We start from the raw sequence: 72,089 nt of genomic DNA on the forward strand, positions 1-72,089 counted from the left end.
ACCCCCATAATATGCTGAGATAAAAAAAAAAAGAATCTCTTTATACCTACTATTGAAAACAGAAAAGTGTATATCCAGCTACCTTAGTCATCAAAATTATAAAAATAAGTAACATTTGGTTTGTTAAATCTTCACCAACTTTAAATAGTAGATTAAAGTCAAAAGAAACTCTTCTCACAACTTTTAGTGAGACAATCTTTACTTTCTTGTTAGTCACAGTCTACAAAATTTAAACTTTTATAGATGCTGTACTTTTAAAGAACTCTTAAAGTGCTTCTTTAAAAGATATGAGTTCCTTTTTCATATCCTAATATATAGATATCCAAGACTTTATTCTACCCTGGACTTCTCTCAGGGGTCATATCTACCAATAAAAAAAATTATATTATTAATGTAACCAGAACAGTGTCTGGTGTTCAAAACACATGTGTGCTGTACATTTTATATTTTCCATCATCCCAGTTCATCCTGATTTATTAACTATCTAATCCCTTTATGTGTCTAGTTATACATGCTGGTAACCACAATAATCAGAGTACCAACAACATAGGGAGCATTTATTATGCACCCTCTGTGTACCAAGGCAACAGCCTAAGTGCTTTTACATAACTATTATTTCATTTATTCCTCAGAACACTCTGAGGATTAAAAAAAAAAATCATCTTTATCACTTTACAAAGAAAAGGGTGAGGAATTAGGTTAAATAAATTGTTCATGACCACAAAGCTTGTAAGTGGAAGATACAAAATTCAAATCCCAGCCCGTTTAACTCCAAAATCCATTCTCTTGGAAAAGCATCCCACTCTCCAGGGCTTGCCCCCTCGAAGGGGTGACACTCTCTATTTGCGCCTCTGTCCAAAGCCCCTCTAGTCTTCCAGACTGAGCCCGAGTGGGCGCGGCTATCACTGCTGCCTGATAGAAATACAAAATATGACACATGTGCAATTTTGAATGTCCTAGTATACATTTAAAAACACATTTAAAAGATAAGAAACCGGCAAAATTAATTTTAACAATATATTTTAATTAACCCAATGTATTCAAGATGTCATTTCAGCACGTGTCTCTGGCTACATTTTATGTACCTAATAGGCACCTTTTGGGCAGTGCAGGCTTATTTTCTTCAAATAGACTATCCAAGGGATCATTGATATGTAAATACAAATATTGTCTTGTCACAGAGATTATAAATTCTAAATTATCACAGCATTTAAAATCACAAATAACCATTGATTTTCATGAAGACTTTTTAATGAGTATTTTACTATAATCCATTAATGAAGATAAGAAATCATCTCTCCAAATAAATGCTGATGAGGGAGGTTACAAATCAGGAAAGGCATCTTCGAACGGGGAGCTATGAAAGCTCACCGTTTTCTTAGCCGTTTTAGGTTAAGCCTCTCTGAAGCCTGAGCCGGACAGGTAGAGCCATTTTCATTGGTGGCTACACTCAGATTTATAAACCACTGGCTTTCCAACACTCACAGCTCAAGGCTTTACTGTTCGGTTATCTTTAGGCATGACTTTTTGTGTAATTAGCACAGTCAATGTTAGGAGTGAGGGTATTAAGAAGGGAGTTTGTTTTCAGTAAATGTTTTATGTGGAGAGTAGCACTTTGATAACTCATATGCTAGTAATCTTTAAAAATTTCTTGCACTATTAAAAAAAGTACAGAAACTACAGATGGTTTCACCATCTGTAGTTTATCTTTTTGTTATGTGGCACTTATTAACCCCATCCAAAATGCCAGCTCCCGTAAAAGTTTTAAAAGTGAAATATTTCATGAAATTTTGTATTTTTAAATTATGAAAGACTGCTCTAATTTTACAAATTTCTGTAAATGACATTATTATGATCTATATTATTAGTTGTAACTAATTAAAACTGAATTGCATTGAATACAATTACTGTGTTTACTTGCTCGTGCCAGCTTGCGTGTTTTCTATATTCCCCATCTCTCCCATTAACACTCTCTAAAGGTGAGTAATCAATTACTTGTCTTCCTATGGCTTAAATTTTAAAAGACATGTGAATGGAGCTAATAAAATTTCAAAATATTAAAGTTGAGGTGAAATATTTGCCCTGCTTTCATCTATTATAAATTTGATATGTAGGGAAAGAATACAAAAAGGAATAATTTTTTTAAAGGAAAAAACACATCTGATTTATAAAGATTATCCTTTTCTGTGATTTATGGCACACACTTTTTAGCTTTGGAGTTCTTCAATTTTTCCTTATTCTTCTACTTGTCCTGCAAGGTTATCTTTGAAATTAAACAAAACAATGCATATAAAATGCTTGCACATGTCTCAAACTGGTTTCTCCGCCTCCTTCTTTTTCTTTTGTCCTCATACTCATCATCATAATTATGATGAATTCTGCCTATTTGCCTAAGATCCTGTTCAGTAGCATGTTACAGCAAACTTGCAAAAGCCAATTGTTAAATTTTCAGGAATTTTGTGAGCCTGTTGTTAAATATAGCCATTATTAAAAACTAAACGTGATAAACTTACAATTAAATAAATTTATAAAATATAAATAAAATATACTATAAAACCCCAATCTCCTTCTAATGATTTTAGCACGTTTTATATTTTTTATGCTCTTGAGGTTACTTGTGTCCGCTGTAGCTGTATGGTGATCTACTGCGCATCACTTCCCAAGGGACAGGAAGTATGCAAGATGGTCCCAGAGTATCTCGCAGTGCTAGAAATTAAAGTGCTGGAAAAAAAGAAAGCAAAAAGAGGTGGCTCATGCCTGTAATCCCAACACTTTGGGGGGCCAAGGCAAGAAGATTGTTTGAGGGCAGGAGTTCAAGGCCATCCCTGAGCAATACACCTAGACCCTGTCTCTAAAAAAAGAAAAAAAAAAATACAGAAAATTAGCCAGACACGTGGCAGCAATTTGGGAGGCTGAGGCAGGAAGATCACTTGAGCCCAGCAGCTTGAGGCTGCAGTGAGCTGTGATCATGCCAATGCACTCCAGCCTTGGCCACAGAGGGAGACCCTGTCTCAACAACAACAAGTTAAAACGAACCTCCCTGCCCCAATGATGAGGACATGTCAAAAGTGACATAGGCATCAACTAGAAGAGCTTCAAATGGCCAAAGCTGGAACAAATTGAGCAACAAGATAAAAATATTAAATAGTATTGTATTATAACCCAAAGGCTAAAATAAAAATTCATGAGTCCATACTGATATAAATAAATAGTTGAACAAATTAATAAACGGGAGAATAGAAACATCTCATCTGCAGAAGAATTCCAAATAACTTAAGTAGTCACTCCACTCTCAAGGAGGTGAAACAGAATTCCTTACTTTTTAGTTATGGGCTGCACCTACTGACTCCCTTCCAAAGAATGCAGTATAAGAAGGGGAAGAAAAAGAGTAACTTTAAAGTAGAGAAAGCTGACAAACACTGTCTTGTCAGGTGATCGGGGTCAGCATCAAAGTGGTAAATCATGTTGATAGTATACATCACGAGATAGGACATAATGAAAATGGCCCTTTACTTCTGTGATCTTTCTCCCAAATCCGATAGTTTCATTCTAATATTGAGAAAAGCTCATACAAATCTCAGTTGATGGACATTCTACAAAATACCTAACCAGTACTCCTTATAACTGTCAAGGTCATCAAAAACAAGGGAAGTCTTAGAAACTGTCACAACCAAGAGGAGCCTAAAGAGACACGACAACTACATGTAAAGTGATGTGCCAGATGGAAATCCTGCAGTGGGAAAGGACATTAGTAAAAACTAAGGAAATCCAGGCGAAGTATGGATTAATAATAATATTGATTAATAATAATGTATTGATGTTAACCTATTAATTGTGATAAATGCACCTAACTAATGTAAGAGGTTATTAATAGGAGGGACTGACTATGGGGTATATGGGAACTCCCTGCACTATCTTGACAATTTTTCTATAAATCTAAAGTTACTCTAAAATAAAAAGTTTATTTAAAAAATTGCTAATGCAGAACTGATCAGTTTCTACCCTAGATGCCACCTAGCCAGTGAAGCTTGATAACTCTGGGTGGACATCAAGCCATTTTATTGGTATGCACTGGCCATTGTCCTATACCCTAAGTATCTTATGCCGGGATTGGGTGAGGGAAGAACCTTAATGAACTAGGAAATAACTGTTAATAATTTCTCCTTAAAAAATTGTGCCTTCACATCACATAGTTTGCATTCTTGTCAAATCACTATTAATCTGGAATATGTAAGCCTAAAATGGCAAATAAGAAACAGATTTTTAAATTCATCTATTTTTTTATTCATCATAGGCAGGTAAAAAGTCTTTGCCAGTGACCTACATTTTACCCTGCATAGCAAGCATAGAGTTCTAAACTCTGTTCTACAGGTGGAACACTCAAAATCTTCAGGGTTAGGTAGGCAAATGAGTGGACTGCCTGAGTGAAAAACAATAGGGCCAGGTGGGTGGACTGCCTGGGTCGAAGACAACAGACACGATAAAGCTCTCACTGAAAGCAGAGCATGCCCCACCTCAAAGCATTCATATTAAATGTTAGTTAAAATGCCATTGTAGACCAAGCAAAAGTTGCCTCTGTTTAGCATAAGTCTCTGTTCTAAAAGGGCAATTAAATTCCAAGAAATTCCATTGGCAGCCTTGAGTGAAATTGTGCTGTTTTATTCTGTTCATACTCTGTCTAGAAATGTAAATCATGAGAAATTTTAATACATATTAGTGAATTTCCCCAATTTAAAAATAAAGCTTCTTCAACATGTTGATAAGTAATGTGTGTTTTTATGACAAATAACTGGTGGAAAGGAAATAGACCACTTTCTGGATATCTTTGTCAAAGTCTATCTCTGAAATATATTTTTAAAAACTGAACAATAAAATTTAGGGTATTGTCAGTTTTATATCATTGAAAAGTTGATAGTTCTTTTTTTTTGTTTTTGTTTTTTTGTTTACTTCAGAGCTCTTTTGAGACCTGATTTTCAAATAATACACTTATGAAGAGTTTCTTTCTCCAGCAAGTCTTAAAAATAATAAAGAATTTCACTATTTTCTTAATACCCAAGCACACACCTATTGGTTTTCTCTCACAGAAATGCTATTAAAATTAGCCAAGGACAATGAGTGAGTTTAACACAAACCATTATTGGAGGAGATGAGAATTAAGACTGCCAACCGTGGCTTACTACAAAAATATTCATACAATAAGAAAATTCACTGGCTATATTCCTTTGTGCTAAAGCAATATTTGCTCTTATAGGAGCTGCAGAGGATACACAAAAATAATGATATAAGTCTCTCACAAAAAGAAATCCCAGTTAATGCTTATATTTGTGTTTGGGAACACTAAAGCTATTCTTCCTGAACCTCTTCTTAACATTCTTTCTTAACCTCAAGATAATAATTTGTAAATTTCTTAGTCATTTAAGATAGCCATATAATGCACTAAAAAATCACCAATGACCTTCTTGTTAAATTCAACATATACACTTCAATTCTTTTCTTACTCTCCTTACGGTAGTATTTGATGGCAGTATTCATTTTTCTTCTCAAAATGCCCAAATCTCATTTGTAATTTGCCTCCTACCTCTCTAGTTTCTGTCACAAATAATTTTTTATGGATACATAATGATTTTACATATTTTGGGGATATATTTGATATTTTGATTCATGCATGCAATGTGTAATGATCAAATCAGGGTAATTGGAATATCTATCACCTCAACAACTTATCATTTCTTTGTGTTGGAAGCATTCCAAATCTTCTCTTCTAGCTATTTTGAAACATACAATAAATTACTGTTAACTATAGTCACACTACTGTGATATCAAACACTAGAATTTTTTCCTTCTCTTTAACTATATTTTTATACCTATTAACCAACCTCTCTTCAGCTCCCTGCTATTCCCTACCCTTCCCAGTCTCTGGTAAGGACTATTCTAGTCTCTACCTCTATGAGAGATTCACTGTTTTAGCTCTCACATATGAGTGAGAACATGTGATATTTGCCTTCCTGTGCTTAGCTTCTTTTACTTAACAAAGTGTCTTCCAGTTCCAGCCATGATGCTGAAAATGACTGGATCTTATTATTTTTAGGCCCAAATAATATTCCATTGTGTATATGTACCATATTTTCTTTCTCTGTTCATCTATTGATGGACACTTAGGTTCAATCCATATCTTGGCTATTGTGAATAGTGCTGCAATAAACGGGAGTGCAGCTATCTCTGAAATACTAATTTCCTTTCTTTTGGATATATACCCAGCAGTGGCATTGCTGGATAAGATGGTTATTCTATTTTTAGTTTTTTGCAAAACCTCCGTAGTGTCTTCCACAGTGTCTGCACTAATTTACATTCCCGCCAGCGGTGTACAAGCATTCTGCTTTCTCTGAATCTTTGCCAGTATCTATTATTTTTTGTCTTTTTCATAACAGGCATTTTAACTGGGGTGAGATGATATCTCATGGTGGTTTTGATTTACATTTCCATAATGATTACTGATATTGAGCATTTTTTCATGTACCTGTTGGCCATTTGTATGTCTTCTTTTGAGAAATGTCTATTCAGATCTTTTGCCCACTTTTTCATGGGATTATTTTTTATTGGAATGCATCCCTTTAATTAATAAAGGTATTATACAATGAAACATTACTTTTGTAGCAAATTTGTCTTCGTTAGACAGAATCCATACACATCTATGACCTGGATGTGGAACCACAGTGCTAATCATGCATCATAAAGTACAGAGATCTAAGAAACTATTCACGTGTATAATTTTAGCATTGGGCTAACTCATCTAAAGGGTGATAGCAAGCCATTTTCCAATAATTTTGACTAGAGAAAATCTGACCTGTCCTAATCCCCCAACACACAAAAAAATTCTATAAGAGAACATATTATGCAGTAAAATCCTCAAAAGTTTTAAAATTTTTGAACAGTTTTAAATTTTGAATACATTTTATATTAATCAAAGAGACAACTCTTGGGGTCTGAAAAGATGAACTACATGGAGATTTAAAGACAGTATTATATTTTTCCTTCTGGTATTTTACAACATCTTGAGTTGAGATCAATGTTAAAATTCTGTGCAGAGACATTGATAGGCACTTAGTATTTGCAAAATAAGAAAAATCTCAGTTATTGTACTAAAACATTGTAGTTCATTATATAAATATCAGAAATGACATGTAGAGTATAAAAATATAAATATTCAATAAAAATAATTGGTGTATCAATCAGGGTTCAGTGAAGAGACAGAAACAACACAGTAATTTGAACAGAAAAGGTTTACAGGATTGGGGTAAGGAGGGGCTGTCTATTAAAAGTTAAAGAAAACAGTGTAGAATATAGGAATAGCTTTTATTTTTTACTTTTTTGCTGTTGAGTTGTTTGAGTTCCTTGTTATTCTGAATACTAGTCCCTTGTGGAATGAATAATTTGCAAATATTTTCTTCCATTTCTATGGGTTTTCTATAAATTGATTGTTTTCTTTGCACTGAAGGAGTTTTTTGATTTAATATCAACTCATTTGTCTATTTTTGCTTTTGTTGCCTGTGCTTTTGAAGTCTTAGAAATAAAATCCTTGCCTAGACAAATGTCCTGAAGTGTTTACCCTGTGTTTTCTTCTAGTAGTTTTAAAGTTTTGGGCCTTAGGTTTAAGGTTTTGTATTTGATTTGATTTTTGTATATGGTGAGAGAAGGAGATCTCATTTCATTCCTCTGCAGATGGATATCCAGTTTTCCCAGCATCATTTATTGAAGAGACTGTCCTTTACTCAATATATGCTCTTGGCACTTTCCTGGGAAAATGAGTTGGCTGTAAATGTGTGGATTTATTTCTGGGTTCTCTATTCTGTTGCATTGGTCTATGTGTCTGTTTTTATGCCAACACTTTGCTGTTTTGCTTACTATGGCTTTGTAGTATACTATGAAGTAGTGTGCTTCCAGTTTTGTTCTTTTTGCTCAGGATTGCTTTGGCTATTTGGAGTTTTTGTGTCTCCATACAGATTTTAAAATTGTTTATTCTATTTCTGTGAAGAATATCATTGATTATTTTGATAGAAGTTATACTGAATCTGTGCTTTGCTTTAGGTAGTATGGACATTTTAATCATATTAAAATTCTTTCAATACATGAGCATGTGATAGCTTTCCATTTTTTATGTGTCCTCTTTAATTTCTTTCATAAGTATTTTATAGTTTGTTTTTGTAGAGATATTTCGCTTCTTTGGTTAAATTTACTCACAGGGTTTTTTTGTAGCAACTGTAAATGGAATTTCTTTCTTGATTTCTTTTTCAGATTGTTCACTGTTCGCATATAGAAATGCTACTAATTTTTGTGTGTTGATTTTGTATCCTACAACTTTACTGAATTTTTTAAATAGCTTTTAATAGTTTTTTGGTGGTGTCTTTAGGTTTTCCTAAATATAAAATCATGTCATCTGCAAACAAGGATAATTGGACTTATTCCTTTCCAATTTGATGTCCTTCATTTCTTTCTCTTACCTAATTTCTCTGGCTAGAATTTCCAGTATATGCTGAATAAAACTGGTAAAAGTGGGCACCCTTGTCTTGTTCCAGATCTTAGTGGAAAGGATTTCAATTTTTCCATGTTCAGTATGATGGTAGCTGTGGGTTTGTCCTACTTGGATTTTATTATTTTGAGGTTATTTTGAGATATTTTCCTTCTATAACTGTTTCTTGAGAATTTGTATCATGAAGGGATGTTGAATTTTACCAAATGCTTTTCCAGCATCTATTGAAATGATAATATGGTTTTTGTCCTTGATTCTGTTAATGTTATGCATCATGCTTATTGATTTGCATGTGTGGAACCAAACTTACATTCCTAGGATGAATCCCAATTAATCGTGGTGAAGGATCCTTTTATTGTCTTATTGAATTCATTTTGCTAGTATTTTGTTGAGGATTTTTGCATCTATATTCATCAGGGATATTGGCCTGTAGTTTGTTGTTGTTATTGTTTCCTTGTCTGGTTTTGGTATCACGGTAATGCTGGCCTGGTAGAATGAGTTTGGAAGTATTTCCCCCTCTTCAATTTTTTGAGATGGTTTGAGTATAATCGATATTAGTTCATCTTTATATATTTAGTCAAACTCAGCAGCAGTGAAGTGATTGGATCATGGGCTTTTCTTTGATAGGAGACTTTTTACTACTGCTTCAGTCTCATTACTGGCTATTTGTCCATTCAGGTTTTCTATTTCTTGATGGTTCAATCTTGGTAGGTTCTATGTGTCCAGGAATTTATTCATTTATTATAGTTTTTCAAATTTATTGGCACATAGTATTAATAGATCAAAAGAGTCTCTAATGAAAAGAACAGGACCTGATGCCTTCACTGCTGAATTCTACCAAACATTTAAAGAACTAATATAAATCCTTCTTAAACTCTTCCAAAACATTGAAGAAGAGGAAATACTTCCAGATTCATTTTGTGAGGACACCATTACCCTGATAATAAAGCCAGACAGGGACATGACAGGAAAAAGAAAATTAGAGGTCAATATTCCTGATGAACACAGATTTAAAAATCTTCAACAAAATACTAGAAAACTGAATTCAATGGCACATTGAAAGGTTAATTTACCATGATCAAATGGGACTCATCCCAGAGATGAAAGGATGATTTGACTTACACAAATCTATAAAAGAGGTACACCACATTAAAAGAATAAAGCACGAAAATCATATGATCATCTAAATAGATGCAGAAAAGGCATTTTACAAAATTCAAAATCTTTTCATGATAAAAAAATGTTAACAAATTAGCTATAGAAAGAATGTATCTCAATACAATAAAGGCAATATAAGCCAGGCCTGCAGCTAACATCAGATTAACTGAGGAAAAGTTAAAAGCTTTCCCTCTAATGTCAGGAATAAGACAAGGATACCCACTCTCACCAGTTGTATTCAACATTATAGTGGAAGTCCTAGCCAGAGTAACTAGGCAAAAGAAATAAGAAGCATCCAAATTGGAAAGAAAAAAGTTAAATTTTTCTTGTTTGCAGAAGACACGATTGTATGCATAAAAAACACAAGGACTCCATCAAAACTTCTTAGAAGTAATAAATGAATTCAGTGAACTTACCAAATACAAAATCAACATATAAAAATCAGTAGTGTTTCCATATACTGATATTGAACTGTCTGAAAAGAAATTAAAAAAACAATTTCATTTCCAATAGCTACTAAAAAAAAAAATTATACATAGGAGTAAACTTAAATGAGGAGGTAAAAGATCTCTACACTAAAAACTATAAAATGTTGATGAAAGAAATTGAAAAGGACAAAAATAAATGGAAAGATATCCTGTTTATGGATTAGAAGAGTTAATATTATTAAAATGGCCATACTATTCAAGGCAATCTATGTATTTAATGCACTTTCTATCTAAACACCCATGAAATACTTCACACAAACTAAAAAAAATCTTACAACTTTATGAAACCACAAAAGACCCTGAATAAATAGCCAAAACTATCCTGAGCAAACAAAACAAAACAAAACAAACAAACAAACAAAAAAAAAAACAAAGCTGGAGGTATCATACTACCTGATTTCAAAATATACTACAAAGTTATAGTAATCAAAGCAGCATGATACTAGCATAAAAGCTGAAACATAGACCAATGGAATAGAATAGAGAGCCCTGAAATAAACCCAACAATTTATGGTCAACTAATTTTCAACAAAGTTGCCAAAAAGATACATTAGGCAACAAACAGTCCCTTTAATAATTATTGCTGGGAAAAGTGGATGTCTACATGTAGAAGAATGAAATTAGACCTTTATTTCACATCATATTAAAAAATCAACTCAAAATGGATTAAAGACAAAAACATAAGACCTGAAACTGTAATACCCTTAAAGGAAAACATAGGAGGAAAGCTCCATGAAGTTGGCCTGGGCAAAAATTCTTTGGATATGGATCCAAAGCACATGTCACAAAAGCAAGAATAGACAAATGGAATTTCATTAAATTAATCCACTTCTATTCAACATAGTTCTGGAAGTCCTTGCTAGAGCAATTAGACAAGAGAGGGGAATTAAGGGCATCCAAATGGGAGCAGATGAGATCAGACTTTCACTCTTTGCTGATGATACGTTATTATATCTAGAGAATCCAAAAGATTCAACCAAAAGACTCCTAGAATTGATAAATGAATTCAGTAAAATTTCAGGATACAAAATCAATACACAGACATCAGCGGCATTCATACATGCCAATAACAGTGAAGCTGAAATTCAAATAAAAAACGCAATACCTTTTACAATAGCCTCAAAGAAAATTAAATATCTAGGAATATACTTAATGAAAGATGTGAGAGATATATACAGGGAGAACTATGAAACACTAAGAAAAGAAATTATAGAAGATGTAAACAGATGGAAAAATCTACCTTGCTCATGGATTGGTAGAATCAATATCATTAAAATGTCCAGACTACCTAAAGTGATCTACAGAATTAATGCAATCCTTATCAAAGTACCATCATCATTCTTTACAGATCTAGAAAAAAATAATTCTACACTTTGTATGGAACCAGAGAAGACCTCGTATAGCCTAAGCAATCCTAAGTAAAAAGAAGAAACTGGGAGGTATAAGTCTACCAGACTTCAAGCTGTATTACAAGGCTATAGTAATTAAAATAGCATGGTACTGGCACAAGAACAGAGACATAGACCTTTGGAATAGAACTGAGAATCCAGAGATGAAACCATCCACATATGGTAATCTAATCTTTGACAAAACAGACAAAAATATACACTGGAGAAAAGAATCTCTTTTCAATAAATGGTGCTGGGAAAACTGGATAGCTACATGCAGAAGATTGAAACTGGATCCCCATCTCTCACCTCTCACAAACATCAATTCAAGATGGATCAGAGACTTAAACCTAAGGCATGAAACCATAAGAATTCTAAAAGAAGATGTTGGAAAGACCCTTTCAGACATCAGCCTAGGCAAAGAATTTTTGAAGAAGACCCCCAAAGCAATCACAGCAGCAACAAAAATAAATAAATGGGATCTGATCAAATTAAAAAGCTTTTGCACAGTGAAGGAAACTATCATCAGAGCGAATAGACAGCCTACAGGAAGGGGGAAAATATTTTCTCTCTACACATCTGATAAAGGTCTGATAACAAGAATCTGTCTAGAACTTAAAAAAATCAACAAGAAAAAAATCAAACAACCCCATCAATAAATGGGCAAAGGAAATGAACAGAAACTTTTCAAAAGGCAGAAGACAGAATGATGGTCAGCAAACATATAAAAAAAAATGCTCAACATCTCTAATCATTAGAGAAATGCAAATCACAACCACAATGAGGTATCATCTAACCTCAGTGAGATTGGCCTCTATCAAAAAATACCAAAACAACAAATGCTGGCAAGGATGTGGAGAGATAGGAACACTCTTACACTGCTGGTGGGACTGCAAATTAGTGCAACCTCTGTGGAAAAGAATTTGGAGATACTTCAAGGAGCTAAAAATAGAAATACCATTAGATCTAGCAATAGCACTATTAGGCATCTACCCAAAAGAGCAAAAGACATTCTATAATAAAAACATCTGCACCCGAATGTTTATGGCAGCACAATTCACTATTGCAAGGATGTGGAAACAACCCAAGTGCTCGGCAATTCATGAGTGGATTATTAAAATTTGGTATATGTATACAATGGAATATTACTCAATCATAAGAAATGACAGTCATCTAGCACCTCTTATATTTTCCTGGATTGAATTTGAGCCCATTATCCAAAGTGAGGTACCACAAGATTGGAAGAATAGGCTCCACATGTACTCGCCATCAAATTGGCACTGACTGGTCAATACTATGGTGCTCACAGGTAATAATATTCTCCAGAGATTAGGGGCTTGGGGGGGGTGGTAAAGTCACAACTAATGGATGCGGTGAGCATTGTAGAGGGAAAGGTCATGCCTCTAATCCTCGCTTGGGTGAGGCAAAGACATAAAATGTAACCAAAATGTTTGTACCCTCATAATATCCTGAAATAAAAACTAAAAAAAGATAAAAGATTCTGCACAGAAAAGAAACAATCAACAGATTGAAAAGACAACCTACAGAATGGGAGAAGATATTTGCAAAGCATATATCTGATAAGTGGTTAATATCCAATATATATATAAGGAACTCGAACAATTTAATGGCAAGAAAGAAATAACCTGATTTTAAAGATGGGCAAAGGACATGAATAGACAATTCTCAAAAGAAGACATACAAATGGCCAACAGTTATATGAAAAACTGCTCAACATCACTAATCATCAGAGAAATACAAATTAGAACCACATGAGATATCAGCTCACACTTGTTAAAATATCTATTATCAAAAAGACAAGGATAACAAGCATTGGTGAGGGTGTAGAGTAAAGGAAATCCTTGCACACCACTGGTGGGAAATGTATGTGAATTAGCGCAAACATTATAGAAAACAGTATGGACATTTTTCAAAAAATTAAAAATAGAACTGCTACATAGTTCAGCAATCCCACTACTGGGTATATATCTATAAAGATTAAATCAGTATATTGAAGAGATACCTTACTTCCAAGTTCATTGCACCATTATTCACAATAGCCAAGATGTAGAATCAATCCAAGTGTTTGTCAGCAAATCAATGGACAAAGAAAATGTGAGATCTACCCAAAGGAAAAAGAGACATTCTGTAAAAAAGGTATCTGTGCTTGAATGTTTATAGCAGCACAATTCACAATTGCAAAGATGTGGAAACAACCCAAGTGCCCGTCAATACTCGAGTGGGTTAATAAAATGTGGTATATGGCCGGGCACGGTGGCTCACGCCTGTAATCCTAGCACTCTGGGAGGCCGAGGCGGGAGGATTTTTTGAACTCAGGAGTTCGAAACCAGCCTGAGCAAGAGCGAGACTTCTTCTTTACTAAAAATAGAAAGAAATTAATCAGACAACTAAAAATATACAGAAAAAATTAGCCAGGCATGGTGGTGCATGCCTGTAGTCCCAGCTACTTGTGAGGCTGAGGCAGAAGGATTGCTTGAGCCCAGGAGTTTGAGGTTGCTGTGAGCTAGGCTGACACCATGGCACTCGAGCCCGGGCAAAAGAGTGAGACTCTGTCTCAAAAAAAAAAAAATAATATAGAATAAAATGTGGTATATGTATACCATGGAGTTCTACTCAGCCATAAAAAAAAAAATGGTGAACTATCTCTTGTATTGTTCTGGATGGAGCTGGAGTCTATTCTTCTAAGTGAAGTATCAGAAGAATGAAAAAACAAACACCACCAGTACTCACCATTAAATTGGTAGCAATTGATTAACACTAATGTGCACATATGGGAAGTAACATTCATGGGGTGTCTGGCAGGTGGGAGGGGGGAGGAGGAAATGGGTATAACCACACCTAACAGATGCGGTGCATGCTATCTGGGGGATGGACACACTTGTAGGGCAGTGAAAAGGCAATTTATGTAACCAAGTGTTTGGACCACCATAATACTCTGAAATAAAAAAATTAAAAAAAGAGAAAAGAAAATGCAAGACACACACACACACACACGAATGCTATTGTAAAAAAAGAAAAAGGAAGGAATTCTGTCATTTGTGACAACATGAGTTAACCAGAAGGATATTATGTTAAGTGAAATAAGCTAGGCACAGAAAGACAAATACCGTATGATCTTACTTATATGTGGAATCTAAAAGAGTTGAACTTATAGAAGCCGAGAGTAGAACGGTGGTTGCCAGGAGCTAGGGGGTGGGGATGTGGGGAAAATATGAGATAATAGCCAAAGGGTACAAAGTCTCAGGATGAATAAGTTCTGGAGATTGACTGTACTGCATGGTGACTATAGTGAATAACATCATTTTGTATTCTTGAATAACGCTTAGGAAATTGTCTGTATTTCTTGGTACAGATAAATGATAAGTATTTGAGGTAATTCATATGTTAATTAGCTCTATTTAGCCATTCCACAAAGTATATATATTTCAAAATAACCTGTTGTACGTGATAAATATATATAATTTTAATTTATCTATTTAAAAATAGTTTAATTAATTAACACCCAAAAATATTTTGGACATTTTGATAATATGTACTCAACTTTAAAATTAATAATTTACTGGAAATACATCCTTTATATATATATATATATGTAGATGACACTGCTTTTCTTTCTATAGCTATATAAGCAGAGATTCTTCATTCTCATATATTAGTGGATGGAATGAAAAGAAATTTTATTAGTTCTAAGTCATTTTATTTTTTGAACTCCTTTGTTATATGACATCAATCACTTTGTGATTTATCATAAAAATTATTTCAAAGATTTGTGGTTGGCAATTTCATTAGACTTCCTTCAATTTTGTTGAATACAAAGAATTGTAACCACCTGACATGCAAAATAGTTATGATTTTGTCATTAGGATCATTTAATTTTTGAGTTTCTTGAAAGTTATCCACAAAATATTTACCAAGATTTATTGAATTAAAGTTAATTTCATTTGTTATGTTTTCATTTAGAGGCACACTGTTTATGGAGTGAAATTGGGATAAACAATTTGTGTATTGTAGGACATTTTTTTCCTTCACTATGAACAAAGAGCAATGTATTCAGGCTGAAATTTCATACTCTAGGTTATCTAAGCATGACACATAGGCCAGTGATATGGACATTTAAGCATTATTACCTGTAGCTAGACTTTTAAATATTATTTTATGTCTGTAAACCATTAAGTTTACAAACATATTTTGAGAGAATTCAAACATATCCATGTACAAGAAGGAGAAATTAATCATAATTAAATAAGGCAGATTTTCTAACTTTAACTCTATATCTTCACTTGAATTTTAGAAACATTTTTTGTCCTACAAGTATATGTACACAAATTTCTATTTTTCAAATGAAATTTAGTCTACCTTGTTGAAATTAGTAGCCAAAGAAGGAAAGGTGTTGATCTACTGGTACGTGAGGGCTTCAAGACCCTACTAATGACTTAATATATATGCTGTTTAAAGTAAAATCCACAACATTCAGATAAAGCTAATCTGCATGTCATTTGCATTTTACTTGAATGAGTAAACATGCAGAAAGTGTTTGACAAGTGACAATTAACAGGAAATTTATATTCGAATGAAAAATGAGAATGAATTTATAGCTTCCAATAAAACTCTTGGCAAACTTTAATGAAACCATTTCTTCAATGACTTTGAATAAATTTTCAAGAATATTTCAAGCATTAACTTGCATAAGTTTTCTTTTATTTGAAAATGTAGTATTGATCTATCAGATGTAAAAGTAGAATTTTTAATCTTTTCTTCCTTGATATTATGCAAAACAAGCAAGACACCAGTGTGTCAGAATTCTCTTCAGCCTTTTCTCTTACTGAGAATGCAGAGGGCCTGCTTCTTAGAGGTTGGGTATTTACTCCCTGATTAATACAAGTCTTGGAAAATCTCGTTCTAAGATAGATGGGCAAGGCACAGACCCTTGCCACCGGTTTGTCACCAGGATAAAATAAGGCCCTCTTGTCTTTAATATTTCTTACTAATTCTCTTCCTCAGGAGTGATACATTTATAGAAAATCTAAAAAGAAAAGCAGCACATTCTTTATATGAAAATTGTCATCATTCCCTGTGTCTCAGTATACAATATACTGGAATTTAGAATATCCCAACACAGTCTGTGGTACCCTGATTCCCAGCCCCCATGAGGCTTTAGAGAAAGGTGTTTTCCTGAACACATCAGTTTTATGAAAACAAATTTAGGGAATTGAAGATCTTGAAATAAATCCCTTAATATTTACCATATGCACCTATGCATTCAAAGTTTAAATAATTCTGCCAGAAGTATGCAAATCAGATCTTCAGACTACTCTTGTAGCTGTAGTACACTATTGTGGTTTATGAACACGTCCATCTCTTTCCAATTGCTATATAAAACTGCTCTCTGCTTTAAAAACCAATCGATTCACCTTTCACCTCTACTTTGTGTAGCAAATTTCCACACTGCCTCCATATAGTTAGCCCACATATTTTCTATTTTGAAATAGTCTCTTACCGTGGGGCAAGAGGGGTGGAAGTATTAGTTAAATTCATCTTCCTCAGTGTTCTGAGTACTCTCTGCATGTAAATCTATATATGGTTACTATTAATATTACCTTATTATAATCATTTGTATGCATGCTTCTCTCCTCCATTACATTCAGAAAGTTTCTGTTGGGGAGATTTAATGATACATGTGTTCCTATCCCCAACATCTTTCTCAATTCCCACCTTAATATTGGTGTTCAATAGATTAACATTGGCTACATGTGTGATCATGGGAAATAGGATAGCCCTTAGAGTAATCTAGTTAAATCGCTCATCAATTTTAACAGAGAGAGGAAGAGAGAAAGCTTTTTCAAAGCATTATAACCTATGGTTACTCAGTTACTCAATTTTTGCCCATAAGCATTCAGGTATAGTTATGCTAGTACTTCTTGTGACAGTCCTTAAATTGTCACAATGCTGTCTTTATTTAGGGCCCAAGCATCAGTATAACTTCAACAGTGTCTGAGTTCTCCTTCCTAAAGAAACAAAATGTACAGATGGGTACTTTTTCATGCCAGTTGTACTTTTTGTTTTTTTTTTAAAAAAGTCTAAATATTTCTTACCTATTTCAAATATTCCTAACATGAAATAGTTATCAAACACTTAAAAATTCTGGACAAGTGCTTTTGTGTATTTGTCATATCTCCTTTGAAATATGACACAGGAATAGAAAACATTACTTTAGGTGTAAAGTGATCAGCCTAAAGCGTACTTGTTACATAGCCTGGATAATTTCAATTTAATAATTCTATAATAGACCCAAATGATGAGCATTTAGCTAATGTTACGTACCGCTTAAAATGCTATCACATCTGAACTATACCATCTGTGCCTGCGCTGATGCCCATTAAATTAAAATGTTGGTGCCTTTTTGGAGCCAAAGCCTCCTCTAATCCATATGCCCTGGCAACTATTGATTGGATTTCTCTTTCTATAGCTTTGCCTATTCCAGAATGGAATGTAAATGGAATTATACAGAATTTAGCCTTTTGAGTCTGGCTTCTTTCTTAGCATTACGCATTTTAAATTCATCCATCTTGTTCCTATATCAGTAGTTTGTGTTCTTTTATTGTTCAGTTGCATTCCGTTGTATGAACACACCACAGTAGTTCATTATTTTACCAGCCAAAGGACATTTGGTTTATTTTCAATTTTTGTTGGTTATGAAGAAAACTGTTATAAACATCCACTCATGGATTTTTCTGTGAACATAAGTTGAGTTGCACTTAGATAAATCCCTAGGAATGGGATTGATGGGTTACGTAAGTATATGCTGGATTTTACAAGAAACTGCCAAGCTGTTTTCCACTTGCCTTACCATCAGCAATGGCTGAGAATACTAATTGCTCTGTTTGAGAATTCTAGTTGCACAGGGAAGCCTCACTAACACTTGGTACTTTCAGCCTCATAACACTTGGCATTTAATATACTAATTTTATTATAATCATTTGAATATGTATGTAGTGGTATGTCACTGATTTTAATTTATAATTTCCTCATATTTAATGTTGCAGAACATCTTTTTTTGTATGTATTTATTATTCATTTTTTGTCTGTTCACACCTCTTGTTTTTCAATTGACTTGTTTTCTTATTAAGGCATTTTGAGAATTATTTATGTGTCTGTATATATGTAATTTTTTTCAAATATGTGCTTTGCAAATATTTTCTCACATTCTGTGGCTTGTATAATCATTTTTCCAACAGTTATCTTTCAAAGAGGAGAAGTTTATAAGTTTTCATGAAGTCCATTTTATAAATGTATTATTTTTTCTTTTATGGATTATGCTTTTGGTATCGTATCTAAGAAACAATGTTTCCTTCATTTTTCCCTGAAGGTTATATAGTTCAATTTTAAATATAGTTCTAGAGGATGAGGCTAAGATGGTGGACCAGGAGCCGCCCGCATATGCTACTCTCAAGGAGAGGATTGAAAGTTGCAAGTAGATGCCCACCTAGGGATGGACCCTTTTGGAGACAGCATTGTAAATCATCAGGGAAGCAATGGAGACCTTAGAGTGAAGGGGAGGGGGAGGGGGAGATCCCCTTGCCAACATTGGAAGGTACCTGGAAGAGATGCCTACACATGGGGAAGGGACAAAGGAGAAAACCCCAGAGCCCCACGCTCCCCCTGCAGATACTGCAACCTGAGCTGTGAGGGGGCCCCTACCACTGCTACAGGCCTCCATACTGATCAGGGAACTGATTAGAGATGGTACAGTAACACTGAATTGGAAAGCAGGCTCAGGAAGGTCTCGCTGTCTTCTATTCCTGGGTGGCTGCAGTTGAAGTCATTCTGAGCTCTCAGGTATGGAGCACTCAGTCTACACAGAGATCGACTTCCCTGCAACCACCTCCACATCACTTCTGCAGGGCCAGGGAGGGAGCAGAGAGAGTAGACGCTCTCGTATGCCCCACCACTGGGGGCCGAGTGCCCACGCCCCACTGGGGAATTCCAACAGAGTGGGCACGGATACCACTCAAATGTTCCACAGTAAAAGCCTCAGTGGGACTTGTGTGAGGAAAGAGTCCCAGCCATATGGCAGCCTAGACCCCACAGCTCTACACATTACACAGCAGGCCATGCCCCCATGATACCACATGCTTCCTGGTAGGCCACACACTTGCGACCTGTCTGATGCTATGCTTGTGGTCCAGTGCTCCATCATGGGTCCAATAGCCACGAGCTTCCCCAGCCCCACCATATGCTGCCATTATACCTGGACCTGGGTGAAGCAAATACCTGCAGCCCTGACACCTGTGGCCACTGCCTTGATAGCCTCACTTAGCAGCCACTGCCACTGCCACAGGGAGACTAAGGTAGAGTCAAAGACACAGAAAAAACACACTGCCTATCTCCATGGGGAAGGACTAACTAAGCCCCCTGCCCAAGCTTCCAACAGCAGCCAGGGGACAAACCCGCTATTCCACACAAAGATCCTCCAGTACTGGCTTAGCCTGTGACAACTGTAGAGGAGTGGGATAATGAAGAACAGCTACATTACAGGCTCTCAGTGCATCCGTTCCATTCTAATGGATCAATCTTTTGAAGTAGGACACAAATTCACCACCTAGGGACCTTTCCTCCTTCTCACTAAATAGGAGAGTTCCCAGCAAAGGAGAACAGGTATACCACAAACCTATCTGCCCTGAACTGAGAGAAGATGTTTCAGATGAGAAGAAACCAGCAAAAGAACTCCACCAACATGAAAAAACAAGCTAGTTCAACAGAACAGCTTCAAGGGATCATAATAAACCTATAGCAACAGATCCCAACCAAAAGAAAAGAAAATTGTAAAAATGTCAATAATGAAATTTGGAATATGGATAACAAATACAATGAATGAGATTAAAGAAAAAGTTGAAAACTAATACAAAGAGGCCAAAAAATATTTCAGAACATGAATGAAAAAAAATGGAAAAGCCATTAAAGAGATAGACAACATAAGAAAGGATATGACAAAACTTTAAGAAATGAAAGAGTCATTTAGGGAACTTCAAAATACAGCAAAAACCTTCAACAGGGTTGACCAAGCAGAAGAAAGAATTGCAGAGCTTGACAATTGGACTTTTGAACTAACCCAGTTAGTCCAAAGATGCAGAATAAAGAAGAATGAACGATTACTCAAAGATATGTGGGACTATGTAAAATGAGCCAATATATGAATTATAGGTATCCCTGAGGGAGAAGAAGAAAATGCAAAAAGCATGGAAACCTAGTCAAGGGAATTATTGAGGAAAACTTCCCTGGTATTGACAGTTATTCAGACATCCAGGTAGAAGAAGGTCAATGAACACCAGGAAGAGTCATAGCAAATAGGACATCTCCAAGACACATAGTCATCAACCTGGCCAAATTCAAAATGAAGGAGAAAATTCTACAAGCTGCAAAGATGAAAGCAACAACTAATCTACAAATGAAAACTCATAATGGTGATAACAGAATTCTCAACAGAGATCATACAAGCCAGAAGGGATTGGGTCCCCATTTTTAGTCTTTAAAATAGAACTGCCAGCCAAGAATTTTGTATCCTGCAAAACTAAGTTTCATAAATGGTGGAGAAATAAAGACTTTTCCAGAGAGGCAAGCACTAAGGGAATTTGTCACTACTAGATCTACTCTACAGAAAATGAACAAAAGTGCACTATATATGGAACAGCAAAATAGATACTTACCAGTAAAAACACCTGAAATTAAAGTTCACAGCTCTTGTAAAACAGTAACTCAAGAAGGAAAACAAAACAACAATATATCATCCAACATGATGAACAGAACGGTATCCCACATATCAATACTAACATTGAACATGAATGGTCTTAATGCTCCACTTAAAAGACACAGACCAGCTGAGTGGATGAAAAATCATAGTCCATGTATATGCTGTCTCCAAGAAACCCATCTAACTCGCAAGGACTCACACAGACTCAAGGTAAAGCGATAGAAAAAATTATTGAACACAAATGAAAACCCAAAGGGAGCAGGTGTAGCCATTGTCATATCACATAAAACTGAAAATAAATCAACAATGATATTTAAAAAAAGACAAGCGTGATCATTATATAATGATAAAGGGGGAAATTCAGCAAGAAGACATAACAATGCTAAATATATATGCACCTAACACGGGAGCTCCCAGATTCATAAAATAAATTCTACTAGATCTAAGCAAAGAAAAAAAATAGTAGCATTATAATTGCCAGGGATTTCAACATTCCACTGACAAAACTGGACAGATCATTGAAGAAGAAAATCAACAAAGAAATACTGGACTTAAATGGGACTCTAGAAAAATGGACATAAAACACATTTAGAGAACAATTTATCCCAATATTAAAGAATGTACATTCTTCTGATCAGCACATGGGAAATTTTTCAAGATTGATCATATCTTAGGCCACAAAACTAGTCTCACCAAATTCAGAAAAATTAAAATCATACCATGTATCTTCTTAGACCACAGTGAAATAAAATTACTGATTAATTCCAAGAGAAATTCAAATCCACACAAAGGCATGGAAATTAAACAACTTGCTGTTAACTGATACTTGGGTCAATGATGAAATTAAGATGTAAATCAAAAGATTCTTCAAAATCAATGACCAAGGGGACATAAGCTTTCAAAATGTATTGGATACAGCAAAGGCAGTGCTGGGGGAACGTTTGCAGCCTATGCTTACATCAAAAAGACAGAAAGATCACAAATTATCAACCTGATGTCACATCTCAAGGAACAGGAAAAAGAAAAAAACTAAACCCAAAGCCAACCAAAGAAAAGAAATAACAAAGCTCAGAGTAGAATTAAATGAAATGGAAACAACAACAACAACAAAAACCAATACAAAGGCTCAATGAAATGAAAAGCTGATTCTTTGAAAAGATAAGCAAAATCAATATACTGCTAGCCAGATTAACCAGAAATAGAAGAGAAGGACTCAAATAACCTCAATCAGAAATGAAAAAAAAAGACATTACAACTGATACCACAGAAATAGAAGATATCATTAGTGAAAACTACAAAAACCTCTACACAGACAAACTATAAAACCTTAAAGAAATGGATAAATTCCTGGAAACACACAACCTCCCAAGCCTGAATCAGAAATAAATAGAAATCTTGAACAGAACAATAAAAAGCAGTGAGATTGAGGCATTGATTACAAATCTCCCCTGGGGGAAGGGGGAAAGCCGTAGATCAGGTAGATTCAGACTCAAATTCTATCAGACTTACAGAGAAGAATTAACATTTACCCTACAGAAATTATTCCATAACATTAAGAAGGGAATCTTCCCTAACTCATTCTAAAAAGCCAGTATCACCTTGATAACAAAGCCAGGAAAGGATAAAACAACAAACAACTACAGATCAATATCCCTTGTGAATACCTATATAAAAATCCTCAACCTGATATGAGCGAACTGAATTCAACAGCACATCAAAATGATAATTTACCATGGTCAAGTGGGTTTCATCCCAGAGATGCAAAGATGCTTCAACATACGTAAATGAATAAGTGTGATTCATCACATAAACAGAAACAATAGCAAAGATCATACGATCATCTAAATAGATGCAGAAAAAGCATTCAATAAAATCCAATATGCTTTCATTATAAAAACCATCAACAAACTTGGCATAGAAGGAACATACCTCAAAATTATAATAGCCATATAAGACAAATGCACAGCCAACATCATACTGAATGGGAAAAAGTTGATAGCATTCCCCTTAAGAATTGGAACAAGACAAGGGTGCCCACTGTGACCACTTGTATTCAACATAGTATTGGGAGTCCTAGCCAGAGCAACTGGGCAAGAGAAAGAAATAAAGGGCATCCAAACCAGGAAAGAGGAGATCAAATTGTTCCTGTTCGCCAGTGATGTGATCTTGTATCTAGAAAACCCTAAAGCCTCCAACTAACGACTCCTAGAATCGATAAAAAGAATGCAGTAATGCCTCCGGTTACAAAATCTATGTATAGTATCATTTCTATACATGAATAGCAGTAAGCTGAGAGTCAAATCAAGGAATCAATACAATTTACAATAGCTATGAAGAAAATAAAATACCTAGGAATATACGTAACCAAGGAAGTTAAAGATCTCTATAAGGAGAACAATAAAACACTGATGAGAGAAATCACAAATGATAAAAACAAATGGAAAAACATCCCATTCTCATGGATTGGTAGATTCAACATTATAAATTCCCATTCTGCTCAAAGTGATTTACAGATTCAACACAATTCCCATCAAAATACCAGTGTCTTATTTCACAGATCTAGAAAAAACAATCCTAAGCTTAATTTGGAAACAAAAAAGAGCCCAAATAGCTAAAGCAATCTTAAGCAAAAAGAAAAAATCTGGTGGTATATTACCTGACTGAAAATTATACCACAAGGCTACAGTAACCAAAATATTAATAGCATGGTAGTGGTGTAAGTATAGAGCCATAGAATACTGGAACAGAGTAGAGAAGCCAGAAACAAAACAACATAGATACAAACAACTGATCTTCAATAAAGCAGACAACAACATACACTAGGGATAGAATGCCCTATTCAAGAAATGGTTCTGGGAAAATTAGATAGCCACACACAGAAAAATGAAACAGGACCCATATTTCTTGCCATTTATTAATAGAAAAATTAATATATGATGGATTAAAGACTTAAATATAAGGTATGAAACCATAAAAATTCTAGAAGAAAATGTAGGAAAAACTCTTCCAGACATAGGCCTATGCAAAGAATTTATGATTAAGACCCCAAAGGTGAATACAGCAACAACAAAAATAAACAAATGGGACTTAAATTCAAAAGCTCTGCGCAGCCAAGGAGATGATCAACAGAGCAAACAGGCAATGTACAGAATGGGAGAAAATATTCACAGACTATGCATCTGACAAAGGACTAATATTCAGAATCTACAAAGAACTCAAACAAAATAGCAAGAAGAGAACAAACAACCCCATCAAAAAATGGGCAAAAGACACACAGAATTTTTTCAAAAGAAGATAAACAAAATGACCAATAAACATGAAAAATGTTCAATATCACTAAACATCAGGAAATGCAAATTAAAACCACAATGAGATACCACCACATCCCTGTCAGAATGGCCATTATTAAAAGTCTGAAGATAATAAATACTGGCATGGATGCAGAGAAAAAGGTACAATTATACAGTGTTGGTGGGACTGCAAATTAGTACAGCCTCCGTGGAAAGCAGTGTGAAGATTCCTTAAAGAGCTAAAAGTAGACCTACTATCTAATCCCACAATCCCACCACCGGTTGTCTACACAAAAGAAAAGAAATCATTGTATCAAAAAGTCACCTGCTCTCAAATGTTTATCACAGCACAATTCACAATTGCAAAGATATGGAATTAACCTAAGTGACCATCAATTCATAAGTGGATATAGAAAATTTGATACACACATACATGCACACACACGCACACACACACCATGGAGTACCAGTCAGCATAAAAAGGAGTGAAACAATGTCATTCATAGAAATTTAAATGGGACTGGAGACCATTATCCTAAGTGAAGTATTTCAGGAATGGAAAACCAAACACCATATATTCTGCCTAATAAGTGGAAGATAAACACTGGGGACATATGGGCACAAAAATATGTAAAGGACATTGGAAACTAAGAAGGGGGAGGGTGGAAGAGGGGTGAGGGATCAAAACTTACCTATTGGGTGCAATGAATACTGTCCTGGTGGCAGACACACTGAAAGCCCTGACTTAAGCATTTATACAGCATATCCATGTAATAAAAATATTTCTACCCCCTTAATATTTTGAAATAAAAATAAATAAACAAATGAATATGGGTATATGAGTCATAGAGTTTCATTATTTTTATATATAAAAGTCCAGTGTCCAGAACAATCTGTTAAAAGCTATTTTTATACAATGAACTGACTTTGTCCTTTGTAAAAAACAATTTTCCATAAATGTGTGACATTTATTTCTGGACTGTTTATTCTGTTATATTTATTTATGTTTCCACCCTTTTGCCAATATCACACTGTCTCATTACTATAGTGTTAGGTTAATTATAAACATCTAATGGTGTCTTCTTTCCACATTTGTTCTTTTTCAAAATCATTTTGGATATTCTAGATAGCTTATTTTTTTCATGTAAGTTTTAGTATCAACTTGTTAATTTCTACAAAAAAAATACTGGGATTATTTTCTGGGATTATATTGCATCTGTAGATCACTTTGGGGAGAAATAGACATCTTAACAATATTCAGTCTTCAACAGGTGAACACAACACATTACTTATTTAGGTCTTTGTTTATTTTCTTCAGTGTTTTGCAAGATACAGCATACACGTTGTGTGTAAGATTGGTCCCACTGCGAATCAGGAGGTGTAGGTCACAGTATATGTAGATTCATTATTAAAATAAAAGAGGGGAAAATCTTGAAAGTGTTCTTCTGTGAGTTTCTTTACTCATTGGACAAAATAAATTTAAAAATATTGTAAACCCTAAGCTACCATAATGAATATTAAATGGTGACATTATAAGTGACAATTTTACCCTTTGTCTCTTACAATGACTTCAAACAATATATTTTGACTATAATAGACTTTCATAATTGTTAAAGTCTATGACTTCATTTATTGATACTAACTGGAAAACTATGAAATTATCTTAAAATAATACAAATGTTTAAAAACACCACTTTTGCTTTAAAAAATGTATCTAGGTATCTGCTACAAAATTTACTTCATGTCGTAAATGTTGTAATAGAATATGGACTTAGGTTTTGAGTTAAACACACATTTGAATTTCTGAATGAAAATTTTGCAGGCCATATTGATATATTTTAACGTAGAATGTAGCTATAAATTTTAATGGGAAATATCTTTGTGGAAATAATAAAATATTTAAGTTGGAATTACAATTTTTAGTGCAAGTTATATAAGAATATCTTGTATACAGCTGTTAGAAATATGAAAATTTGATATATAAACGATATATAATTTCAGATCAGATGAATTAATTAAACCATTATATAGTATTTAGAAGTGGCTTTAATGTAAGTATTATAGAAAACTCTTTATAACTATGTATTTTATCACCTTTGGTAATGGAACTCTTTGAGTGACTGGAGAAAATCACTGATTGTGCTCAGGAAAACATTTGATTGTTTAGACAATCAAAGAGTGTTTATGGCTAATGCACAAGTTGAATTCCCTTGTTTTTTGACACTAAACTCAAAAGAAAAGGAATCACTTATCCTTCATTGACTACATTATTCTTTTGTTCTGCAGATATTTTTGGCTTTGATTTCAATTGAAGGAAATATGTATTACATGTTAATAATTGAGATGTTCATGGTTTCTAATTTTAAGAAGACCCGTTTGATCAAGAAATCCAATATAATACTGGTGATGATAGTCATTTGCATTATCATTTGAGTATTTTTCTTTAAGTCGTATAACACATGAGTCATCTGGATATATTCTTCATGAGAAATCTTGCATCTGCAATTTGAAAATTAAAGTATGGTGATAAGGACACAAAATAACCTACTTCTTCCTATCATTGCTCTTTAATTTTATTTTATTGTCATCCCTTATCTATTTCAATGCTATAGGAGAAGGTCTGAGTTTTATTGTCAGGATATCTATTAAGAAAGTCAGTCCTATTTTCCTGCAATGGAATATGTTTACCTTCTCCAAAGTTTGCAAAGCTTAATAAAAATATAAAAGTTAATTGTTTTATGTGATCATATTTTATTGCTAATAATAACGGTCATTAATATTAAGGATTATACTTCCATTTGCATATCTCATTATTTCGAAGTGGTTTACTATGTGAGCAATCAGCAAGTGCTTGATAAAGAAATGAATGAAATGACGAAGAGCAATAGTTTGGAATAGCACTGATATTTTTATATCAACTCAGATTTTGTTTTACTTTGTTCTATTTAACCTCAGTAGGCAACACTGCCACTGGGGGAGCTGATTCAGGGGATATAAAGACAAACCTTTAAAATTCACTGATTCCTTCATTTAATGAACATTTATTAATTATTTTCTATATGAAAATGGCTATTCTAGGCCCATGGTAGATATAAAATTAAATAGACATACATCCTACTTAATATGCATATATTTATGAAAATATAAAAATGAATACTGCAGCCATCAAGGTGCACATAAAATGTTTTAAGACTACATTCCAGAGATTACCTCCAGCTGGGAAAGGAAAGAGGGCTAACAAAAGCATACGGTATCCTTAGTGAGTTTGATTGATGATTAGGAATATATATATGAACACACACACACACATACACATACATATCTTGGTACACTGGATTTTCTGTTCAATCACAGACCCAGTTTTTGATAAACTTTGATGACAGGCTGTTTTCACAGAAATGTCTAATACATTACATGTGCCCATCAAACTTGTTTATTCCTTCTACCCACTTCCTGTGCTAGTTGCTATTCATAGAGCCTGGACAGAAACCTTGGAAAACGTAGCAAAAAGTTTATAAAATCAAAACATGACAATTTACTTTTGAAATTAATAAACATCAAAGGTAATAACCCTGTTCATTCATTTCTGTTCAATGCAGGGAGATTTAGCCACTTATTTTAACCTGTGTACAAAGAAGGAACAATTGGAATATTATCCAAAAAAATGTTTATATTGGAAATAGCATTGAAATGCATTCTGTGGGGAAAATAGTCTGTCAGCACGCTGGCAAGGGCAAGCCCTCCATGAATGGGAACTGTCAATACTCTGCTTTCAGCATCCATCACCAAGTGTGACATTTGAAATAAACTTAGTAAAATAACCATAATAACAGGGTGTTCAAAGAGGCTTTGTACTGTGTCTAAAAGGCTTTTAAAAACATTGAACAATTATAGCTTTTTTATAATATGTATATTATCAAATACACTTCACACTATCCTAAAATATTATTAGCATATTAGTTATTGCTCCAAGCTTGTGAAAAATTGCACAACAGACTTTTTATGTAGATATTTATTCTTTTATTCTGCTATCCACATACACATTGAGGGCCAAAATGCTTTCAAGCATTATCAAATATCCGTGCATTTATCTCCCTCAAAACAAAATAGGTAAATGATAAAGAAATATAAAGTGGCAAAATTTAAAAATGGAGACTTGAGTAGTTCCTCATGTGCAAGACTGTCTTTATTTAAAACATATATTTTAAATTAAACTCTTTATTTTAGAATAATTTTAGATTTACAGAAAAGTTGCAAAGAATGCAGAGAAATCCTGCATACCCTTCAGCTACTTTCCCTTCATGTTAACATCTTACATGGCCATGTTATATTTATCCAAATTAAGAAATTAATATTGGCAGTTTACTATTAACTGAAAACATTATTTGAATTTCAACAGTTTTCATACTAATATACTTTCTTTATTCCAGGATTCAGTCTAGAGTACCACATCACACTTAGTTTTTATGTCTCCTTAGTCTTCTCTATCAGTGACAGTTCCTCAGACTTCCCTGGTTTTTCATAGCCTTAGCAGCTTTGAAGAGTCAAGCAGGTGTCCTCATTTTTATGAGCTTGACAGCTCGAAGAGTCAGCTCTGTAGAATGTGCCTCAATTTGGGATTGTTGGTGTCTTCTGAAGGCGCTGATAAGGTACGAGGAAGATACCACAGGAGTGAAGTGTCCTTTTCTCGTCATATTAGGGGATATATAATATCACTGATGATGCAATGATGTCACACTGCTCACTTGGTTAAGGTAGCGTTGGGCAGTTTTCTCCACTGTGAAGTATTATTTTCCTTATCATACTCATTTTTTGAAAGCAAATCATTAATTCCAATATACAAAGCATTTTAAATATGACCATCTAGAATGTTCAAAGAGCTTCACTACTATTGGGCATATAGAGCAGAGTATTCACTGCCATTTTTATATTAGAAAAGGAGAGCAAAGGCACATCCAGGATCTTTGAAAGTTAAGATATTTTACAAAAGCAAAGAAGAACTAAAATTTGAATTGTACATTTCTTTTTTTGTCATTGTTAACTTCTCGGGTTTTTGCAACACTTATGTGAGTTTACAGATAACTCAGAAACTCTAAGTGTTCTAGGCTGAGCATTTCCCATCTAACAGGGTGCCTGTTACAGAGTAAGGTCTAAATAAATGAATAATTACATTATTCATTTACTCACTTGCTACTAGACCTGTGATGCGAATAGAGTGGCAAATAAATCTAGGGAGGAAATGAAAAAAAATTAAATAGAAGAGTATTCTGTACTATAAAAAGTACATATATTTTTGTTAGACTATATATTTCAAGAATGCAGTGTATTTATAAGTTTGAATTGCCTATGCAAGATGTTTCAAGGATACGTTTGCTTTCTCAATCCTCTTAGCAAAACTCTGAGAATTTGGTAAAAAAAAATTACTAAAAAATTATAGAAGTTATCACATGCATTTTTCAATTACAGATCATCCAAAGGTCCATCCAAAGAATGAGTTATTATATAAGATGGACCACTTTCATTATTAATTAAATTAAATGATTTCATAGTATATCTCATTTTATTGGTCTTTTGTAAAAATTTTTTCTATTAAAAATAAAGTTGTCACTAAAATAATTGGTTTATAGAACTGGGTAAAATACATTAATAATCTGTAAGATTTTTGACTCACAATTCTGGTAGCATTACTAAAGAGATACTATGAACTAACTGGTCTCAATGATAATACATGTAAATAATGATGGATCTCTTTTATTTATGTATTTTGATAGGTTACAATTGTTTATAAACATTGAATTGCAACTGTTCAAACATTTAATACAATACCATTATTTAATCAAGTAATAAAACAAAAATCAATGAGAAAGCTTTCCGAAACTTTGTAATCATTGGTCTCTTTGAAAATTAAGACATTAAAATTTTGAAAATATTATTATAATGCAATCTTGTGCTTCACTAAGGGAACTATTCGTGTGCTGGACAGAAGCAAGAGTCTTGGTCAACACATTCTGCTTTATGCAGATCACATCTAAAATATTATGTGTTGGCTTTAGAGCATTGGAAGAGGAACAGATAAAGTAATTGTCAAACCTGTTTAGTCTGCTCTCTCCTTTTTCTAAGAACACTCTCACTTTCAAACCATAGGTGCATCCTTGCTGTCAAGTTCATGCAGTGTGACCTCCACTAATTGATTGAGTCAGTAGGCATAAATTCATAGTCTAAGCTAAGCCAATTATATGCTCTCTCCTGGAAATTTGGAATCGGGACACAAAACTAGTCTCTTGTGAATGAATTGTACATTTCTTTTTTTGTCATTGTTAACTTCTCAGGTTTTTGCAACACTTACGTGAGTTTTCAATTCAACAAGAAAGTGATGTGGATTCTGAGTCAACCACACTGGTCCATACGTAATAAGACCAAAGAAACCAGGTCTTCAGGGAGAAAGGAGACTGAATCCAATCCACTGAAAGAATTAGAGGTAAGAAAAATCCAAGGAGAAAAAGACACACAAAGAGCATAGATTTCTCTTTTCCTGGTGGCTTCTACTTCCTGTTAAAATATGTGTGGAAACTTGCCTGCCCTTCCCTTGTAGTCTTTGATATATCCTTGAACTTTCTAAAGACTTTCTAAACTTTTTTGTTTAAATCAATTAAATTTTGTTCTGTTATTTGCTACAAAAAATACTGACTAAACAGAGAAAAATGGCCAGAAGAGAGGATTTTGAATGTTCCTAATACAAAGAAATGATAAATATTTGAGGTGATTGATGTGCTAATTAAGCTGATTTGATCAATCCATACTGCATATATGCATCTAAATATCACATTGTATATGTAAAATATTTATAATAAGTATGTGTCAATTAAAAATAATAATGAAATAAAATAATAATTTTTAAAGTAAAAGAAGAAAAATGGACCAATTCATTTATTCAGTAAAGACTGGAATATGTATAAATCAAAAGGCAGGAAGAAGGGAGAGAGTGTGATAAACTTACTCTAATGGCTAAAAGGCTTTCAGATGTTGTTCAAGATTTGGAAAAAGAAACTTGAAACAAAGGGTGGAAGTTCCAGTTAGATAAATTCAAGCTTAACGTAATATAAAAATACACCATTTTTAAAAATACAATTATTAAAAAATGAAAGGGCTTACTTATTTTCTCCAGATTTGTTCCTCACTAGGAGTCTTCCTGAAATGCTGCATGCATCCACCCAGAAATGTACTGCATTGAGTGAGAAGCTTGGCTAGGTGCCCCCTAAGTATGTTATGATTGTAAGTAATAATGAAATGATAAATCTGGTTTTGGGCATTCCTGAAGGATGCTTAATAATATTACATAGGAAATGTCATGATACTGTAAAAATGAGATATATTCTTTCAGTTATTACAAGTAAGAATTGAAAAGTAAGAAATGATTCTTCTCTCTGTTAGGCAAGGACCAGATCTGCAGATGGCTGATACAGGCCAGGAGGGGAGTTCCTGGGGTGGAGAAGCCAGGGAAGGGACTGCAGGGAACCTTAGCTAACAACCGCAGAGAGCAAGAACTTGAGGGTTTGAGGCATACACACCTGTGGAACTGCAACTTTGTTATAAGAACAGCTATCAATCGTGCATATTAATCATGTGGTAACATCCCACACCTCCCATAAGCCCCATCCCTGGACCAGGCCAATAAATGCAAACCACCTGGGAGTCCTCCACGTTTTTCTCCACTTGAGGAGACTGACCTGTTCCTCTCTCCGGAACGTATTTTCACTTTGTGTGGCTTCCTTCTTTTCTACAATTGCGTAGTTTTCTTCTTTTTTCCTTCTTTTCTACAATGAAAGCTATTTGTGTGGAATTGCTTCCTATCTGTGGTCACTCTGTCACACTGGCCCTGCCTGTGAATTTTCCAAGCAAGAAGCCGAAGAACCAGGATGATAGTCTGCCAAGAGGCTGGGCCTGGCATCTGTGAAAGCATACCTTCCATCCAACTGCACAGAGAAAACACAACAATTGTAGCGAAGTTGGCTCATAATAAAAGTCCAAGGCCAGAGAGTCAGAGCTGAAACATGGTGTAGTCATTTCTGATGTGGCAAGTAAATTTTTAGTTCTATAAACCTGTCCTTAAGCAAATCCTAATTATCTGATATAGTAATAACAGCTGTGAACAATGAAATTTCTATAGCTCAAGATCCTTATCCCTCCCCAGAGGAGAATCCAGAGACTCTTCATTTAGTCATTTCAATTAAGAATTATCATTAATATTAATATTTTGGTGTAAAATACTTGGATAGTAATATTAGATTCCATTGGGTAGTCTTCATAGCTTGAGCATCTTAGTATGTGTTACAAAAGCTATATAACCCCCCGCTTGCATAAAATGGGTTTTGTACATCAAATTAAGTCTTCACAGAATCCTAAATCAATGAGCCATTATAAACTTTGTTTTAAATATTATCCCGGTCGGCTGGACCTTACCTGTCCATTAGATTCAATACATGGTTCCAAGGGTGAGCCTAAAGCCTATAAGCATCCTTGTGGGCCTTTGTTTCTGTCTGGTGTAAAACAAAAGAAAACTCTTAAAATCTATATTAAACCAAATTCTTAAGCTAATGGGTTTCTACGGTGAGTTTAACACTAAAGAAGGCATTTTCCTTTAATAATGACTATTCTAATAGGGGTAAGGTGGTATCTCATTGTAGTTTTAATTTGCATTTTCCCCAGTATTAGTGATGTTAAGCATTTTTTCATGTTTATTGGTCATTCAGCAATAGATGCTGGCATAGATGCAGAAAGGAGTACTTATACACTGTTGGTGGGACTGCAAACTAGTGCAACCTCTATGGAAAACAGTACGGAGATTCCTCAAGGAAACAAATGTAGGCCTACCATTCGATCTAGCAATCCCACTGCTGGGTATCTACTTAAGGGAAAAGAAGTCATTTTATTAAAAAAAAAAAAAAGACACTTGCGTTTGAATGTTTATTGCAGCACAATTTACAATTGCAAAGATGTGGTGGAATCAACCCAAGTGCCCATCAGTTTATGAGTGGTAAAGAAAATATGGTATGCGTGTATACACACACACACACACACACACACACACACACACACACGGTGGAGTACTACTCAGCTATAAAAAGGAGTGGAACAAGATCATTCATAGAAACTTGGATGGACCTGAAGACTATTATGCTAAGTGAAATATCTCAAGAATAGAAACCCAAACACCACATGTTCTCACTAACAAGTGGGAGCTAATGATGGGTGCACACAAGCACCAAGAGATATAAAGGACATTGAAAACCGAGAAGAGGGGAGGTTGAGAGGGAGCGTGAGGGATAAAGACTTACCTATTGGGTGCAATGAACACTGTCCTGGTGAGGGGCACACCAAAAGCCCTGACTTCAGCATTATACGGTGTATCCATGTAATGAAAACATTTGTACCCCCTTAACATTTTGAAATAAAAAATAAAAATAATATAATTAGCTTTGTGCGTGTGTGTATGTATACACACATACACACACTCATATAAAAGAAGGCGTTTCCAAGACTTTTCACTGGAGATACTAATTTCTTTCTTTCTCAGGCAACTTTCCCTTTGGAAACTGATTCTTGAATGAATTCTACCGAAATAAGCTCAATGTTTTGTTTGTTTTGTTTAAGTTCCTTGCTGATAATACTAATCCCACTTTCTCCAACTTCCTAAGAAAACACATTACACATCTCAGGAATGTTTCACTTCACTAATTTATGAGAGATTTGATGTGCGTGTTAATAATCTATTTGTTATATATTAGAACAGAGGTGTTTTGTTAAACTTTCTGGGAAAAAAGTTTGGTACTGTGAAAAGTAGTCAGTAGCTTCCTAAATCACTAACTCAAAAAGTCAAAAAACAATTGCAAAGATGTGGAAACAACCCAAGTGTCCACTAACACATGAGTGGATTAATAAAATGTGGTATATGTATACGATGGAGTACTATTCAGCTATAAAAAAAATGGTAAACTAGCACCTCTTGTATTATTCTGGATGGAGCTGGAGCCCATTCTTCTAAGTGAAGTATCCCAAGAATGGAAAAACAAATACCACATGTATTTAACATTAAATTGGTACTAATTGATCACTTATGTGTACATATGGGAAGTAACATTCATAGGATGTTGGCCAGGTGGGGTGGGCAGGAGGGGATGAGTGAATTTACACCTAACCTAACGGAGGGGGTTGCAGTGCTAGCTGTCAGGGGGATGGGCATGCTTGTAGCTCTGACTCAGGTGGTGCAGAGGCAATTAATGTAAGCAAAGTGTTTGTAGCCCCATAATACTCTGAAATAAAAAGAAAAGAGCATTTCTATGAGTGTGAGGCATAGACATATCAGGTTATATTTAAATAACACAGTGGACCTAATTTGTCTGATGAGAAAGGACTAAAGTGGTTTAATGCCTCCTACAGATAATCATCTATTGATCCAAGAACTCCCACTAATCCCGGTGAGGTCCCTAACTTGTAGCCTTAACTTCTCAACTTTTCGCTGCTCAAAATTTGTGTGAACTTCAAAGTCCCTCAGGTAATTGCTTTTCTTTCTAAACCAACTTCATTGCCTTAGACATTCTGTGACAGCACTGAATAAGAAACAGCAAGTGTGACAGGAAACAAATATTTATTTAGTTCCTAGCTTGCTCTAGGCCGTAGTCTAGGCACAGAGTTTTAGAACAGACTTTGCAAGGCGAATACAGACTTCAGCTCTAAGAATTTGGTAGTGAATGAACACATATTTATTAACTTTAAATTGATATTGATGCTTTATGCTATTTGTTTTTAAATATTTATAATTATCTTTTCTTTAAAAAAATCACATTGGCAATTTATTATGTCATCCGTTCTCAAGCTTACTTCTTAACACACATTTATTTAGATAAAATATAATTTGTTTCCTGATCTCAATTTGATGTCCTACAGGTTACACTATATTTACAGTCTTGTCAACATTTCCATCTTCACAACATGTTGTGTGACAAGATAATGAGAGTGAGAGAAACCACTGTGAACGTCTGTTTCCTGCAGAGACGGTGAGTCAACTCTTCAAAGCAGAAGGATGCGTATGTTCTTCCTTATTTCCTCAGAGCCTGATTGGATTCCTAGCACAGAGTAATTTCTCATCGAGTCTGATTAATGAATACAAAAGGAATCATTTCTATTTCCATTTATTTTATACATGCAAATGATCAGCAGTGTCCATTTTTGTGGATTTTAAAATTCTCTCCCAACTCTTAACCTGTAATTGCTAGGACTGCACCTTAAAATTTGCTTGTTCTTTCACAGCAGTAGTGGAAGTCCTCATAGCATTAATGCCAGAATGGAAGTAAGTCTTCACCTGGGAAAATGACAAGGCTGTATATTTGTTGGCAAGTGAATAAATGGAAAGAAAGGTGACAGAAACCAAGAGGGAGAGAGCATATAAAACAAGCATGCAAAAGCCTAGACTCCATCGTCTCTGATCAGCCAGCAACTGCATAACTGAAAAGAAAAGCCAAAATGTCATCTTGGACTGAAAGAGGGGCCTTTGGTCAGCACGTTTTATGGAGCACCTGCGGCAGTTGCTGCTGTGCAGACTTCTTACTAGTAACCAAATATTAGTGAGTTGCATTAACATGACTATATTTTCTAATTTGAGCAAAAGACATATCTTGACTATTGCAAGTATTGTTGCAGCTGGACTTTTCTCTTCTTCTAGTATAACCACATGAGAAAGGCAGAGTGGCAATCTCTTCTACCTCAAATTTCTGACACATTTTTGCTACTTTATTGACTCTATATGCTACCCAGAAATGGTTTCACTGGTTTGTAGTTGTAATACAACTTAACTTACTTTATTGATTATCTTTACTCCCTTCTCGGATTGCTTAATAGAGTCAGTGATTGTTTTGAATACTGTTAACTGTTGATTCTCCAAAAAACACCAGAAAATCTACTGATCAAATAAGAGTAAGTTTATTAGACCTATTGCAGTAATGAAGAGTGCTGTTTTGACAAAATCTTACTGGTGTCTTAAAGAGGACAAATATGAAAGGGAATTATAGGGTCTTAGAGTCTTGAATGGATGATTTTAAGGAGGGTTTTGAAAAGCAGAATGATCAACTGTCTTGATCTGTGTAAGACTGAGGGTTTTTCCAGGATGCAGAACTTTAGGTGCTAAAACTTACACAGTCTTGAGGAAACCAGGAGAGTTATTCGCCTTAGGTTAGGAATGGGCAGAGATTATAAGAGCAGCACAATAGATTTCGATTGGTGGGCATTGTGAGGTGTGTGAAATGAGTTTCCATCATCAAGCAAATGATTCTGATAAGTCACGTGGTTAGTAGGTTTAGTTTCATTTGCAGGAGCAAGTATATTCTAGAGCAGGCGGCGTAATTTTTGCTTGGTCTCAGGGTTGCTTTGTATACGAACAAGAAACTTTGCCTAGTCCCAATATTATTATACTAAAACCAGGGAAGGGGATTATGTTGATTTCCCTTCTAAAGACTGAAAATAATCTGTTTGAATGTGACTAGATTCCAGGTTAATTTAGTTTCTTAAACTTTTTGCAGAGTAAAGAGCAAACACTTAAAATTCTACTTTCATTGTCCTTGCATTTTTAAACTTAATTAAATTAATAATAACATCACCCTCAAAAGAAAAATTCTCTGTCTTGGTAGTGGTGGGTTTACATGGCTGAATCATTTGCCTAAACTCAAATAACTGTACACCGAGAAAAGGAAATTTTACCATATGCCAATACAAAAGTGAATAAAAAATGAAAGTGTCCCATTATGATCTAATCTGTAACATTATGAAAGTGAGAGGGGAAAAAAGGTAACATTTCTGAATCCCTAATATGTCCGAACATTGCTTTTAAAACACTTGTTAATCAATTATGCAAAAAGCTCATTATTATGTCCATTTCAAATATGAGGAAATGGAGACTTGGAGAACTAAAGTAAATTACCAAAGTCCACCAGATAGTGAATGGGATGATACAGGATTCTAATCTAGTTCCATCTGAATTAACAAGTGTGTTATTTCCAAAGCACATCACTGTAATAATGTGAATGGTCACTTTCCCTGCGTTCCAATCTTCCTCTCACTTCATGGCACTGCAAAGATAAGCTGAAAAATTATAGCAGAAACATCTCTAGGAAAAGTTAATTATATTCAGAGAAGCCTTATATAGCTGATGTCATATGTGAACAGTCTTCAAAAATTGCAGATAAACTTTTAATCTAGGAGACACCATAGTTATGTAAGACTAAGGCGAATTTTGATTGTATGCTAAACAAACCCATAGCTTTAGGGTACCCATAAAATAAACCTTTTTTTTTTCATAAAATCAAGGTAGAACTAAATGGCTATATAACATTAACCTTTAAGAAGGGAAGTAAATAGAAAAAGTGTCTTACGGTCTTTCTATTGTTCTAAAGGACAATAGAAATAGATGTAGATATAGATTTATATTAGACTTCCTGAGAAAGCATGGCCAGAATTAGAATGAAATTCAGGAGGTAGTGCCAGTAAAGCCAAGACAGTGGAGATTCAAGAAGAGAGGCAGTGACTTAAGGACTCAAAATCAATCACTGGTTCTTGTAATAGAGTCTACAGTTGCGCCATATCATCTGACTCTGAAGGAAGGATATTAGAATGGACATATGATGTTAGAATGTTAGAAGGATGTTAGAAGCAGATGCAGAAGAAGTATTTGAAGATGGATGAGTCGTGGAATTGTAGGTCACACCTGATAGTTCTGCACTCACATCTAGTTGCATGCTGAGGGGTAGAGCATTGGAGAGAATAGCATAGATTTTGCACATTCTTGGTGAAGAATGGGATTAGAAACAATAAAAGGATTGTTTAATAAAAATCAAGGATCCACTTACTACTGACTACTATTTGTCTATTATTCACATGCATGATTATGTGATTTTCTTTGGCTGTGCTTGGGCAAAAGACTGGGGAAGGCAGCTCGTGGGACTAGGTCAGAATTCTTCCTTATGACTATGTACTATGTAGGAATGGACAGATAATAATGCAGAGTGTTTGGTGAGCAGAGGTTCATCGTATTGGCATCAGTCAGTGAAATATATGAAACAGGAGAATGAGAGATTAGGAGAAAATAGAGAAAGGATGGGATAGTAGTCCATGTAATATAAAATTTAGAGTTGAATTTGGGTCAAAGGAGAGCTGGAAAGATAGGAAGTGATAAAAGAATGGGATATTGGAATTTAAGATTGCCTGATATGATGTAATCACATGTAAACAAATGTATTCATTTATTTAATAACTAAACATCTAATATGTATCAGATACTATGCTAATTGTTGAAGATATAGCCTTTAACCCCAGAGAAACTGCCCCTGGACTCAAGGGGCAAACTTATTCTGCAGGGACTTCTGGGTAGTAACCACAATGAGGTAATCAGAGCGAGGCTCTGCGTGTGAGTAGCTACAGCAGAGCGGAGGTAATTAGAGAGTGAATGTTGGATGAGTCATCCCATGCACATAGCAGTGACAAGGAATGAAGAGGGGAGTCATAAATTACTGCTAAAACGAATCTTGGTTACAGCGTAGCAGTTAGTGTGGTACTTAGGAGGACACGTGGAGACACACCGCAGTGGGTAGAAGCTCAGCTTTCTCCCCAGCTGTGGGCCTCATTCAGCATCATTATTTCCAGTCTCCTCCTCCGGTGAATCTATTTGACACCTCTACCCGCAGTTTCCTTTGCTATCAAATCATGGCGATAGCACCAACCTCATGAATCTCTTGTGAGGTTTAAATGACTTACTTCCAATAGAATATTTAGTACCTCCTGAGACCTGTAATATATTACTATACATGTATATGCACAAATAGGTGTGTGTTTGATTTTAATATAGAAAGCATTTCAAAACTTTCAGAATTAAAAACCTATCTCTTTCCAAAAAGTACATAATAAGTATATATAAAGAAATAAAGAAAGGAATCAACTTTTGATTGTTTGACACATGTGAAGCATATATGTTACATAGTTTAATCTTTGGAGCAGTCTTTTAGGTATGATTATTTTATTTAAAAATTGGAAAACTGAGGGTGAGCGTTTAAGTACTTTTCAAAGCCACATGGTAGTAAGAATGACTAGACAGAAACCGAATCATGATATGAAAGACACTAAAATGTATGCCATTTGTACTTTACCATATTAACAAACCTTGGATGTATAAAAGGAACATTTAAAAATAGTATTTATTTGTAAGAACCGGTCCCCCTCGGCCCCAGGAACAGAGAAGCAGAGTCACCGAGGATGCAAATGGCAAAGGAGTTTATTTGCTAGCTCGAGCTAGGGTCCAAGTCCCAGAGCACCAACGCAGTGGCCTCCCTAGGAACCAGGACCCCGCCCCGGGGTAAAAGTGAAGCTTTTATCCTTTTGGTTGCGCACGACACACCGGTGGCATACGATACGCTGAGCCCACCATCCCCTTTCCCCCTTTGTCCATTGGTTCCTTCAAAAGTGGAGGATTGTTTTGACCCCTGATTGGGTGGTCCCAAGCCTCAGGATTTTCAATTTTCGCGCCGGCGCCAGTTCTGATCTGCGTTTGGGGAGGGGGACTGAGACTTAGGCCTACTCTAGGAAGTTCAGCCTGTCATGGAGTTACTCCTGCCCTGTTTTTTTGATTAACTATATTTGACTAACAACTAAAAGCAAGCACGGTTACAGAAGCAAATGGCATTAGTTAAAATCAAAGAGAACACATTTTTCTAATCTAAAACAGTTTCTGTTCCACACAAAACAAAGTACATTCTCCTACTATCAATTCCTGCCTTTCATATTGAACATCAGTTAGGTAAAATACAGAGTTTCTTGTTCAGTTCCCATTTCGTTTCAGGATTTCTGCAATACTGGAGATAGTCACAAAGAAGAAGAGTTTCTTTCCTACGCTCCAGTGAACCTACTAACAGCCGTGTTCTTCAGAGTTTTCCCTTTCACGTTTCCCTGGACCTGCAGTTCTAGCCAGGTCAGGGCCAGCGAGATCTGGTGGAAACTGGTTTTCTGCTTCACTTTGCCTTCAGGGTGAAGTAGGAACATGCTTACAGAAATCACCAGTTGCTGAACGGATGGGACACACTGAAAGAAATTCTTATCAAGAGAAAAAGACTCTCCTCCCTGTGGATCTGGGGTGGCCCCTGTGAGTTGGCGTGAGCAACGGGACATTAGCAAGCGTGGCTCAGGCAGAGCAGTGAACAGTGCCTGTAGACTGGCGCTTTCCCTCTCTTGCTGCTGGGAACGTTTCTGCCAGCATGTGCACAAACCTGGGCTGGCTTCCTGGAGGCTGAGAGATCACAAGAAGACAGGTTACGTCTAGCCAGTTCAGCGGAGATCTTGTGGATGGAGCAACCTGTCAACTACCAGACATGTGAGTGAGGCTTTTCTAGACCAAGCCAGCCCAGAATGAAAGAAATGCCAAGTCCACCCACAGAATTATGAAAAATAATAAATGTCTGCTGTTTTAGTCACTAAATTTTGAAGTGGTTTGTGACAGAGCAAAAGCTTTATGATGCAATGGACAGGTACCAGCAGAAACTTTGCAAGGTACTCTGGGGGGTTTGAAGATGAGTGAGTCCTTGTCACTACCTTGTCACTAGTTTTGAGGAGGTTGTAATTGACAAAATCAAGATACACATATGTCATAAAAACAAATGATTGAATAACATTGCAGTCTAATATTAGAAAAGAGATCACAGTAAAACAAGCTAAATTTACCTTGGCATTAGGGAGCTATGGAAAACCTTTCTTTTCACCAACATCAAAATAAATAGATGGAATGGAGAATGTTTGCAAAGGATTCGGGGAGTAATTTTAGAGATATAAACAATCATAGTCCAATTCTCACATTTTGTGGCTGAGAAAGCAGAAAGTCAGGATAGTCAGGGCAGCGTAGGAGCCTCACCCATCCCACGGCTTAGATTTCTGTGTGCAAGGTCTGTCCGGAAAGTGTCCAGCCACTGTTAATATAATGAGGTCAACGTAAACTGGCAGCCAAGGAGAGTGGACTGGAACGTGCGTGCGTGAACAATGACCTCAGCGTGCTGGGCGGCGGGGCGTTCGATGCTGCTGAGCGAGCACGCGCGCTGTGTGGGCCTCACGTTCAAAGTTACTGAGCGAGCAGAGCAAGGAATCTGCACCAAGTTTTGTGTTAAGCTTGAGCATTCCTCTGCAGAAACCACGCAGGTGACTCAGAGGCTGTCGGGGACGATGCGGCGAATGCAGCACAAATAAAAGTGCGGCACAGACGCTTCAAGGATGGTTGAGAATCTGTTGAAAGTGACGCATGTTCTGGAAGGCCTGCGGCAAGCAGAACACCTGAGAATGTTGAATGTGCACGGGTTAGGTTAAGAGACGCTGGGAGAATGGTGTGAGTTCCCAAGGTGCCTACTTTGAAGGGGACTGAGGTGTCATTGTCCTATGTACAGTATTTCCTGTATCTTGTATCTTCTTCAATAAATACCTCTATTTTTCATATTACCTGGCTGGAAACTTTCAGAGAAACCTCGTATGACAATAGTCCACCCTTCTGAGATCTAATCATAAGGTACCATTAGATGACTGCCTTTGGATGAAGGAAGAGACCTTTCTTTTTTTTCTACTCCTGAGTTCTTGAAAGCACAATTAATCCAGTCCTCAGTCACTTATTCATTCATTCATCCTATTCAAATTCTTTACCATGAGTTACGAAGGCTTACATGATCCATTCCTGCTCTCCTCAGCCACCTCATCTCTTGTTACTCTCTCTGTTGGTCCTCCGAGTATTTGCATTTAATCCTTGCTCTTTCCTTGGCCTGGAGCACACTCTAGTCCCCAATCTTTTGCTTGGCTACATCCCAGAGGCTGATTTACTATGAAGCTAACGGTCCTTAAAATACAGGGCTCCACAGATACACAGGCTTCTTTCAAGGAAGCGGTCCCCAAGCTTTTTGGCACCGGGGACCAGTTTCATGGAAGACAATTTTTCCGCTGACAGGGGTTGGGGACGGAGCTCAGGAGGTGATGAGTGTGGCCTGGTTCCTAGCAGGCCACGGAGCCATACCAGCTGTAGCCTGGGGGTTGGGGACTGTAGTTTCAAGCAATTGTATATAGTATTGGATTTATAATTCTGTCTTCTTGTTCATAAAAAGGTCTTCAAGAATTGATGAGGAAAGTAGCTGACATTACTGCTGTGCTGACCACTTGGTGTCCCAGCCTAGGAGAGACAAGCAGCTAGAAGGTCAACATGGTCAAGGTCCATGGCAAACGTGGAAAGTAGAGGTAGGAGTACGTGAAATGGAGATTTAGCCACTCAGCTGCCTCTGCTCTGCACAGTGTTCTGGCCACCAATTCTATGCTGTTAAACCTATAAACTATTTCTTTCATTGTTTTGTATGTGCTCAATTTTTAATTAAAATATTTTCACAACAATAAGTTAAAAAACCCAAAGCATATATTTCATGACAAAAGGAATACGCTATTTTTGTTTCTTAAGAAAGTTGATACTATGTGTTTAACTTAAAATGTTTGTGGATATTTACCACCTACCAAGAGCACGACAGTGATAACACCAACAATATAAAAACCAGAAAATACAAATTTGCTTAAGAAGATTGGCCATTTTAAAATTTATTAGTTGTTTTAGAACTGTGATCAAAGAAAATGATTTAACACATGTAGCTACAAAAGTTTATTTACATATCACTCCCAAACCATGACTTTTCATTTAGATTTAATAATCCTTCTTCATCTATATTAATTTTTGCTAGTTATGATTCAGATTTCTTGTGGAAGTACAAAGAGTGAAGTGATGGCCATTAATGCATTAGCAAAAGGGGAATTACTCCATTGTGCCATTTTTATCTCAATAGTATCAGCTGCTGAAACAGAAATTAGTTAATTCTAATAATGATTTAATTTTTTCATCCAACTCATGGAAGAAAATAAAGCTTTCAGAAGTTAATTCTATCAAAAGTGACATTATTGAAAGAGATATTACCAATTTATTCAAAAGTAAAATGGAGTTAAAATAATTTCATTTGTACTGATAATACGAATAACGATTTTGGTGGCTCAGGGCATCATAGTAAAAAGCAATGTTCTTAATGAGTAAAAACATCTATGGAATAGAAAGGTACGTAAAATTGGTTGTGGTGCACTTACAATTCACAATGTACCTAAAAAAATCTGAAATGTTCTGCCAATGTACATCAAAGCAAAATAAATAAATAAAACATTCGAGTAATTATTTCTCTATATATGATACTTGCTCTTTATATGTGTATATTAGTAACAGTGCACACCCCTATATATATATGTGGGGGGGTATGTGTGTTTGTGTGTGTGTATATACATACACACCCACACACCCACACACACACACACACAGGCAGTCCCTGGGTTACAGATGATCCAATTTATAGCGTTCTGTATTTACAAATGGGTTCCCAAGGCTCCCCATAATGGTAATTTGTAATTAAATAATTAAATCAATATTTGGGAAACTAGTTTCTTCTCTGCACATAAACAAACCTTCATGGCATAAGTGACCCACTGGTGCAGCATCTTTACGCTAGCGTTTAGTCTCATAGATAGATGGAGAAGCAACTGATAGAAACACAAGGGCAGAAAGAATCGGAAGATTTAGAGCCAAGAAAAGTTAAAACAAAAGAATTAGCTGAAGTCTTTCAACTCATTGAAGCAGAATTTGCTAAGCTTGAGGAGCAAGATCCTAACACTGAGTGGTTACACAGGTTTACTGTGCCGTGTGTGAGAACATCAATGCTGCAAGGCCATTTATGATGAAAAAATGGAAAAGGCTGTGCAAACAACCATAGATACCTTTTATAAGGAACCGACTTCAGTGGTCAGCTCCCCTCCTCCAGCAACAGAATGAAATCCCAGTTTTCCAGCACCCACTCCATACTCTCCAGAACCATCTCCATCATCATTTTCTGATTAATGTTGGCTACTTGCCTCAGAAATGCCCTATCCAGTAAGCAAGACATTGATGCAATATTAGGTGAGTGTTAACCTTTAATATTCTATTTTGAAATTTCTCCTATCTAAACTTTTTGTATGAGGTTGATTTTATATTCTGTTTGTTTGAATAAAAAGAAAGGAGCATAATAATTTCTGTAACTTACTATTATAGTACAGAGTTATTATTATTACTATTATTATAGTATCGCAGTGTATTATTATCACATATGAGCCATTATAGTATTGTTGTTGTTGTTATTATTATTATTATTACCATATATGTGCTGTTCATCAAGGAACCAAGTTACGTACAAATCAGACCTAAAGACATTCTCAGGAACATATCGTGTCTATGACCCAGGGACTGCCTGTGTGTGTATATGTGTGTGTGTGTGTATATGTGTGTGTGTATGTATATACATATAGAAAGAGAGAGAGAAAGAGAGACAGTGACAAAGAGAAAGAAACCGGGTTTCAAATTGTTTCCAATTTTGTGAATAAAAACAAATAGTTTAGTGTGACTATTTGTTTTTCTTCTTTTGCTACCTATAATCAGATAGATTTTTGGAGATGCTGAGCCTTTGAAGAATAATTTCAATCTAAATGTTCCACAGTAGTATAGACAATTACTGGGAAATAGTTTGTGTTCCACTTCTTTTAATCAGTTAAAAATCTTTAATAAATGTATTCAACAAAGGGAGCACCAAAAAACTCAAGCTTTATCAAATTGACCAATGAAAAAAAAAGCTTACAAACAGATTTATCCTTGAAGATTTATCCTCAAAGAAGCAAGCAAAAACTAAACGAATTACATCATGAGAATTCAAATAATGTATAGATAGAATCTTGAAGTTCTCTAATTGTCCTTTGGAATATCTCCACTTATGAGAAGAATATGTTATGAAACTCCTATTTGTAGCCGCATAAATTGATATTCTGGAGTAGATTCAAATTTAGAAGCCCTATTTTTTTTTAGCATCTAAATTTGTTGAAACAGTAAAAGAAAATTGGTGAGTTTCTCTTATCCATATATCATTAAACTTACTGAGATAAAATATTTTAAAAATCACATAAAATTATTTTTAATGCCTTACTTCACTCACAAAACTGTCTTGGTATGGTCACCCCATGTATTAGGGAGTGGGGAGTTGCCTGGGTGCTTCCAGTAGTGCGACGTGAGGTGATATTCTTCAAGGCATTGGCTTAGGCACTGGGAATAGAAAAATGTATAAAAACTTTCTTTGCCTTCAGCCTCTCACAGTCCAATGGAGCAAAACATATTAACTAACTACTTAGTGTTATACGTTCTGTGTTGGAGATGTACACAAAGCTGGTGAGAGAGAATGGGGTATAACAACTAGAATTGATATTGAAAATATTTTGGTAATTTGATTTTAGAGTGCAACGTAGAGCTTTGAGAAAGTTGACCAACCAACCATGTATTTCTGAAAGAAGTTGTTCTGTGGTATCAAAGAAAAATTAGACTACAAGGAGTTAAATAGAACTCGGTTTGTTGTATGTGGCCTTTATTATTTTGATGTAAGTTCCTTTTATTTGTAGTTTTTTGAGAATTTTTATCATGAGGGGACTTTGAATTTTATCAAATACATATTCTACATCTACTATTGAGATGATCATATGGTTTTTGTTCTTCATTCTGTTGATGTCATGTATCATATTTATTAATTTGCACATGTCAAACCATCTTTGCATCCTTGGTATGAATCCTACCTGGACATGGTATATTATCTTTTTGATGTGCTGTTGGATTCAGTTGCCTCTAAGATCTGGAACAAGATAAAGATGCCCACTTTCACCACTCCTATTCAACAAAGTACTGGAAGTCCTAGACAGAGCAATCAGGCAAGAGAAAGAAATAAAGGGCATCCAAATTGGAAAAGACGAAACCAAATGGTCCCTCTTTGATGATGACACAATCTAGAAAAATCTGATATAGAAAAACCTAAAGAATCCATCAAAACTCCTATATTTGATAAATAAATTCAGTAATGGTACAGGACACAAAATCAACATAAAAATCAGTAGCATTTCTATATATCAATAATAAACTGAGAAAGAAATCAAGAAGGTAATTCCATTTACAATAGCTACAAGATATTAAAATATCTAGAAATAAATTTAACCAAGGAGTTGAAAGATCACTACAAGGAAAACTACAAAAAATGATGAAACAAATTGAGGAGGACACAAACAAATGGAAGACATCCCATGCTCATGGATCAGAAGACTGCCCAAAGCAATCTACAGACTCAATGCAATCCCTATCAAAATGCCAATGTCATTTTTCATGGAATTAGAAAAAGCAATCATAAAGGTTGTGTACAATTATAAAAGAGTCTGAATAGCCAAAGCAATCATAAGATAAATAAATAATAAACAAAGCTGGAGACACCACATTACCTGACTTCAAATTATACTATTATACAAGGCCGTAGTAACCAAAACAGCATGGTGATGTTACAAAAATATACACATAGATCAATGGAATGAAATAGAGAACCAAGAAATAAAGCCATGTATTTATAGCCTATTTATTCTTGACAAAATAAACAAGAAAATACACTAGGAAAAGTACACTCTACTCAATAACTGGTTCTCGGAAAATTGGATTGCCATAGCCAGAAGAATGAAACTGGATCCCTATCTCTCACTGTATACAAAAATCAACCCAAAATGGATTAAAGACATAAATGTAAGACCTAAACTATAAAACTACTGCAAGAAAACCTAGGGAAAATTCTTCTGGACATTGATCTAGACAAAGAATTCAGGACTAAGACCTCAAAAGCACCAGCAACAAAAACAAAAGTAGAAAAATAGGCTGACTTAAACTAAAAAGATTCTGCACAACAATGGAAATAATCAACAAAGTAAATAGACAACATGCAGAGGAGAAAATATTTGTAAACTATGCATCTGATAGAGGATTAATATCCAGAATTAACAAGAAACTCAAACAATGCAACAATGAAAATGATACAATTAAAAAGTGGACAAAGGATACAAATGAAGGTTTTTGAAAGAAGACATACAAATGACCAATTGGAATATAAAAATATTCAACATCACTAATCGTCAGAGAAATGCACATTAAAACCACAATGAGATAGCATCTTACACTAATCGAATGGCTACTATTAAAGAAGCGAAGATGCTGGTAAGGATGTGGAGAAAAGGGAAGTCTTATACACTGTTGCTGGGAATATAAATTAGTAAACCACTATAGAAAACAAAAGTGGAAATGTCTCAAAACATGGAAATTTCTCAAAAAACTAAAAATAGAGCTACAATATGATCCAGCAATCTCACTACTGGGTATTTACCTAAAAGAAGAGAAATCTGTATATCAAAGTGATATCTGCACTGGCATGTTTATTGCAGCACTATTCATAAGAGCAAAGTTATGATATCAACCTAAGTCCATTGACAGAAAAATGGATAAAGAAAATGTGGAATATATACACAATGGAATACTACTCAGCTATAAAAAATGAAATCATGTCATTTGCAGCAACATGGATGGAACTAGAGGACATTTTGTTAAGTCAAATAAGGCGGGCACAGAAAGGCAAATATCACATACTCTCACTCACATGTGGGAGCTAAAAAAAATTGATCTCATGGAAATAGAGAATAGAATGATAGAGACCAGAGGCTGAGAAGGGTATGTTGGTAGGACACAGGGGATAAAGAAAGGTTGGTTAGTGAGTACAAACATACAGTTAAATAGAACAAATAAATAAGCTCCAGTATTAGATAGTAGAATAGGATATCTATAGTTAGCAAAATTGTATATTTCAAAGTGGCTGGAAAAGAGAACGTGAAATATTACCAACACATAGAAATGATAAATACTTAAGGCAATGGATACCCCAAATACCTGAACTTGATTATTACACATTCTACACATGTAACAAATACATGTATCCCATAAATATGTAAAGTAAAACTAAAATGAAAACAAAATCAAAACTAAACTATTGCAATAGGAAAGACTGAACTCAACTTCCTCTGGAATAATAAGGCAGAAGAGATTTTAAGCTCTGGTGTGAACTAGTGGAAAAATATGAGAGACTGTTGAGGGGGAAGTTGGTAAATGTGATTAGGACATCTGTGTTTGTCAACTGTGCTTTTCAAAGTAGGTTCCTACTTTCCCACAGAGACTGGGAGAGACGGGCACTATTTTCTTTTATTTTTTTATTGTATTTCAGCATTTTATGGGGGTACAAATGTTTAGGTTACGTATATTGCCCTTGCCCGTCCCTTGTCCCCGAGTCAGAGCTTTAAGCATGTCCACCCACCAGATGATGCGCATACATTCATTATGTGTGAATATACCCATCCCCCTCTCCCCTCTCCCATCTACCCGACACCCGATGAATGTTATTCCCATATGTGCACTTAGGTGTTGATCAGTTAAAACCAATTTGCTGGTGAGTACATGCGGTGCTTATTTTTCCATTCTTGGGATACTTCGCTTATTAGAATGGGCTCCAGCTCTATCCAGGAAAATACAAGAGGTGCTAGATCACCATTGTTTCTTATAGCTGAATAGTACTCCATGGTATACATATACCACATTTTATTAATCCACTCGTGTATTGATGGGCAGTTGGGTTGTTTCCACAACTTTGCAATTGTGAATTGTGCTACTATAAACATTCGAGTACAGATGTCTTTTTTAAAGAAGGTCTTTTGTTCTTTTGGGTAGATGCCCAGTAACAGGATTGCTGGATCAAATGGTAGACTTACTTGTATCTCTTTGAGGTATCTCCATATTGCTTTCCACAGGGGTTGCACTAATTTGCAATCCCACCAGCAGTGTATGAGTGTTCCTATTTCTCTGCATTGATGCTAACATTTATTGTCTTGGGACTTTTTGATAAAGGTCATTCTCACTGGAGATAAGTGATATCTCATTGTGGTTTTGATTTGCATTTCCCTGATGATTAGAGATGTTGAGCATTTTTTCATATGTTTGTTGGACATTATTCTGTCTTCTTTTGAAAATTTCTGTTCATGTCCTTTGCCCACTTTTTGATAGGGTTGTTTGATTTTTTCTTGCTAATTTTCCTGAGTTCTAAATAGATTCTAGTTATCGGCCCTTTCCCGGATGTGTAGCATGCGAAAATTTTCTCCCATCCTGTAGGTTGTCTGTTTGCTCTTGTGACAGTTTCTTTGGCTGTGCAGAAGCTTTTTATTTTGATCATGTCCCATTTATTTATTTTTCCAAAGGGATGCCTCTCAGGTCCTGAGGAAGACATTCCTGGGGTGTAAAACTGGCAACAGTATAAGAGATTTATATCCCAAAAGGGAAGAGAATTTACAATTGCAAGTTTTCTAAAGTAAATGCTCTAAGAAAAAAAAGGGAGGTCAGGGGCTTATAGTCAGGAAGACATCTGTCTAGTTTCGGTTGAGCCAAGGGGAACCATAAGGCCATTTTGTCAGTGGCTCTGTGAGCATCCCTGCTTATGTGACGCCAAGTGAGAGGAATGTAAGGAAAACTCACTTACCTGGAGTCTCTCTCCACCACTTCTCTTAGCTGGGGCAGTTTATTCTTGTTTAGCAGGATAGAATCCTGATAGAGTGTATATGGCATTTAAAGCCTGGTCATAGGACTTTAAGCTTCAGTTTGAATAAATAAATACTTTCAGTGCTGCTACATAGCCATCTTGGGAATAGTCTCTCCCCTTGGACAGATGGTTCCAGGGTTCCTCTATAGGAAAGATTTTACTTTTTCATACATTAATGCCCATGAAAATGTACTTTTCTGCAAAGACGATGACAATGACAGGATATAACACCTGCTTTATGAGACACAGCTGCATACAGTAGCTCCACACTAAATTCCATCTACTCCCTAATTCTTAGCTGTGTTCCTGAGGGAGCATGACTAAAACCGTTGCCTTTGCTTGTCCCCAAAGATGTGATGTGCAATAAAGATGCCAAAAATATTTTAGTATTATTTTAGTATTTTAGTATTTTTGTCTTTGACATTTGAAAGCAAACCACACTTACTGGTGAAATTTTATTTAACATCCTTACTAATTGCCTTCAGTATGTTAAAAATGTAACTCTTTTAACAATCATCTTTCCTTTTTAAGGCATTCTGTGCTAACTTGACTACTAAAAAGAAGTAAAATGTACAAGAATAAAATGAGGCAGTGTGGTGTTCAGACCGCACTCCTTCCTCATCCTACTGTGTGAGTTTGCTCAAGTTCCTTAACTTCTGTAAAGTTCACTTTTCTTTGTGATAAAAGTACAATAATAAAAACATCCCCCTGCATTTTTTACAAAGATTGAGAATTATGTATGTTACCATCTTAAAACATGGTAGGTGTCTAATAGTGTATTATTAATGACGTGAAAGCTACACGTACAGTATGGTTATAAGAATAGGACCCCATCTCTATAGAACATTTAAAAATTAGCCAGGCATGGCGGAACATGCCTGTAGTCCCAGCTACTTGAGACCCTGGAGGAGGAACCCAGGAGTTGTAGGTTGCAGTGAGCTATGATGGCACCGGTGCGCTCCAGCCTGGGCGGCAGAGTGAGATGCTGCCTCTAAAAAAAAAAAAAAGAAGGGGAAGAGGGGATATACTATTGTTTCATAACTGTAATTGTAAGGCAATTTTGAATATATCCCTACTGCTGAGGTATTCTGAGCCCTAGTTTAGTCAGTTTTTAAAATATTCTTTCTCACTTTCTTAAAACAGCAAAAAAAAATATTTTTTTGAGAATGCTAGCATCAAAACAGAGAGCTAGAGAAGTGACTCAGTGCTGCGTAATTGATAGGTGGCTTTCACTTGTGGGCTGCGAGAGCAGGCCCCTGCGTGCGGGACTACAGCCTGGAAGTTTTTCAGGGGATCCAGAGAGATAATGTCTGCTTCTCAGTGCAGGCCTAACTAAGGTAGCACTAAGCTTTTGCTGTCTTTTTTCCCGGGGAATCTCAAAGCCTGAATAACCTGGATGTGATAAAACCAGAGAATATATTGAAATAGCTTCAGAAGATTTAGTAATTCATTAATTCTCTCATTCTTCCATGCACGCATCTATTCAAAAAGTATTGTTGAGTGCCTCCTTCTAACCAGCACTGTGACAGGTGTCAGGGATAGATAAAAAGTAACAATAGCTAATCCTTCTTAAGTCCTTCTGTTACTAGAAAATGGCTGCGATACTTTATTGTTCTTCGCCCCCCTGCACGCTCCCGCTTGCCGGAATGGCCCGTCCGAGTTCACTGCATCAGGGATGCTGGGCCCTGGGCGTTCCTCGCCTCCCCGTGCCCCAGACCCCCTCCTGGACTCATGACTTCAGGTCACTGAAAGCACGTGCCTCCCTCAAGTGTGCCTTTTGGTCCTCTAAAGAGTTAACTCCCCTCTACCTCTAGGGACACCCGCTCTCTGTGTGACCCCTCCCCCCACTTCCTGGTCTGTCTCCTGGATCCCAGCGGCACCTTGGCCGCTCCCTGGCCTAGTCTGCAGCCTCTTGGAAACGGCAGAGGCAGCTCCAGCTGCCAGCAAGTCCTTGGCTGGCAAAGCACACAGCGGATCTGACACGTTGAAAGGAAAGAGGAGGCAGGCGACTGTGGGATGGAGCTGGGCCAGGAACCAGCTTTGACTTCCTGGGCTCTGAGCTTTATTGTTCCTTACTCAATAACTTCGCCAAGTAAATACTGCTGTTCTCCCCATTTTACAGATAAGAAAATTGAGACAGAAGTTAAATAACACAAATTAGGTAACACAAAGTAGTGAAATCCCTATGGTCTTGTGCATCACTCCATAGTGTTTCTTCTCAAATAATATTGTGCCAAGTAGACATGGTACTTGCCATTGCCTCGTGGTGGAGAAATTAATCAAATAATCACAGTAAGTGTATGATTATAAACTTTTATAATGGACACATCCAAGCATAGGGACATTATATAGAGAGTTCCTAATGTATGAAGGCACATGAAGAGTATGAGAACTTCAGTGAAGGCCAGGGTGACTGGGACGCAGAAAATCAGAGCGGAAATTGTGCAAAGTGTGGCCAGAGAAGTAAAGCGTTCAGATCCTGCATAAGCCTTAACTCTGGGGTCAGGGAGACCTATATTCCAATCCCAGCTCTGTCACATTTTGGCTGTGTACTTTGGACACAGGACTCTCTGAGCTTGTTTCTTTATTTTAAAAGTAGGGATAATAAGATCTACCTCACAAAGTTACTAAAATCAACAAGTGAGATATTTGATGTGAGGCACTTAGCATGGTGTCTGGCATATATAAAAACTAAATAAGTTTAGTTATTATAATTATCTTAAACCCTGAAAAGTACTTACAATTCCAATTCCCCTTACTGAATCCGATTCTTGTCCTTAGCCTGAATCAATTCTGTACTCTATAATATTAATCTCCACAGAGTAGGATGTGAGCTATGCTGTTGTGCTCTCTACAGCAGACTTTAGGCTACAAAAAAATGTTTTAAAAGATAGTTTAAAATTACAAATGCACTAGTGTCATAAGAACCTACTTATAACTGACCTCCATTGCCTGAAAACACATGCACATGCATGTGCCCAGACACAGGCCTACGTGTGCGTGAGTGTGCACACGTGCCGTAGTTTTGACAGCCTTACTATATTCATTCCGCTTGGACCAAGCCAGTGAATCTGACACAGTCCAGGTCACCCAGGTTATTCCCCAGAGCACAATTATGTTGAAATCCCAAATCGCTGGCTTCACTGCTGCAGAGCTGTTAAAACAACCTGAGGAAAGCTAGACAAATGAATGGATTTCCAAATTTAGCCTCCATGATTGCAAAGAGCAGTGACCATCATTCTAAGGAATGCAGTGGGGAAGTGCACTGAACTGCCAAAGGAGGTGGCGAATTTCCTCCTTACACAAGACTAAGGTAGTTAGTGGGTTTGTGAAAACTCAGCGGGAATACATTCATTTTGTTTTCCGTGAGTAGAGAACAGGAGAGTTTCTCTTTTCCTCTTTGTGATCAAGAGGAAGGTAGCAGTTATGCCAGAATCACCTCTGAAAGACAAGTGGGCTGGAGGGATCCAGTGGCAGAGGTGGCAGAATCCTGCTCAGCAAACCCTGAGCAACAGGCTTTTGTTAGCAGATGGAAAACCCAGGCAAAAGGCTTTCTGTATAGGCCATCGCCTTAACAGGCTGTAATGAACACCTTAGGAAGAATTTACTGATAGCACGAAGCATGATTAGGCAGAGGCTGCCGATTCAGTGGGTGAGGAAGAGGCTTGAGGATATGGGATACTTACAGAGAAGGGCTAGGTGCTTAGCAATCAGGCAAGCTGGGAAGATGCTATAACAAGATTTTGCCCAGGGCTGTGCCATTAAAAAAAATTTAAGTGCCTCTTTTGGCAAAAGTTATTTCCTTTCCTGACCCCTGCCATAAGGCAGTTTGGTCTCTGGTGAGGCTGATGTCGTGTGGACAGTCATTTCACCTGAGGAGCAAATAGAGAACTAGGAAAAAATAAAACCATGTAAAAATTACCTATAATTAAAGGTATAGTTTAACTAAAGAAACTGTACAGGTCTCTTTAACTGCAGAGTTCTACCAGGAATACTTGCACTTGGCTGATGCCTTCTGCACCTGTCAAGCCTTGCGCAGACCAGGCAGCATAGCTGAGTACACGGCCCCAGGTTCATTGGTAACCCCCCCAGGCAGTCGCAAGATAAAATTCGTGTTTGGAACAACCAACTGGAAATTCAGAAAAGCAGCTTTAAATAGCAAACATTGTAAGGAAACTTGGCATAATTCCAATGAAACTGTACTGTCTTTTATTTCGTTAAAGGGAAAAAATTCTTTCCTCCAATGTCTTTTCAGAAATCTCTAATCATTGTGTTTAGCTATCCAAATCTTCTGTGAAGTCAAATAAGTCTTTTGCTAAGGTTATTATTAATAGAGTACAAAATATAGGACTATTTTAATAACTAATTGTTTTCCAAAACTATTTGAGAAATAAATGTGATTTAACAGAAATATTCTGCTGTTGGTAATATTTGATGTTCTATTAGGTTGAAGATAATGGGAATCCTTGTTTTTATAAAGGGTTCTATTGAAGGCTTGAACTACATTCTTTCTGAAATGTGTAATTATGAATTGATTTAATTTTGAATCAAAGTAATTTATCACTTTTACAAATTAAGTGACTTTCCCCTTCCTCTCACACAATGAAGTTGTTAATCTAATGGTGCTGTAATATAATGCTATCTCTTGAAAGAACGCTCTGTGCATTTTTATTCTAGTATACTGCTAAAGCTTAAGATATTTGATTAATTTACAACATTAATATAAGTTATCTGTAAAATTAAAGAAAAAAAAGCATTCTAATTTGCCAATGTGATTGGCTTTTCTTTATTGTGTACAAAAAGTCATTTAAATATTATTGACAATATTGTAAAATGAAATATCTTTATAGACTCTTATAATGACTTGGTGTTTCTGATGATTTTGTTTGTGATTATTACAAATATTAATATCACAGAAATAGAAAAAGAATCCTGAAATTCCTAAGGAACCACAGAAAACCTTGAATAGCCAAAGAAATCTTGAGTGAAAAGAACAAGTTGAAGGCACCATACCACGTGATCTCAAAGTAAACTACAAAGCTGTAGTAATCAAAACAACAAGGTACTGGCAAAAAACCCAGACACATCGATGAGCAGAACAGAATAGAGAAATAAATCCACGCATTTACAGTCAATTGATCTTCAACAGAGGTGCCAAGAAAACAAATTGAGGAAAAGACAGTCTCTCCTTCAAAAATGTTGTTGGGGCAACTGTATATCCATATGCAGAAGAATGAAATTAGACTCTTATCTCATGGTGTATACAAAATCAACTCAAAATGGATCAAAGACTGAACATAAGAACTGAAACTCTAAAACTACTAGAAGAAAATATAGGAATAAAACTTTTTGACATTGGTGTGCTCAAAGATTTTTTTTGGATATGATCCCAAAAGCACAGGCAACAAAGCAAAAATTGACAAACAGGATTGCATCAAACTAAAAAGCTTCTGCACAGCAAGGAAAACAATCAACAGAGTGAATAGACAACCTACGGAATGGGAGAAAATATTTGCAAACCATACATCCGATTAGCAGTTAATGTCCAAATTACATAAGGACCTTGCTATGGTTTGGATGTTTGTGGCCTCCAAATCTCATGTTGAAATTGGTTCCTGGTGTCAGAGGTAGGCAAAATAGCAGGTTTTTGCCTCATGGGGGTGGATCCCTCATGAACAGATTGATGCCTTCACTGAGCAGGGACTGAGTGAGTCCTCAGGGGATTAGCTCCTGTGAGAGCTGGCTGTCAAAAAGAGCCTAACACCTCTCCCTTCTCTTTCTCGCTCTCTCTCTCCCTCTCTCTTCTGTCATGAGGGCAAGCAGCCTGAAGCTATCAGATGCAAATTCCCAACCTTCAACTTTCCAGCCATCAAAATAGTAAGCCAAATAAATGATTTCTCTTTTTAAATTACTCAGCCTCAGGTATTCCTTTATAGCAAAAAACAAACAAACTAGCAAACAAACGAAAAAAGACTAGGGACAGACTCAAACAATTCAATAGCAAGAACACCTGTAACTCAATTTAAAAATGAGCAAAGAACCTGAACAGACATTTCTCAAAAGAAGGCATACAAATGGCTAACAGGTGTGTAAAAAAAAGTTCAACACCACAAGGGAAATGCAAATGAAAAACACAGGGAGGTAGCTCCTCACCCCTTTTAGAATGGCTATCATCAAAAAGATGAAAGATAAGTACTATGAAGGATGTGTAGAAAAGGGAACCCTTGAACACTGTTAGTGGGAATGTAAATTAGTACCGCCATTATGGAAAATAGTATAGAGGTCCCCCAAAACTTTAAAAATAGAACTACCATATTATTTAGAAAGGTAACTACTATACACACACACATACACACACACACACATACACACACACACACACACACACACACACACACACATAAAAGAAATGAAATCAGTGTGTCAATGAGATATCTGCATTCTCATGTTTATTGCAGCATTATTCACGATGGCCAAGATATGGAATCAACCCAAGTGTCCACCGACATAAGCACTGATAAACAGAAAATATAATATGCACACATACATATACATGTGTGCACACACACAATGAAATACTATTCAGTCTTAAAAATGCAGTAAATCCTATCATTTGCAGCAACATGGATGAACCTGGAGGACATTGTATTAAGCGAAATAAGCCAGGCACAGAAAGGTAAATACTGCATGTTCTCACTTATATGTGAAATTTTAAAACACTAGGCTCAGAAGCAGAGATTAGAATGGTGGCTGCCAGGAGCTCGGGGTGGGGGTAGGAGGGTGAGGAAATGGGGAGATGTTGGTCAAAGGGTACAAAGTCTCAGATGGGATGGATAAGTTCTGGAGATCTATTGAACAGTGTGGTGACTGTGGTTAATGATAATGTGTCCTTGAAAATTGCTAAGAGAGTGGATCCTGAATGTCCTTACCACAAAAAATAAATATGTGAGGTAATGGCTCTACTAATTAGCTTGATTTAATAATTTTGCAATGTATGTATATATAAAAACATCACATTGTACACTGCAAATATAATACTTTGAATTTATCTATTATATTTTAACAAGGTAGAGGGGATATTAATAATAGCAATCATAGTGACCATTCTGAGAAATTCTTTATGCTGGGTACTATATTTGGTAGTGATAGATTGCAGTACCTAGGAATATTGGCTTTGGATTCACACAAATCCTGATTTTCATTACGACTTGAAGGAGTACATCTTGGTTACTGTACAGTCACCAGAATGTGGCTTATTCCTGACTGTTCAGGGAAAGCTTTCTATAACATCATGGAACTCAACTTCTCCCTCTGAAATACGGAGATAACAACACTTACCATCTAGGAATGCTATTAGAGTTGGTAATTTATGCACAGCATTAAATAGTTTTAAAATGAAATTAAAAAGAGACCGAGGATATATATATTTTTTTAATTTTGAAATTAAGTTTAAACACCATTATTTGTGAATAGAGAGCAGAGAAAAAAAATGATGTTTTGGCTTGAATTGTTCAAATAATACTAATATTCCATTTCGATTCTTATACGTATTCATGAATTTGGCAAGTAAGGACTTTTGAAGTATTAAATTACTTGCTAGAGTTCAGTTGTGCCTAATGATATGCTGAAAACTTATCCAGCTCAGTAGGTTATAAGTTGTTTGACTATAATTCACTGTCTGGAGTAAGTATTATATATTTTGGGCAATAATTTATATGGTCTTCCTACCTATAGGCGTCATTAAGATATTCAAAATAATTATTAATAAGCCTCTGCATGCTGAGATTGAATTCTATAAGGAATAAAAATATAATTAAACAATTGATAATAATATTACCATACTTTTTTCACTCTGATTGTACTCACATAATTTCAATGAGACTCAAAATTGTTGAAAAGTAAGCAGGTAATATTATCCCTATTTTTAGATGAAGAACTTGAGGTTCAGAAAGTTAACAACTGGTCTGTTTACCTGAGAGAACTAAACAGCAGAGATGACCAGTTGACTCTGCATCCAAAACCCTTATGATACTTCTTTACTGCACTGTCTGCTTTTTTATTCTTGGAAGAAAACTGCTGGCAAGATAGTGAAATTCTGTAAGAAAGAAAACAAAAATATAGGGAGTGGACAATATTTTGGATAGAAATGTTTTCAGTAAAACTATGAGCCACATACTGAACAGATAAAGATCATTTGGTCTTATTCATATGCTCTAGTTAGAATAGAATTTTTCCCATTTCCTTCTCATATAGTTATTTACACATTAATTGTGGACGGTTGAGCTAACGATCAGGAGCTCTTGACATAAAATCCTAACTATGAAAAATTACATTATTCCACACTACCCAAATTAAATGATATGTTTTATACTTTTAGGCTTTTATTTGATTTTGTAGTTTTTGACTTTCATAATGACTTCAGACTTTTATAAGTTGAAATACATATTATATATAAACAAAAGTAGTGTTATCATTAAGCAAATTATAGCAATCAGTGACAATTTGTCTTATTACTGTTTTTGTTTGTTTGTTTGTTTTGCTTTTCATTTGCTTTTCATTCTCTTATTGGGATATTTTGGTTTTGATCTTTAACCATATATAAATAGAATTTTTCTGAAAATAAAATCCCTTTATATTTTAAAATAAATTTTAATGCACATTGAAATATTTTCACCTGTCACAATGGAGGAATCTATACTTTTATTTGAACCAAGTATAATTACTTTTTAAACATAATGCAAGGCTGAAGGGAAAATGTTCTGTTTCTTCAGCACCACGTAAGATTTTATGTGATGATCAGCCTTAAACTTGAGACCATGAAGTTGTCAACCGTCTGAAGAGTGATTGCAGCAGCTGCCAATATGGAGTCGGCCAGCACGAGCAGGGGCATCAAGAGGCCAGAGAGTGTGACATGGTCAGAGCCAAGAAGGGGGAGGGTTAAGAACACAGAGACACAGTTTTTAAATCATTAGGCTTCAGGGATGTACTAGATCTTAGGCCTTTATACCTCTTAGGTAGCACCAACAAGAAAAATGATATTAACATCTGTGATTCTTTGTACAAAATGTAAGGAATCCAGTAGACCTGTCCACGCAAGGTGTGTTAACCCTGACTACAGACATCTTCCTGAAAAAGTGTGGAAACTGCTCTTGTACTCTCTCCCTTTATGAGATTCCACATATGAGTGAGATCGTGTGGTTTTTATCTTCTTATTCAGCTTATTTCACTTAACATAATGTCTTCCAAGTTCATCCATATTGCCATGAATAACAGGATTTGCTTCTGAATTTGGCTGAGTAATATTCCACTGTGTGTATATATCACATTTTCCTTATCCTTTCATCTGTTGATGGACACTTAGGCTGATTCCATCTCATGGCCATTGTGAATAGTGCTGCGAAAAACACGGGCTGCAGACACGTCTGAAGAAGACAGTAGAATGGTGGTCACCAGAGGAGTGGGAGAGGGGAAGATGAGGAGAGGTTGATCAACAGGTCCAAAGTTACAGATAAATGGGAAGAATAATTTCTGATGTACTGTTACAAAGTAGGGTGATTATAGCTGATAACGGTATGTTGTATACTGCGAGATGGCTAGAAAAGAGGATCTTGAAAGTTATTACCACAAAGGAATGATAAAGGTTTGAGATGCTGGACGTGCTAACTTTCCTGATTTGATCATGATGCAATGTATATACTCATGGAAACATCACACTCTACCCCATAAACATTATTGTGTCAATTATCAATAAAATTTTAAAAAGAGAGAGTAGAAATAAATGGCATCATTGTATTGTGGTAGCCACTGTTCCTTACCTGAGAAAGATTGTCTATCAAAATGACTAGGTAAAAACTGAAGAGAGTTAAATGAAGTTTTAAAATGAGAAGGAATACTTTAGGAAACAAAAAGAAAGTAGTAAACTAAATTCCAGGTTTAATGGGATAGATTGCTTTAGGGTTGTTTCTCATATTCGTAGCCTAAATAAACTAAATTTGAGTGTTTGGAGTTTTCTGTAAGTTGACACATCTGTGATACTCTTTTGCCTTTATAACACTGTGATATTTGGTTGTACTATGCTTTCCTTAATTATATCTTGTTTGCACGGTATATACAAAAGATAAAGTACAACTATGAGGGATGCAATAAAGTATCAAATAATTCAATAAGTTTAAAAAATATGATTTGCCAAATGGGAAAAAGCAAAGTCATCATTTCATGTTATTAATTGATCGTCTTGATTTGTTTGACTCATTTAAATACAGGGTAAAGAAGAAGCAAATGAGATAGATGTTGAGTGATTTATTCAAGAATTTCTACCTCAAGAGAAGTGGTAAGTAAATGCAGTAAACTCAATAATGTCCAGAAGGGGATGAAGTGGACACTTTTGCATAGCTTAAGTGATACCAAAGAAAGCTTCACACTTTATAAAAATAAAGTTTACTGCAAGATTTATAATTTACAAAGTATAGGAAAGAAAAAGGATTTACAAAATTTACAAAAAGGAAAGAAAAAGTGAAATATATATATCATTGATGGTATCAGCTCCTAAAGAAAACTTCCGTAAATATTTTGGTGTGTTTCTATGTATAGACTGTAGTTTACATAGTTTTGATGAAACTTTATATGCAAATTTTTGCACAAAGTTTTCTTAGTTTATCATTATGGCAATGTAAAATTTTTATGTTGTTATAAATTTAATAAACTTTATACTTTATTATACTTTATTTACTGTTATAAATTATAAATTAATGATCTTTAATTTCTAAACAATATTTTTTTTCAGGATATCCACAAGAGTAACTCAGGCATTTCCTTATTGTTTAGATTCTTTTCTCATTTCACAAAAATAAATAATGATATATGTTACATAGGGGTGAACTCATTGGGATGAATACCACAAAGTTTCTTCTTACATTTGTTCCTGACACTATTGTAAGATGTGAACCACCAACATCAGTAAATAAAAGTGTATATATTGATATACCATTTAATATTATAGCTTCTTATTCTTGCTAATTTGTACCAAAAAAACTAAAGTGTGGATGATTAACTTGATGATTAGATCACCAGGCACATTTTTTTCCCTTATGTATTTCTTATCCTGTTAAAATTTTTCATTCATAAATAGTCTGTTTTGTGTTTTCTCCATCATTTACATACTCATATTCAGAATTTTTTCTGGGGTAACCTGAGTTTGTCTAATTTGACTTACCTTGACTTGCAATCTCTTTTCCGGTTGCTAGTAGATTATAATACTACTTGGCATTTATTCAGCTTCCAATTCTGACCCCAGAACCTATAGAGTCTAGTCATTTAAATTCTTAATCAACATGAAGGGGAACTTCTAAATTTTCTAATTTATATAGTCAAATCATCCAATTTTTTTGCACCAAGACAGAAAAAAAGGGAAACTGTAGTTTTGACCTTCGGATCACCTTAAGTTTGTGTTGTTTCACTCTTAACTCTTTCATAGAAAGCATCTGCCTACAGTTACTAGTAGAAATAATACTCCCACTTAAACTTCTTTTTAGCATTTTAATTTCTCCATAACCATCTTTGAAATGTTAGTTTGGCTACCTCATGTGTATATATTCACTCATACATGTTGTTAAGAGACAAGAGAAAAAGAAAGATTTCTTTGCTTTTGAAGAGTGTCTGAAAGTTATGTGTTCTTCTAATGTTACGGCAAGTGTCAGTGACAGGTCCCAGGGGAATAACCAAGCGGCACGCAGAGAGTTGGAGGGTCAGAAAGTTTTATTTGCCGGCAGGCCCAGAGGAGACTTGTCTCCAAATTCAGAGCACCTCTTCCGGGTTTTTGTCAGGTTTTATACTTTTTGAGGGGGGTTACTCTTAACAAATCACACACAGGTATGAATGATTAACCAATTAGCAAAACGACTTAAAAGTTATCCAATAAACAATAATTCTTATAAGTAGTAGAATTATGATAGGCTTATAACAAACATCATAATCATGACAGGCTTGCAGTTTTGTTCAGCTTTGCTCAACTGCTCTGTGGTTTTAGCTTGCAAGGCTGACAGGTGTCAGTGTCTACTTTTGCTGCTTTGTGGTTTTAAGCAGAACTGGCATGGAAATTTCCCTAACACTAAGAATAATTTTTATGGTGCCTTTGAAATAAACATTTGGTAAGGTAGAAGGAACTTCAACAAATAGCAGCAAACAGATCGAATTTCAGCAAATGAAACGGGGGTCAAAGTCTAACTGCAACTCAATTCAAATTGTACCAGTGGCACTAGTGACATTTCTTTGGACTGTTCTGAAAGGCAGTGGGTGTCTGTAGCACAAATTGTTAGTTTTAATGTGCTCAAATGTGTTTTTATTACCAATTGGTACAGAGGTGACAAGGGAAACCATCTCTGGAGGTAGAACAAATGGAGAAATGTGTGAGTCCCTTTCAGTAGCAGCCAGTTTGATATTCCCCAAGGAAATGTTTCTTGACAATAATTATAAGAAAAATATCAACATTTGATTTCCAAATGTTTGACAAAATGGAAACTCTTCTATTTGCCAGGAAAATGGAACCAGTAGACCCTCTCTCAGTATTTAATGGAGTCTTAAGAAAAGGCTATAAAAGGAGAGAACATGTGAGTTGTGCCCTAAATAGTCAATCTAACTAATACACACTCTAGACTTATCAAAACCTACATTTTTTTTGTTTGTTTTTTAAAAGTTTTAGGGTGTTTTTTGGATTTGTTTTATTTTTGTCTGTCCTGTCTTTTACTAACCCATTGAGTTTTCTTTGTTCTTTTCTCATTATTCTAGTTGTTTGGAAATTATGCATTTAAAAATTTTTCTAATGGTTACTAGGGACAAACAACTTTAAATATATTAATTTTGCTATGAAGCTACCCTAGAACTTTGAAACTTCCTAACAATCCAATAAAATAAATTTAACACATGGGACTAAAATCACTGTTGCCAATTCTCACTTGGCGTCTATTCTTTTTCCAAGTAAATGTTAATGAGAAGAGTAGCAGGAAGAAAATTGACCATAACAATTGGCAGATCTACTTATTTCTCTAGCTTTTAAAGTTTATTTTAAATATAAAAAGCAGAAATATAGGCCCCAAACAGGTACCACCCAACTAATAAAGCACATTTTAAAAACTTCAATGACCTTTTCTTCTGTTATTTGCTTTTATTCATCTGTGCCCCATTTTCTTTTTTTTCCTTTTCTATCTACAGTAAATAATAAAAATTAAACCAGATATGCTAAGTAAATGTGTCTAAAAATAATGTTTTCTCTATAATCAGAAATCATATAACATCATTCTACAAAGTTCCTTCATTTGCTTTATGTAGTTAACATCTGACTGAGTTCACTTCTATCTTAGAAGTCTGATAAATATATCAATAGAAAGCTTCACTTTGAATATTTATTTCTCAGAAATTAGCAATTAACAGATATTAATTTATTCAGGCAATCTATAATTATTTAATTCATTTCACATTAGAAATATGTAATCATAAACCCGGATTCTGCTGTACCCAAGTTTCTTGACATGCCATTTGGCTTTGCAAGTGCTCGTGGCCAAGGGGATCTCACAGTTCTGAATTTTATCCTGTCGATGTGATATAAAATTCAGCCATGGTCCTCCTTTGTTTTTAATACCATATTGGGTGATGGTTCTGTGTGGTAAAGAGAGCCCATGAAAAACAAATAGAATATTTCAAGATGTCATTATTAATTCCACATGATGAATATTTACTGCAATTGCTATTTAGATGTCTCAGGGGGTATACAAATTCATTTGATGTAACATAGACTAGCAAACAACATCATTAGGCTTGGAAAAAACACCAGTTAAAATAACTAAAAATGAACACAAGCCAAAACAGGGACAAGAAGGGTAACACTTTCTCACACACTTGTTTTGGGAATTTCTACAAAAACATTCCAATCATTAGTCAGCATTGCTGTGTTTTTCAGATGTTTTTGGATCCTTATATATCCACCCAACAAAATAGTGCCTTTATGTTTTTTTTCTTTAAATTAATGTATGATGACAGCTTTGTGCTTCCAAAAGGAACAATATCTTTCTGGTGTTCATGCTACTCCGCCTCTTATTACTGTCATTTATAATTACCAGGGAAGTATCAGGTAAACAAATGTGACTTTAAAGCAAACATAAGGTCATTTTAGTCATACTTGGATTAATACAGACTTTCCTTTATCCTAATTGTTTGGAAATTATGTATGTAAAAACTGAACATTTTAGTCATACTTGGATTAATTTATAGGGCCACCAAACTGATAAAAATTTTAAGTCAACACGAAAAAGGTATACAAAATTGTGCTACAGTTACTTAAAATTGAATGCAAAGGTTGAAAGTATTCAATATTTTCACTAGTTCAACTAACATTCCCTGAAAATGTAGAAAGATTCTGGTACCGTGCATACCTTGGGACTAAAGAAAATAAATAAGACATGGTTTCCATTCTTGAAGAGTTCCATGTAAATTCAGGGAAATATCAACCTTATTTAGTTTAATCTAAGTTAGAAATTCGGTACCTCATTCATGCGGTCACTTTCATTTGCATAACATCAATTTGATTTCCTGTAGATCATCACATATTAAACTGATTTTACCAAATGTCTTTCAAACAAATAGACATTATGTCCTCAAACCCACCTCCAATAGCTAATTTTTTAAAAATGTATAATGGGAATTACTCAGAATTGTACTTAATTATTCTCTGATGAAGATGGCACACTGCAAATGTGGCTTTACCATCTCTCTCCATCTCCAAATTCCTTTGAAAAAACAAAAAAAGATTGCTTAAAAAAAAGCCATGAGAAAAAAATAATAAAAACAAGAAAACTTACCCTTTGAGGATCTTTTGGAAAACTGCAAAAAGATAATTTGGGACTGACAGGTAAATTTAAACAAAGTCAACTAAAACCATATGCACAATGTGCATACCTCCTGTTGAGACGATAATTGGTCTTCCTTAAGGTCCCTAGAGAAATCCAAAATCTGGAGTCTGTGGGTAGATGTGATCACAGGCCCTCCTGTCACAGTGGGCAAGACATGCCAACTGAATTCTCAGAGTATAGAGATGCTTAGGGTGGGAGATATGGCTCAAACTCAAGTGGGAATCAAAAAACTAAGCAAAGTAAGCATTTACCCTATTGGGCATTGAGATAGAAGGCAGAAAGCAAATCAAAGCCTACAGTAACTTTGGACACCAAGAGGAAAATGAAGAAAATAGAAAGAAAAGGCACATGCATTTGGTGACCTTCCCATTGTTAACCATCCCTCACTTTAGCAATCCTAAAGGCCCCTGCTTGAATGTCTGTCCCTGACCCACTTACCAAAAAAGGAAAGCCCAATTACACCGACCCAAATTTGTTCCCCTCATGCATGAAGAAGCCTGTTGTGAAACTGGTTTCACAATTGTTTAAGGAACCCAAGCCAGCTACCTATATTAATCATTATAATTCTCTCTTGGAAAATCAATTCATTTGGCAAATGGATATTTTATTGAGTTCATAAAAGGTGACAAGCACCGGTCGAGGCATGAGACATGCAGAGGTGAACACACCAAAGTCTTTAGCACCACAAAATTAAAATTCTTACAAAGGATACAAACAATAATCAAGCAAATAAAGACAAATACAGATTATGGTAAATGCTACAAAAAATTAAAATGCAGGCAAGGAGCCAGAGAGTAGTAAGGAAGTCCCTTTATATGGAATGATTAAAAAGGCATTTGTGACAATATGAATTCTGAGTAGAAATCTGAAGAAGGAAGGTGAGCCAAATATATGAAACTTTATAAGAAAGAACACTTGAAGCTGAGGAATAGTAAGAAAAAGGGTCTGGGTTCATAAGTGGGAGGAGGGGTAGCACCTTGGAGGGACCCAAAGAAAGCCAGTAGAACTGGAGCCTAATGAGATAGGGGAAGAATGATTTACGTGAGGCAGGATCCGTGCCAAGAAGTGCTTTGTAGAACATAGTAGAGTCTGGATTATTATTCTGATTGGCGAAATGTCAAAGGTTTTACTCAGGAGGGAGACATCATCTGGTTTATTTCCTAATAGACCACTATATCCACTCTGAGGAAAATGAATTGAATAAGGGCAAAAGTGGGGAGGGAGTCTAATGCATGGTCTATGGTAGTAGTAAAGGGAAGAATGATGGTCTCAGGCAAGGTAATGGCTTTGGGGATGATTCCTAGATTTTTGATTTGAGCAACAAGGAGGATTGTGGTGGTTATTTATTGAGAATGGGAATACTAGGGAGGAACAGTTTTAGAAGGAGGTAATCAAGAGTTTACTACTTAACATGTCACATTTGGCCCCTATAATGTTACATTGAAGGTGCTAAAGATCTTGTCTTTTTTAGTGAGAGATCCATGCTGGACTATAGTGATAAAAATATGATTAAATTTTAAATAAGTTTACCAAAAATTCAAGGGTAAGCATTAAAACTTTAGAAATATAATTTATAAATTCCAAGTAACCAGAAGAAGAATAAAAAAGTTAAGAAAACACCATTGGTATACAAACATCAGGGAAGGTGAAAACAAGAAAAAATAAAATCCTATTATAAGCATAAAGTAAGGTGGCAGAATATATCCAAACATCCCAATAATTTTAAGACCTGCTCAATTACTCACTAACTACATCTTTGGGGACAGTACAGGGGACATTCCTATCAGCTAGGGTTGGAGATACACAGTGAGAACACTGCATCTGTAGTGGCTCTTCTATGAAGGACGGAAATGACACTGAAAAGTGCTGCTGTCACAAGGGGTCATCTGAAGTGAATAGGGTCCATGGGATCCCGGTGTCAAGGGTCAAGTGCCAGCACTAAAGGGCCAAAGACAACGGGTGCATGGTTACCTTGATGGGCAGCAGACCAAGGCAGTAATCAGAACATTTCAATCCACAGAGATCTTTGGCATTGGCTAATGAATCTAATCATGAATTCCCTGTGACTAAAATAATTACGCAGCCTACTGATGTTATAGTTGATTTGTATAAGTAAAAAGCTCTAGGTATGGTGAACAGAAGATCACCTTGAATTGCCCAATATGGAATTGTGGCCTCTCAACCAATTCCTGAAATAAGCCAATTTACCTTCCTAGAAGCCCTTTTCCTAGGGCACTGCTGGGTGTCTGTGAGGAATATACTGCCAAAAACATGTGCCCTAAAGTTCCCCCAGCTTTCCTCAAAAGAACTTGTGATCATCCAAAAGAGTTATTGTTGATGGGAGAGAGGAAAATAATCAGATTTTTTTTTTTAGGGATTATTGATCCCCGGCTCTGAGTAGCGGTTTATAGAGAGCAGTGGTCTGACAGAGTTTTAGAATGGGTCCCTCTCACAGTGGGCCTGGTAATTCCCCAAACTCACGTCGTGATTATTTCCTCAGTGCTGCAGGGTAGGATTGGAATAGGTATACTCAGCTACTGGCAGAATCCCCAAACTGGTTCTCTGACCTCTGGAGTGAGAAGGAAGTTCACGTGGAGACATCTAGAACTTCCTCTACCTGTCTTCATCGTGATTCAAAAGCAATACTGCCTTCTTGGAGGAATTACAAAGATTAGTGCCTACATAAAGAGCTTGAAAGGTGCCAGAATGGTGGTATGACCACATTCTGACTTAATGACTCTATTTGGCTTGTGCAGAAAACAGATAAATTTTGGAGAATAACAGTAGATTATCACAAACTTAACCAGATGGTGACTCCCATTGCAGCTGCTGATCCAGATGTCTTTCCTTTACCACAGGAAATTAACCAGGAAAATAACAAATTTCCTATTACCTGATGTATAGCTTTTGACCTGTTGAATGCTTTTGTTTCTCCCTCTATCTTCTCGTAAATACTACCAAAAGGAGTTTGATTTAAACTGGCATATTTAAGCACTAAAATTGACACCTTACTATGTTTATTGGACCTGGTGAACAGTAAGTAGCAACTACTCTCGATACCTTGGCAAGAGAAATGCTTGCCAAAGGATGGGAAATAAATTCTACCAAAATTTAGGGACCTGTCATCTTTTTATTAGGGGTTCAGTGGTCGACGGCAGGTTGAGATATTCTTTCTAAAGTGAAGGATGATAAATCACTGGCTCTGGCCCATTCTACCACTAAAAACGAAGTACACCACCAAGTGGTGTTGAATACTGGCCACGACACTCTTCTTGTTTTTTTGAGTAACACAAAAGAATGCCGTTTTTGAATGATCCTACAATAAGGGAAAGCTCTCCAACAGCTCCAGGCTGGCCTTCCAGCTACTCTTGCTCTTGAGACACAAGCTCTGTTGGAGCTGATGCTGCTGGAAGTATTTATGGCAGGTAAGGACTCTGTGGGGAGATTTTGGCAAGTCCCTCGAGGAGGATCACAATACACAAATTTACGTCAGTCAGATTCTTTCCTTAACCACCCCAGTCTTGGTCCAAGGCCTCAAGAACAAAGAATTAATAAATACGATGACTGACTGGTGATCAGTTGAATTGAGTTGCTTCTACAAAATGGAGTTTTTACTCCAGAAATACACCAAATGTGATTGTGAAAAATTATTCTTTTTTATATAGTGCTGGATTACTTTTGCAAATGTTTCATTTAGGATATTTGAAACTCTATTCATGAGATATATTGGCTGTTAATTTTGCTTTCTTGTAATGTGTTTTTCAAATTTAAGCTGGCCTAATAATCATTTTCAAGGTTAATCTGCCCTAAAAAAATGAAGAGTGTCCGCTCTTTTTCTATTCTTTGGAAAAGTTTGTGAAAACTGACACTATGCAGATAGAAAAGTATTGTGCTGGTAACTGGCTTTTCAAAAATATTATATAAATTATAACTTTCGTTACATATACATAAAAAATTGTATGTCTACTTTTTACTACTTTTAGGGATGTGTAACACACAACTTACAAATAATAAAATGTACAACACTCTTTACTGTAAATTCTATATAGCCTATTGAGTCTCACAGAATACGTCAGTTGCTTTTTGCTGAATTCTTGCATCCACATCCAACATAGAACAGCAGTTTAGCAAGTCTGACAAATGGATTTGCATCTCAATCTATTAACTGTTTTCCCTTTAAATTCATTCTTGTTAAATCATGTATGTAATCTTACTATTAAACTATTTCTTATCTTCATACAAACCACATTTATTAAACTGAAACCTCTTTCACGTTTATCAATAAATATAATCCCTGATAATGCTTACTAATTTCTGTGGTATTAATTCTCCCACCATGGATGATTTCAAGCGATCAATGTGATGTCACTGAATATAGAATTGGGAAAAGAGGTAAAGTAGTATATCAGTATATAATTTGTACCCCACAAATACAATAGTTATTAATAATCTCAAGAGCAGCTAATATCAAAATGCAAGAAATAATTAGGAAGTAATGAGTTTGGGGTCTTCATTACTTTTATTTTCAAAATAAGTTATTTAATTATAATTTTAAATGCTTTAATTTTTAATAATGGCTGTATTGAACAACTATCTTGCAAAACTACTGAAATTTTTAACGATTAGCTTTCATAAGCAGGTACAAGCCACCTCTAGACCACCAGAGTTGAAATAATACGTGAATCCATATGTGCTAAGAGTTTTATTTAAAGTCAACACTCAATTATAGATTTACTTTATTTTACACTTATAAGACAATTGAGACTTTCTATATCTTCTTGTGTTCATTTCGGTAAGGTATATTTTCCCAGGGATTTCTCCTTTCATCTAAATTTAAACATTTATTGGCATAAAGTTGTTCATTAAAACCTCTCAGATGGGATCAGGCCGTTCAGGGCAGCATGGCTGTAGACAAAACCTCTCACGAACTTCTTTTTTCTTTATTATTTTTTTATTTCAGCATATTATGGGGGTACAAGTATTTAAGTTATGTATATTGCCCTTGTCCCCACCCCTCACCCCCAGTCAGAGCTTCAAGCGTGTCCATCCCCCAGACAGTGCTCATGCACCCATTATGTGTGTATATACCCATCCCCTCCCACCCCCTCCCATCTGCCCGACACCCAATAAATGTTATTCCTGTATGTGCATTTAGGTGTTGATCACTTAAAACCATTTGCTGGTGAGTACTTGTGGTGCTTATTTTTCCATTCTTGGGATACTTAACTTAGCAGAATGGGTTCCAGCTCTACCCGGGATAGTACAAGAGATTCTATAATCTCTGCTACCCAGTGACATTCTTCTTGCCAGATTATTTTTATACTAGGCAACTATCAAAATAAATATCTTTACCTTGGTAGGTATTAAAATAATGGGTATTACTGTAACTTAAAGAAGGTGTAAGAATCAATATATAGAATAAATCTTAAAGAAGTTATATTTCAAAATAGGTTTAATTTTAATTCTTTTGTTGGGTTTCATCCATGTTGAGCTTCTGTATGTTTTATCTTCTAAGATGTTTCAAGTATTGTAAGTAATGTAATAATCAATTAGTAATTTTATTTTAAATTAAGATAATTTAATCTATTGATCTTATAATCAGCATTTTAAAAATATGTGTTTGATTTAATTAATGTGTACATTTCCTAAACTGAGCATCAATTATATCAAAAGCAGTTGAAAGTATTCCTCTCTTTGTATAAATATCCCTGAGACGTTAGAGATGCCTAAGAATCGGAATTTTGTCGGAGCATGTCTGGCCAACTGCTAAAGACAGTCAACAGAGGACGAAGTGTAAAGTCTTTCCAAGGGAAGAAAGCGGTGGGCCAAAATAGCTCTCCCAGTTACAAAGCCTTCATGATTACAAAGGTGGTAGTGATTCTGAGTAAACCATGCTGGGTATCACCAGCCTGGGCTAATAGTCACATGTCTGGGTCCTTGTGAAAGAAAGTGATAAAAGTAAAAACAATTAGACCATAAAGCAAGAGTACACAAGCAGCAGTTCTTCAAGATCCCTCACGCAGAATACACCATATAGGCACCTCTTTCACCTTTCCACAGACCAGTGAGTAGCTCTCATGCCCTGAGGGCACTGGTGCCCCAGCGGTGGGGCAAGGTAGCTTCTGATGAACCAGTGGAATTGCCCAACAGAAATCCTGTGTCACATAGAGTACTGCCAGTCATGGCAGAAACCAAAATGGGTAGAAGAGCACCTGGAAGATCTGTAGACACAGCTGGGAAAGTGGCAGTGGGGAAGTTCGTGGTCAGGTGTCTTAGAAACATGCCCTAGAAACCCTTGGGCTGAGCTTCACAGGGGTGAGGGTACTGTGAGATGTGGTTTGGAAGTGTGGCAGTGGTAGCCACACTTAACTGTTATTTAATGCTAGTGTGACCACACTTGAATATAAATGCTCTTGATATATGTGGTAATTTGTATTTCACACTTAACATCACAATAAATTTTGAGGATATAAAATTGTAACGCCATTATTCTCAGGGAAATTCTAGCTGTGTTTTAAAAAGAAATAATATTTTAAAATTGAAATTTTTGTGTATGAATATTTTTCCATGATAAATGTAGAATACAAAAAGAGTTTTTAAATGTTGCATCATTTGGTGAAATTCATTTTACTATCATGTCTGAATGCATATAAAAATAATTTCATTAATAATTTCACAGAAATGAGTGTAATGGGAATGCAAATTCCCATTAGTTGTGATGAAAATACACTTATCATATTAGAAAAAGACCATTTTGAAAACTTGTTCCTATTTGGGGGGGCGCTGTTCTAGGTGTTCAGCCTAAAGCAGTGAACAAAACAGAGAATATCTCCCATAGACTCCTACCATGTCAGGGAGGGAGAAATATCCAAAGGAGAAAAAAAAAAAAAGACAAGTATTGTTAGAGATTGTGCCCTTACTCTCTTAGAGAGTGAGTGTCATATGTAAAATGTCTCAGGGACATTATCTCTTTGCAACAG

Source organism: Propithecus coquereli, unplaced genomic scaffold, assembly GCF_000956105.1.
Source record: "Propithecus coquereli isolate 6110/MARCELLA unplaced genomic scaffold, Pcoq_1.0 Scaffold224, whole genome shotgun sequence".
Classification (NCBI taxonomy): Eukaryota; Metazoa; Chordata; class Mammalia; order Primates; family Indriidae; genus Propithecus; species Propithecus coquereli.